General features: G+C 51.4%; 2 protein-coding genes across 2 annotated transcripts in view; both read right to left on the reverse strand.

The window, feature by feature from the left end:
• Positions 1-5158, reverse strand: part of SLC38A8 (solute carrier family 38 member 8) — a 22203-nt gene extending 17045 nt beyond the window's left edge. Inside the window, exon 1 of the mRNA XM_007939133.1 lies at positions 4985-5158. Coding sequence (XP_007937324.1) covers positions 4985-5158 — 174 coding nt within the window. The remainder of the gene's footprint in view (positions 1-4984) is intronic.
• Positions 5159-13500: 8342 nt separating this feature from the next.
• On the reverse strand, positions 13501-55621 carry MBTPS1 (membrane bound transcription factor peptidase, site 1). The gene is made up of 22 exons (XM_007939134.2): positions 55471-55621; positions 54532-54789; positions 51709-51912; positions 50231-50341; positions 49824-49933; positions 47829-47945; positions 46716-46783; positions 44201-44303; positions 40733-40884; positions 38234-38395; positions 34409-34553; positions 31053-31241; positions 30401-30573; positions 29050-29165; positions 28414-28570; positions 26243-26367; positions 25303-25380; positions 23153-23293; positions 20404-20535; positions 19243-19369; positions 14891-15021; positions 13501-13697 (listed from the first exon to the last, which is right to left on the reverse strand). Exons 1-22 carry the CDS (start codon positions 55619-55621, stop codon positions 13501-13503), a joined length of 3147 nt encoding a protein of 1048 aa, XP_007937325.1.
• Positions 55622-58492: the final 2871 nt, after the last annotated feature.

The following is a 58492-nucleotide window of genomic DNA, read 5'->3' on the forward strand; positions in this document are numbered from 1 at the left end:
CTGCCCCCTCCTTTTTTCTCCAAATGATTTTGAGTTTTGTTCCACATTGTGCTCCCTCTCTATCCAGGATCTCCTGCATAGATCCCGCTCTGAGCAGTTGACAGTGGTAGCCGGGCACCATCTTGTTCTTCTGGTCTCATAGTCATATAGGCTGCAGATCGCATGGTGTACCAGTCCCGGGACTAATCGTTTCCATGAATCTTTGGTTTTCTTCATTCTGCTTTGCTCTGGACGAGGAAAGACCCATCGTTGCATCTAGATGGCAGTGCTAGCTTTTAAGATCCCAGTCTCTACTTGCTCAAGTAAGAGGTGGAACAGTGTTTTGTGTAGTATGTTATGGCAATTGAGGTTGATGCCCCCTGTGACTATGGTCCCAAGCCTGCAGGTTCAACTACTTGGTCCCTCTGGGTAGCTGGCTGCGACCAAGCAGTGACTACAACCCTGTCCCTTGTCAGCTCTACTGTACACCTGGGAATTCAGATCATACAAATACACTTAGAGGACCATTGTCTGCCAACCCTATACATGGTTTTGGGTACACTCCCTGCTTCACAGACATACCTAATAGTTCAGCCTGTCTACCCATCTACCTGTATACCCGTGTTTGCCTTCACTGACAACACAGTACGTTATGTGCAAAATGATTTATCTTTCCATCTATACCTCCCATGTACCTCTCTGTCTTCCTCTTCCTCAATGCCACCATGTTGATCACTCACATTTGGTACACTGCCCTTCTCTTCACCCAAATCAATACTTATCTCTAACTATCTAATAGTGTTCCCTTCCCTCCACTCCTACCCCTGGTAACCAACAAAGAAAATTTCCTTCCATAGATAGATCTTTCCCTGACTTTTACAATAACGGACTAACACAATATTTGCCCTTCTGTGACTGACTTATTTCACTCAGCCATATGTCCTCCAAGTTCATCCAAGTTATGCGGTGTTTTGCAGATTCTAGGTTATTCCTTAGGGTTGCATAGCATTCCTTTGTGTGTATGTACTATAGTTTGGTTGTCCATTCCTCAGTTGATGGACATCTAGGTTGTTTCCATCTTTTGGCTACTGTAAACAGTGCCACTGAAGATAATTACTTCTTACTGAAGATAATTGCATCTTACTGAAGATAATTCAGAAACATTTGCAGCAGTATATTGACAGAGAACTTCCAGAGGTTCAAGCCGGATTCAGAAGAGGACGTGGAACAAGGGATATCATAGCTGTTGTCAGATGGATCTTGGCTCAAGGCAGGGAATACCAGAAAGATGTTTACTTGTGTTTTATTGACTATGCAAAGGCATTTGATTGTGTGGATCATGACAAATCATGGACAACATTGAGAAGAATGGGAATCCCCGAGCACTTGATTGTACTCATGAGGAATCTGTACCTTGACCAGGAGGCTGTCGTTCAAACAGAACAAGGGGACACTACATGGTTTAAAATCAAGAAGGGACTGCGTCAGGGTTGTATTCTGTCTCCACACTTATTCAATCTATATGCTGAGCAAATAATCCGAGAAGCTGGACTATATGAAGAAAAACGTGGTATCAGGATTGGAGGAAGAATCATTAACAACCTGAGATACGCAGACGATACAACTTTGCTTGCTGAAAGTGAGGATGACTTAAGGCACCTACTGATGAAGGTTGAAGAATACAGTCTGCAGTATGGATTACATCTCAACATAAAGAAAACAAAAATCCTCACAACTGGACCAATGAGCAGCATCACAATAAATGGAGAGAAGATTGAGGTTGTCAAGGAATTCACGTTGCTCGGTTCTACAATCGATGCCAACGGAAGCAGCAGTCAGGACGTTAGACGACGTGTAGCATTGGGAAAGTCAACTGCGAAGGAACTGTTTCAAGTGCTGAGGAGCAAGGATATCTCCTTGAGGACTAAGGTGCGCCTGACACAAGCCATGATATTTCCAATCGCCTTGTATGCATGTGAGAGCTGGACAATGAATAAGGAAGACCGAAGAAGAGTTGACGCTTTTGAGTTGTGGTGCTGGCGGAGGATGCTGAAAGTACCATAGACTGCTAAAAGACCTAACAGATCTGTCCTGGAGGAAGTGCAGCCAGAATGCTCCTTGGAAGCGAGAGTGGCCAGACTTCGTCTCACCTATTTTGGTCATGTTGTAAGAAGGGACCATTCCCTGGAGAAGGATGTCATGCTTGGTAGGGTGGAGGGTCGACGAAAGAGGGGGAGGCCTTCAACAAGATGGATTGATACGGTGGCTGCGATGATGGGATCAAGTATAGCAGGGATTGTGGGGCTGGCGTGGGATCGGGCAGTGTTTCGTTCTGCTGTGCATGGGGTTGCTATGAGTTGGAAACGACTCGACGGCACTTAACAACAACAACAACAACAACAACAAAACAGTGCCACGATGAACATGGGTGTGCATATGTCTGTTCTTGTCATGGCTTAAAGAGGTCTTTTGCAGATTTGCCCAGTGTAATATGTTGTCTGATGTCTTGACTGCTGTTTCCACCGGTGTTGACTGTGGCACCAAGTAATATGAAACCTTTGACAACTTCAATCTTTTCTCCATTTATCACGATGTTGCTTATGGGCACACCTTCCTTGGGGACACTGATTGTCTGTGGTGGACTGAATGGTGCTCCCCTAGAAAAGATGCCAGTGTCCTGGCCCCTGGAGCCTGTGACTGTGACCTTTAAGTCTCTGCAGATGTAACGAAGGATCTCAACATGAGATCAACCTGGCTTATTTGAGCAGCCCTAAATCCAACGACAAGTGTCTTTACAGGACACAGACAAGGAGAAGGCTTGGGGAGGAGGCCAGCAAAGACAGGCAGAGTGGAGCAGTGCAGCCACAAGCCAAGTACACCTAAAGATCCCAGACCTGGAAGAGGCTGGAAAGTCCTCCCCTCCCACCTTCAGAGGGCGTGCGGCCCTGCTGATACCTTGGTCTTGGATGGCTGGGAGGGCGCAGCCCCTCCAGGGCTGGGAGGGCGTAGCCCCTCCAGGGCTGGGAGGAGGCACAGGTCTATTCTACGCTGTCAGGTGACCCTCAGACTCACACCTGCAGCCATCCTGGGGCTCTTCAAAGTCTCTCTCATCCGTCAGGTGCCTTGCCTTTTTGACCCCAGAGAAACGCTGGCACACAGCAGGCACCCCGGGGACAAAGGCAGGGTCAGATGGCACCTCTGCCTTGCACCTCTCTGTGAAGGAGATGAGCCATCTGGGCGGGATGAGTGACCTGCCGAATGGGGCTGTGCACCGAGCAGCAGACCAGGGCGAGCCTGCCCCTCCCAGCCCCAGAGAGGGCACACTCACCAACGGGTCATTAGAGACCGCTGGCTATCCCCACTGACGTCAGGATGTGGGCAGCTGTGATGCTCCAGGAGAGCAGGGTAGGGCGTGTGTAGTTGTGTCTCGCCGGCTGAGCGCAAAGCGGGCTTCACGCTGAGGTCAGCCCAGCCAGGCTCACCCTGCCCCAGATCCCTGGCAGCTCTGGGAGGAAAAGCACCAACTGGGTGGGAGGGAAGGTGGCTGCTGTCTGCCTGATTCTTTCCCTGGAAGGGTTTCCACTCATTCACCTTTGGGATATCCTCACAGCTCAAGTATGCTCAAGACACACGTCTCCAGACCCTTCTATGAAAATCCAAGCCCCCAGCAGCCACCAGGTCACTGGGAGGTGTGGGAAACGTATGCTCAGGCCCCCCAGACCAAATGCATTTCACCAAGATGTCTACACGAGTCCTCTGAGGAGCTCGGATGCCTCAGTTGTACCTTACAGCCCTTCCCGTGGGCCTGGGGCTGCATCTGTGCCCACGAGCCCCACCTGCTCTATCACTGACCCTGTGTGGCCTGAGAGCAGGCTTCTTGCCCAGTGTCCAGTAACGGCAGCCTACCGCTGCGATCGTCCAAACACATCCACGTTGCCCCGCACATGCACACTTGCCATTCTCTCTGTGGTCTGGCTTGTACATCACCTCTGCAGAGGAACCCTGCTGCCCACCCTGTATGCTGTCCCACTCATCACCTGACCCACCTAGCACTTACCACCAACAGAAATCTTTCTCTGCCATGACTTGTATCTTGCCTGATCTCCTCATGAAAGTAAGTGTCACCAGGACAGGGGCTGCCCTGTCTTACTCATCCAGCACCAAACCACGCCAGGACAGACCGGTACTATGCCTACACTGGGAGTGGGGGGGTTACACTGGCCCTGACCAGAGCGGAAAGCGGCAGTTCCCAGAGGGACTCGAGCAGCCCTAGCTAAAAGTTGTTAAAGCTCGCCAGTGACTCCTGGGCTGTCAGTAACCCATGTCAAAGAGCTAACCACAGGCTGCACGGTACACACGAGCCCGTGGAAGCAAGGCAGGAAGCAAAGTGACGCTGTGCTAGTCCTTCCCACCGGGGCGGCAGCGTCTGCGCCATGACACTCATCGGGCTTTGGCAGCCAGCAGCCCCAGAAGGAACGCTCAACACCAGGGCCTGTGTGTGCACACACGTATGTGCGTGTATGTTCTGACTGTGTGTGTTTGCTGCATATATGCACATACACTAGTGCATGCATACACAGCACACACGTGCTGTGTGTGTACACGTGCTATGTACACATACCTGTGTGTATGTGCTGTGTGCAGTGCTGTGCACATGTGTGTGAGCTCTGAGTTTGTGTGTGTGTGTGGATGGGGGAGGGACTTGACCCTGGCACGAGCTCTGCTGCACAAAGGATTTAAGATCTTGTTACTGAGCTAAGGTCTGCAGGCAGGAACAGTGGCCAGGCCAGCAGCCACCCAGATACTGCTCCCCGGGACACAGAGGCCACAGTCAGAAGTGCTGTCCAGCTAACAGCTCACAGCCTCTGCTCATGAGCAGAGGAAGGAAGTCTCAGAAGCCTGGTTTCCAAGAGAGCTCAGCAGAAGCAAGGGCCAGAACCCTCTGGACAAACAGCGGCCACTGGGAGCCCCCCCACCGCCCACCCCCCGCGGCCCAGGGACTCACCAGTTCCACCAGGAAGGCCGGGGCCAGCCCGCCGGCCTGCTGAAAGGCCCAGGGGAAATTGAGCAGGCCAGCCCCCAGGGCAGACTTCATCAGGATGAAGCCGGCCCCCAGCGAGGACAAGCTGCGGGGGGCTTTCTCTTCAAGGCCCCTGCTCTCTGGGGTCTGCTCCTCCATGGCTAGAGGGGGACAGGGAGGAGAGAGGGGCTCGACGGCCAGCTCCAGGCATTGCTCCTGAGGCTGCGGGCTCCGCCTCTTCCGTCCCTCTGCCCCTCCCAAAGGGCACGGTCTTCGTGTGCCCCCGACCCGAAACAAATGCCACCCCGCATCCTCCACTCCTCTCTACCTGCTGATCCTCACCCCGGCCTTCCACTCAGGCCCCAGGGCCCTGTCCCACTTCCAACCTCTGATTCCCTCTCCCAGCGTTCCTCCCACTCTCGCCGCTCCCACCCACGGCCCCACTGCTGACACGCTCATCCTCACCACCAATGCCGACTCCAGGGCAGGAGGTGGCCCTCCTTGGGCTCCAGGAACGGGGTCACACTCCTCCAGGCAGGTTAGCTGCTGGTCAGAAGTCTGGAGCGCAGGAGGAAAACCGCAGCTCTGCCGCGGAATAGCCAACTGCTAATTAAGGGGGCCTAGAAAGCACGTATTGGGGTCATGTCCGAAATCCTTGGGGGACAGGGAAAAGTGGCAGGGCCATCTGACCCAAGAACTCACCACTTCTGAGAATGCTGGCCAAGCCAGGGCTGGCTGGAGTCTTAAGACTCCCTCTCCCGCTGCTCCCCCAACCCCAGCACAGCCCCTCCCCAGGGGTGGTGCCTTCTTCAGATTGCCCTCACTCCACCTCCCAGGGTTAGAGCAGTACAGCCAGAAGACATCAAAGGGGCAGGGGGACACCACAGCAATCCCTAAGGCCACTTCCTCAAGGCCGCCTCCCTCAGATGCCCTGTGAGGCCCTGTCTGACCCTCTGGGTCTGGTCCTGCCGCTTGTCTGCGGGGCGAGCTCTGAGCCTGGCTTCCTCCTGTTAAACGGGGCTCCCGTGCCCACCTGGCGTCATCGGGTTGCATACTGCACAGGGAGCAAGCCAGAGGGCAGTGGGCAGAGGCCTGTCCTCCTTCAGAAAAAACCCAAACCCACTGCCTTTGAGTTGATGCCATCTCACAGCAATCCATCAGGACACAGAACTGCCCCACACGGTTTCTAAGGCTGTAAATCTGTACAGAACCAGACTGCCTCATCTTTCTCCCGCAGACTGGCCGGTGGATTAGAACCACTGTCCTTTCAGTTAGCAGCTCATCGCTTTAACCACCGCACCACCAGAGCTCCTCAGCTCCAACCAGTGATCTTCCAGTCACCCTGGAGTGCTTGTTCGAGTGCACCTGCCAGTTCATTGGTTTGGGTGGTCCTGCATCCCTAACCAGCTCCCGGGAGGCTGATGGCATTGGTCCACAGACCATGCTTTGAGTGGTGAAACTCAGCTGCTGACCTCCTCTCCAAACCCACACCAGCACTCGCCATCAGATACGCGGTCAGCACAGAGAACAGAGTATCAGACACAGCCCCATCCCGGGACACGCAGCCCCATCCCGGGACACGCAGCCCCATCCCGGGACATGCAGCCCACGAAGGTCACACTGAATTCTCCTCTGGACCCGTTTACCTTGGGATCCAGACGTCCTCAACTCTCAGCTCTCACCTACCTCCTGAAGCACGTTACATACCCTGGAGGGCGTGTGAAATCGGACGGCTGGGGGGTACTATCTGTGAACTGGCACTTTTTTTTTTTTTTTATTAGGATTTGGGTGAAGATTTACAGAGTAAATTCACTTTTCATACAGCAGTTCACATATACTTTGTCTCATGTCATTGACCAAAATTTACAATGCAGCAGCTCCCCCCCCACTTCCTCCCCATAGTTACCTCCTCCCAGTGTCCATCCCTTCATACTCTTCGAGAGGCCCATTGTCTGCCAACCCTGTATATGATCTTGGATACACTCTCCATTTAGACATACATAATTGTTTAGCTTGTTCACCCATCTATCCATCCCTATACCCATGTTTGCTTTCATTGACAATGAACTGGCACTTTTAACAAGCAGTCTGTGAAACTCAGCCTCACCCCACTTGGAGACCCACTGTGCAAACGTGGCCAGAGCCCCCGCTCCTCAGCCCTGGCCTGCCAGCTACAGACCAGCCCAAAGGCCTTTTTCTCAGTGTGCTTTCAGCCCGACTCTGCCTACTTTAGGACAGACTCGGCTGGGGGCTCTGCACGCAATGGGTGTCAATAACGTGTAGCTTGCTGAACCAGCAGGTTCTCACATCCCTGAGTGAGAACAGAGCCTGGACACGGGGGAGCCGGGGTGCTGTCTTGAGCAGCACTGCCGCCGCGCCCTGTAAGGAGGGTTCTGTGAGTGGGGTCAGCCCTGCGCGCGCGCCTCAGCTAAGGGAATCCTCACGCCGACCATCACCCCATATCGAGCACGGGGGCTCACAAGGCCACAGCTGGCAAGCGACAGGACCTCACTTCAAAGCCTGCCATGTCCTGCTGCCCCCCCGCCCTGCCCCAGACAGGGCCCTGGACAGGAAGTCGAGTGAGTGAATGAGTGAGTGGATGAACGGGTGGCTGGACGAGTGCACAGACTGCAGGAGAGACAGGAAAAGGACAGCTGGCTTCCCCGGCATCCACTTCCTACAGCTGCCAGAACCAGTCGCCACAAACTCGGCGGCTGCGAGCCACACGTGCTGGTTCTGAGGGCCTGAGGAGCACCCGTCCTTGCCTCTCCCAGCGCTGGGGCTCCGGGTGCTCCTGGCCGGTGGCCACTCCCTCCCACCTGTGCCTGTCTTCACCCGGCCTTCGCCCGTGTCTGCTCGTCTCCCCAGGGCACGTGTCATTCAATTGAGGGTCCCTTAGGTGATCCAGGACGAGCCTATCTTGAGATCTTTAACTTAACCACGTCTGCGAAAAACCTTTTTACTAACAAGTTAATGCTCACAGGTTCCATGTGATGTACCTTTTCGGAGGCCACCATCCAACTTCCTATACCCCGTGTATCTGAGATCACACTGTGTTCTCAATCACTCAGTCAGCCATTCAATCCACAAACACTGACTGAATACCTACTATATGCCAGGCCCTGGGACTCAGAGAGGCAAGAGAAGGGTCTGTGTTCTGGTGGAGGTCAAGTTCAGCCAAAACCATGGTCCAGAGGAAGGACTGAGCCACGGTGCAGGTAGATGGAGTGGGGTCAGGAGAGGGGCTTCCTCAAGGTGAAGGGGGGCTTGAGCTCAAGGTGGAGGAGAAGTCTGTGTCCAAGGGTGAGGGGCAGGAACCAGCCTTCCAGAAGGCGGGGACATGCTGTGAAGGCCTGGTCAGGGGCAGCAGCTGGTGTTCCTGGAAAGACCCCTGCTCTGGGCTCCTGGGTTAGAGGCCCCGGCAGAAAGTCTTCAGACACCCCCTCCCCCATGCTGGAGGTGGCCAGGAACAGTGTGTGGCAATGGCACTGGGCCCAGGCGGAGGGGGGCTGTGGCTGTGGCCGCGGGCAGAACGCCCAACACCGCACGTGGCTCTCCCCAGGCATTCAACCGGAGCCAAGCCATTTGCTTTCCCCCCAAATCCGGCCTCCTGATCACAGTGAGAAAGAAGATAAAGAGGTCTTAATCAGAGGCTGGGGACTTTGGAGCTCCTTCATCTCGGCTTCTGGGCTGAGGGCCACTGCCCACCCGACCAGCGGGCCCCTCGTTAGCTGCCCATTAACGTGCATGACTTAGAAATTGGTCACCGGGCTGTGAAATCCCAGGCCAGGGGAAGAACCTTTTCATCCCGAGGGCCTTTGATATCAGCTCTCTGCTGGCATCCAGGGCTACATGACCTTTCCTCAGAGCTGTGGAGAGGTGTCCTGCTGGGTCCCCCATCTGCGGCCAGCAGCCACCTCTGCTGAGCCCGGCCAGGCCCGGCGCTGGGCTCTGGTGCAGAAGCTTCAAGGGGACAAAGAGGGTGGGCTCAGAGGGAGGGGAGGCAAGGAACCAAGGCTGATCTGACCTGCACTCCACACCGATGCCGCCCCCAAATGGTGATGGGGACCACAGACAGGTACAGCTGACAGTCCAAATAAACCCTCTTTGTACAGAACCACCGTTCTGAGCAGTGAGGGAGGCACACAAGGAAAACGAAAGGGGCGGTTTAAAGTGCTGTGGGAACCAGATGTGTCCGTTTTGTCCTTCTGGTGTGGCTACCCGGAAACTCAGAGCTGTATTCTGGACACGATGATAGCGTGTCTCTCAGTCTCCTAGGCATTCCGTGACAAAAATGCCCCCAAATGCTTCAAGGATGAGCACTCACTGTCTCATCACTTTGGAGGCTAGAAGCCCAAACCCAAGACATCACCACGCTGTCCCCTCTGTGTTGTCACTTTAGCTCCAGGCGCTGCTTGGCGTTTCCTGGTTTGTGGACAGATGTTAACATGGTATCTTGCCTCTGTGTGTGACTCACCGCGCCTTTTCTGTGTATGACACCACTCAGAAGGGATTACGGCAGGAGCCACTGCTCTGAGCGTGGGCCAGGGCATCCGGCTGGGCCCTTCACATCCATGTCATCTCACACAGTGGCTTTAAGACTGTCATGGTCACAACTCCTGCCTGCCTCTCGAGGAGGAAGTCGTGGTCAGGAATGGAACCTGGGGTCTGACCTCTACCACTGGGCCCTCAGAGCCCCGACCCACAGACGCCCAGGCGTCTTCTGTGGTTATGGCTGTTTTGTTCATTCATTCTTTGGTTATTTTAAAAAATGCAGCTGTTCACCAGGACCAACCATGGGAGCCATGCAGGAAAGGACCTCTTCAGAGCAGGGCATGGCCCGGCTTGGGGATGGATGGGTACACTGGTAGCAGAACACGCTTATGAAATTATCCTTAACAGCAGCTGACGCTGACTGGGCCTGCCTCTGTGTCTGGCAGGTGACCAGGCCTGTGTACACCTGCTCACAGAGGCAAAGGCCGCTGCTGAAGGCGCACTAGCAGGAAGGGACTAGGCTGGACCTGTACTCGAGCCATCTGAGTCCACAGCCTTACAGGGCCAAGGCCTTAGTGCAATGCCCATGCCATGGATGACATCTCTAGAACATTCCTCCAGGTGGGCGCCTGCTCTCGCCACGCAGCCATCCTGTGAGGCTACCTACCTTCCAGGTCGGCCTTTTGAACAACCAGCTTATGCTGGACCCAAAGCCGCCTCACGGGGTCTCCCTCGGGGGTGCAGTGTCCTCCAAAGAAGCTTCCACACTCCTGGGTCAAACTCACCTGCTCCTTCACGCGCCTCATCCCCCATGGTTTTGTTCCATGGCCCCTCATGGTCCTGGTCCATCTCCTAGTCGGTTGCTGTCCCTTTAACATGAGGCAGTCAGAAGCAGGTCATCATAGAGGTCAGGAGAAGATGGCAGTTAAGCCCACATACGGTGCAATCAGGACAGACTCAGGTTCAAATCCTCACTCCGCCGCTGTGTGACTCTGGGTAAGATGATAAGCCTACCTTACGTTGGTTTCGTCAAGATGAAATCATGTACGTATCCCACCTAACAGTGCGCTGGCACAGAGCACCTAACAGAGGTCTGTAAGAGATGCAAGTGACTCCCGCCTTCTCTTCAGATGCTTCTACTAACCCATGTCCTCGTGGCAGGCACGCCACAAAGGCTCTGCTGCCTGAGCCCAATCTCTTCATGTCCTTGGGCTCCAGTATGACCCATTCATGCCGTCAGGCCCCTGCACAGCCTAGGCCGCCCCTCAAAGGCCGATCCAGCTCTGTCCGTGGTTGCTATTGACCTTCAGCTTGCTGGGTTATCGCCCACAAGGTCCCCTTCTTCAACTACAGTTAAGCACAGCCCCTAAAAACCTAAGTACTTTTAAAATCCTCTTCTTCCCGACTTAGCCTCAGTCTATGATTTGATGTCTATGTTTGTCTGCTTTGTCCTGGTCCTGGGCCCAACTTCCTGGCCCTACAGACGGAATGCCTGAACGCACAGTAGCAGTGCACCCTGTGACTGGCCATGAGAAAGCCAGGGCCCTGGCTGGCGGGGTCCATCCCGTCCTGGTGGGACACCCACCTGAGGCCTCTGAGTTACGAAGATGCCATGGACACCTTCTACTTCCCGGTCTCTGGAGAAGGCAGGCAGGGCATGGCCAGAGCCACCGGCCCGGCACAGGAGTCGAGGCCAGGAGAACAGGTTCGGAAGGTGAGTGGTATGTACAGGCCAGACCTTTAAAGCCAGCCAGCAGATCCTCCCGGTGGGAAGGAACAGGAAAGACCCTGATCTAAATGCCACCTCTGGAAATAAGGTACCTAGGCCCCAAAGAGACAAGCGGGTTCTAGGCTACCCCCCCGGCTTGGGTGGTTCCCAAAAGAAGAGCCCATCAGCACCCTGAGTGCCACATGGCCTCTCCTCCTTCTCCCCAGTGATCCAGTACCCACTTGAGAAGGCTGATGTCTGGACGGGTTAACACGCAACAGGGTGCCTGGGATGAGGCAGTGGTTCCTTAGGTTAGAGTCTGAACACCAGCAAACAAGGAGAAAAGGACATAATCCAGACCTTCACCAAAATGGAAAACACTTGTGCTTCAAAGAACACGCTCAACCAAGTGCAATGACAACCGCAGGACGAGAGAAAACGTTCCCAAAGTACTTACCTGATAAGACATTTCTACTCGGGATGATGGAGGAGTTTTACAACTCAACAATAAAAAGGCAAAAGATTCTGTTAAAGAAAACAGGCAAAGCACGTGGAGAGACATTTCACCAGAGGAGATACACAAACAGCTAACCAAAAAACCAAAAACCAAAGTCACTGCTGTTGAGTCGGACACGATTCATCCCAACCCCTCCTTGGGTTCCCAAGGCTACCGGTATCACTACGGAAGTAGATTGCCCAACCTTCCCTCCAAGGAGTGGCCACGGGGTCTGAACTGCCAGACATCAGGTTAGCAGTCAAATGCCTTAGGCGCTACGCCACCAGAGCTCCCAAAAAACAGCCAATAAGCCCATGAAAAGATGTTCAATGCCAAGGAGTCACTTAGGAAATGCAAACCCAAACCACAATAAGCTCCCACACGCTGCCCACGGAACAGTCCAGAATCACAGACCAAGCCAATGCTGGGGAGGTTGTGGGGAGACTGGAACGGTCCTCCGCGGCTGGCGGCAACGTCTGTGGCGCCCCCACCTGTGCAAGCAGCCTGGCAGCTCCTCACATGGTTAAGCATAGCCGTCCCGGGTTCCGCTCCCAAGTTTACAGCCCTGAGAATCGAAACTCACGTCCATGCAAAAGTCTGTCCACCAGTGTCCACAGAAGCACTGTCACACCAGCCAAAAAGCGGCAACAATACAAAGGTCCATCAACCGATGAATGGATGTTTGTTCTGTTACAGGGTTTAGCCACACGACAGGTTACTTGGCCATAAAGTGTAAAACGCTAACTACTACAACACGGGTAACTGGAAATGTTATGCTCAGTGCAAGAAGCCAGACAGCAAAGGCCACATGCTGTATGCTTCTACACTATGATTCAGAAATCGTCCACAACAGGCAAATCCAGAGACAGTGGATTCGTAGTTGCCAGGGGCTGGGGGGAAGGGACATGGGTGGGGCTGGCAACGGGTGTGGGATTTCTTTGGTGGGGTGATGAAAACGTTCTAAACCAGATTGTGGTGACAGATGCCTGACTATGAACACATTAGAAAGCACAGAATCGTACACTTTAAACGAGTGATCTTTCCAGCCCGTGAATGGCACCTCAACAGTGATACAAACAAGCCAGCGGACTTGGGACCCATTCTGAGTGGTCAGCGAGGAGAAATGGGGCAGGCAGGGAAAGAGGTGGCCACACACGACTTTGCAGCTTCGTATAGGTAATGCGTATTTATTGAAAACTCTCTTCACCAACAATGGTGAAATCAAGACCCCAAATTACAAAACATGATGGCAGTGGATACTTATAAAAATAAAGCCAAGGTCTATGCTTCACAGATTTGTGTGAGTTTCCGTCAAATCTCAGTCTGTTCTTCTCATCAAAGATGGCGATGGAATCTGTGTCATTACTCCTCACGATGGGGTAAGACCATACCGCATTCCACTGACCACAACACAGCTCTGCTTCCAAACAGCACGAGTCTTTAAAGTGACTTTTCCAACAATAAATACAGAAAACAGTCCCCACCAAGCTTGTCTCACTTGGTTGGGGCTGTTCGAGTGTGAAGTGCATCTTCCTCTCGGGTCAGAAGACCCCAGGCCGTCTCTGAAGCTCTCCAAGTCTTTGGTGCTGCGCTGGGACGTCCCCCTAGAGACGGACTGACGAGTCCCTCCTGGCGGGACCTGGCCCCGAGACACCTGGAGACGCACAGTGAGCGAGGAGGGGAGGCCACCTAGAAGGGACTCCAACACACCCGCGGCTCCTGGGCTCCAGAGCCCGGTACAAACCTTCTCCAGCTCCGCTGCCCACGTGAGGCGTCAGGAAGGAGCCCTGGCTCTCCTGGCGCTCACACGGACGGGGTCTTTGGGGGGTGCGCCTGCTGCATGAGCTGGGGGCGCTTCACCCTGGGCTTCCTCCGCTTGGGCCTGCTCTTGGCCTTGTTGATTTGTACCACGAAGAAGGCCAGGACCACCATAGCTCCCAGGAAGGCAAAGACGGGAATGGTCTGGCCCACCTCCTGATTGTAGCGGCCAGGCATGATCCCTGAAAGAGGACAGGCCGGGGGCACTCACGAGGCCAGAGTCGGAGCCTCCAGACTCATCAGCGACCACAGCTAACCCGCTTCCCGCTGGGTCGGCGGGGCAGGGGTGCCTTGCACGCCTCAGCTCAGTGTCACTGGGGCCTTCCGAGTGTGGCTTTGGCTGCAGCTGTGCTCCAGTGAGCAGGCTGCAGTCTCTCGGGGGGGCAGGGGCACGGTGGGGCACGGCCCCTCCCACCCTCCGGACAGAGCACAGGACGACGTGCAGCGGGACACTCGAGGGAACTGCGGGGGGCTGGCCTGTCAGGGCGTGGCAGAAGGAAGGGTGTCGAGCTGGCTGAATGGGAGAAGAGGCAGGAGGGCCAGGTGGGATGGGTGCCTGCTGGCTGTGCCCCTCTCCTCTGGGAAAGCCCTCCACAGACGGGACGACGTGCCGTCACAGACCAGGAGTGGCCGCTGGAGGGCCCTTGGTTGACAGCGTCCTGTCATGAGCAATGCTGAGGGTTCCCAATGTATCACTGTCAGCGTACCCCGGAACCACAGCAGGCCCTCCGGATCCTGAGGTTACAGAGTCCCCAGGGCTGGGGTACCCCTCCTAATGCCCTGAGCTTCTACCCAGCTCCAGAACCAAAGAGCCTTCAGGATGTCACCTCTCTGGAAGAACAACGCTTCCAGAGTGAAGAGGGGCCCCACTCTGCTGGAGTACCCCAGTCCCGTCGCCCAGGGAAGGGAGAGCCGCAGACCTGCCTCAGCAGTCTGCTCAGGCCAAAGCCACCACCTGCAGAGGGCACATGCGTCTGCACTTGGGGAAGAGGAACCACCAGGGGTCACCCCTATCTACCAGTGAAGTCTCATCACTCATGGGACAGTGCCACATCCCACGGGCCTGGGCAGAGAGTCGGGGGGATCACTGTGGCAAGGGCTCAGGAGCCAGGCTGGCTACCTCCAGCGACTGGGAGCAAGCCCAGGAGCTGCCTCTCCCTGGGTGCATGCTGCATGTCTGTGTGGCAGAACTCTGAGGGTGTGCAAGTCTAACACCCTGTCACAGTAAAAAGATCAAAGTGAAAACTCCACGGAGAATGTTTCAAGAGGGACAACAACGTCTTCATCTTTTTTTTAGAAGGATGAGCGAAGGGAAGATCCTCTGAACAAATTACAGCATTGATCTAGTGCAACAGCAAAGAACACAAGGACTTACCTCCTGGAATGTCCCAGGCACCACTCTCCCCGGGAGACAATGGTCGCACTTGAGGGCGGTTTGATCTGAAGTTGGGCAACGCCACTTTGTCCAGGTCAATAGAGAGTAACTTTTGATGTTTCCAAAGGTTACTTCAGGGAAATGGATGAAAACAAAATAAAAATAAGCAATTATGCTAGTCTCAGCACTGTAGCTAGTCTCCGAGGAACAGAAAGGCCTTAAAGACAAGTGATGCTCCCATCTACCTCAACATAAAGGCAAGTAGGTGTGTGTAACTTCCCGGTCCCAAGACAGAAAAGTCAACATCAAGTCCACACTCGGGACAGTGATGCTTAAAGTCGGGGTCCGCAGTATGGGGTCAGCTTACTCCCACCCAGCCTGCTCTCGTCTGAGGCTGGTGATGTCACCAAGCAGTGTGGGGAACTGCAGAGACCCTCTGAAAGGGGCATGGGGGACAGAGGCAGATGCAGGAGCTGCAGTGACTCTCTCCGAGACGGGCACGGGGGACAGGAGCAGATGCCAGGGCCGTCGCAACCCTCCGAGAGGGGCACGGGGGACAGCAGCAGATGCCAGGGCCGTCGCGACCCTCCGAGAGGGGCACGGGGGACAGCAGCAGATGCCACACAAGTGACCACAGAGTAAGAAGCCCGGGTGGCCCAATGGTTAAGTGCTTGGCTGCTAACTGAAAGGTCAGTGGTTCAAACTCACCAGTGGAGTCGCCGGGAAAAAGCCCTGGGGATCTGCTCCCATAAAGATTACACCAAGGAAACCCCGTGGATTGGAGGAAGAGTCATTAACAACCTGAGATACACTGATGATACCACTTTGCTCACTGAAAGGGAGGATGACTCGAGGCACTTATTGATGAAGATTAAAGAACACAACCTGCAGCATGGATTACGTCTCAACATAAAGAAAACAAAAATCCTCACAACTGGACCAATGAGCAGCATCATGATAAATGGAGAAAAGACTGAGGTTGTCAAAGAATTCACATTGCTTGGTACTACAATCGAGGCCAATGGAAGCAGCAGTCAGGACATTAGACAACGTGTAGCCCTGGGCAGGTCAGCCGCGAAGGAACTCCTTTCAAGTGCCGAAGAGCAAGGATGTCTCCCTGAGGACCAAGGTACGCCTGACACAGGCCATGGTATTTCCAATTGCCTCGTATGCATGTGAGAGCTGGACAATGATTAAGGAAGACTGAAGAAGAACTGATGCTTCTGAGATGCGGTGCTGGCGAAGAATGCTGAAGGTACCATAGACTGCTAAAAGAGCTAATAGATCTGTCCTGGAGGAAGTGCACCCGAAATGCTCTGAAGAAGCGAGAATGGCCAGACTTTGTCTCACCTACTCTGGTCATGTTGTCAGAAAGGACCATTCCCTGGAGAAGGATGTCATGCTTGGTAGGGTGGAGGGTCGACCAAAGAGGGGAAGGCCTTCAATGAGATGGATTGACACGGTGGCTGTGACGATGGGCTCAAGTATAGCAGGGATCATGGAGCTGGCACGGGACCGGGCAGTGTTTCGTTCTGCTGTGCATGGGGTCGCTATGGGTCGGAAATGACTCGACGGCACTTAACAACAACAACAAACCCCATGGGGCCGTTTGAGTCTGTCCTCTAGGGGTGCCGAGAGTTGGAATTAACTTGAAGGTACCTGACACCAGGGCAGAGTGTCTGAGTAGTAATACTTGGAATCCACTCAGCCTCATCTGCCAGGGCAGGTGCTCTAAGACCGAGGAGCACACGTGCTCTGCAATGTGTACGGCCCTAGTTATAGCAACACTGTGATTATTATCAGTCCTTAGATCTGAGCACTTGTTCAGATCACACGACTTCAAGAGACGAATGAGAGACCGACGAGCTGTCAACAGCGGCAGACAGTCTGGGAAGGCACTGAGATCAGAGGCGGGGCACGTGTGGAAAACATGAGCACTGTTCCTGCCACCAGAAGGGAAGGAGTGAAACAACATCTGCAAATGACAAAGTCCCCACATCTTCTGCTGTTTATCCACAGTGAGATTGCGCCTGCCGCTCTTATTCTGGCCGAGGGGAAGTAGCAACGTCCAGTTTTATCACCCATGAGGATGAAGGCCAAGGTGAAGCCAGGCATCTCTTCAGGTCTCGGAAGAAGCCTTCCATGCAGTAAGAGAGAAACCCTGCCAGACATTTCCAGTTGGGCAATCGCTTGGAAAATGCCAATGGGTATTGAAACCTGTTCTAAGGAACCTGACTGCCTGTATATTTCAGGTTTCATCTGTCTGAAACTGACAAGGTTGAGCCACGGAACCAATGATCTGGAGGCTTTATGACACCTTAGCTGAATGTGTGGTGGGCCTGTATCTTGGCGCTGACAGTGAGATCCTGGGCTGGAATTTCACTGTTTGGTGACAGCACTTTCTACTGAAGCGATCATGGTAACGACACGACAGAAGGAAAGCATCGACAGAAGGAAAGCATCACCGGGGCTGAGCTTCCTGCAGGTCCAACACCCCTGCAGTGCCCTCATGTGTGGAAGCTGCCGCCCGACACAGCAGCACGTCGGTGGGCGGCCCCTGTGGCCACCCTTGCCCTGTCACACATTCTTCCAGGGACACACAATACATCCAGATGGAGTCCTGAGAGTAATCGCCAACAAGATGTGAAATCACGTGAGATAATGGGTGGACATACCTGGAAGGGATTACTGAGCCCAAGAGAAATGACATTTTAGGAGCTATGCTTATCAATATCCCCAAGGGACCAATCTAGAACTAAATGATTACATGATGGGGCAGGGAGACAGCAAGGGTCACTGCTACTGTTTCTCAGAGTCCCAGACAGCCCTGCGGAGAAATAGATTTCTGGAACGTGTGGGAGCTGCTGGCCACGGCTAGTCTGCATGTTGGGAGCTTGTAAATCAATGGTGTGAAAATGGAAACTCCTCAGAACTTGAAGGACAAAGAATGAGGCGTGAGTGGAACAGGGGCAAAGTGCTAATGAGAAGACGACGTGTTGGCTCTGCGATCACACCGTCCCTTCAACACACTGCACAGATGCCCCGTGATCCACGAGGGCTGTCCTGAGTGCTGTGTGTGCAGGGAGAGAGCAGATGTCTTCCAGGCCTTCCACACACAGCCTCCTCCTCATTACCTACAGCATCCCTCACAGCCCTCTCCCCAGCCCCACCAACACCTGTACGTTGCTGAGATCCAAGCAAAGTGGACACCACGGGCAGCCTTGAAGGGCAAAGGACAAGAAGGTACGAGATGTCACCAGAGGGGGAACCTGTTGGCAGAGGTGGTGTGGATGGGAAGACGGCTGGCTACCAGGCAGCTGCCTGGCCCGGGAGGGTGTGAAGTATGCTCCTGCCAGAAGGCAGGGTCCCAGTGCAGCAACCACTGCAAACAGAGGGAGGGAGCTCCGCTGTGCTTGCAACCTAGGCCCTGGCTTTGCAAAAATAGCTCCTGTACTTTTTGTCAGGAAGCCCTAAACACCCTTGCCAGAATAGGAGTGTCCTGCTCAGGGCCAGAGCGGTGGGGACTCAAAGGGAACCAGAGAAACGGAGAGCAGTCATTCCAAGTCAGCTCACTCCACCCAGAGACAGCACGGGATGGCACCAATGGAGAGGCGGAGACAGACACACTGTGCACACGGGGGAGGAAGGGCGAGTGACGGGGCTCTCGCTGTCATCTCGGGAGACTACGCTCACCAGGGACAACACCTGCACAGGAACTGAAGGCCACAGCAGATGCCTCAGGGTCAGGCTCCACCTCAGAACCCAAACCTCGTCCCAGGAACCCCAGTCGGTCTGCCGTTCATCTCACTCGACACCTGCACAGAAGCCATCGCTTCAAGCATCAGGATGCCACGCCCTCACCAAAAGGAGCCCGGGCTCTGGCTCAGACAGTGCCTGCTGGTCACAGCACTTTAACCAAGAATTAACCACACCTAACAACATTCTAAGGAACTCTGGTGGTTAAACATTTGGCTGCTAAGCAAAAGGTCGCCAATTTGAACCCACCAGCTGCCCTGTTGGAGAACCATGTGGCAGTCTGCTTCCATGAAGATTACAGCCTTAAAAACCCTATGGGGCAGTTCTGTCCTACAAAGTCACTCACTATGAGATAGCACCGACTTGATGGCACACGACACTATAGAGAGCAGCAGGACTCTAGTTACCCACAGCAGTATCTTCACACAGGACACCGCTGAGGAACATAATTCCAAAGGTCAAGCTGGGGCTCACTAATTTCAATCCTATCACAAGAAGACAAGTCAGGAGATCTGATTATATGACCGTACGGTATAAAATGCCTCTCTCTTACAAATAAAGAAGTCAGGTAGCACTGAGCCCACAGCTCCACTCACCTGGGAGCCGTCTCATTCAGGGGCTGTGGCTTGGCCCAGGACAGGTGTGGGCAGGCAGGCAGCGCTCGGGGCTTCGGGTCTCCTAGGTGGGCCTCGAGGACCTTGGAGTACCGGTGCAGGTGGTTTCCTATAGACCACGCAATGTCAGTGGGAAGGAGAAAGGCTTGTCAGTAAGCAGCAAGGGGCAAGCAGAGGCTTTGCTGGTGAGAGGCCCACCATGCTCCTCGGAAGCACGTCCTACAGGCTCTGCCAGTGCCTAGGACAGTGCCCTGATGGTGCCCTGCAGGCGGTAAGTCCTCCCGCTGCAGGTGAGTGGGTCCATCGGAACAGACCACGCCCTGACAGTCACACGGTGCACAGCAGCAGGTGGTCAGTGTTTCCTGACCCTCAGTGCATGCTCCAGGCCATGCACGAGAACGCCCACCTGCAGACAGGCTTCGTGGAAACATTTTCCTCTCCCCTAAACAAAAAGCAGAAACCCTGCATCTTCCAACTTCCCATTTCTTCTTCCTTAGATCTGTACCATCTGACACCGGAGCCAAACGTGGCCACCGAGCTCCTGACAAAGGGCCCATGTTGCAGTGACAACATCTGTGATGTACTGAATGAGCTTTGCCCATTTCTTTTTACATTTTCAGGGGCTGGAGACCAGTTAAAGTTATGCCTGGCAGACCTCCAAATTGGTCCATGCTAGCCAGTCCTGCTATCCATGAGACCTGCCAAGGCCACTGTGACCACCTGGTGACCCTGACCAGTTACTTAATTTCTCTGGATACTGCCTCTTCATCTGGAAACTGAGACGATAAAAGACCCCCTTACACAGGATTACAGCAAGGACTTAGGAGCTAATCCATGGAAAGCGCCAGCCCCGTGCCTGGTACCTAGAGCGTGCTCACAATGTTAGCTGGTCTAGCTGCAAACTTCCATGCTCCGCTTCCTGCACCTGGGGTTGGGGAGTCCCAGCTGAGCTTGTGGGGAGGGAGGATTTCGAGCATGTCAAGGCACCTGGAGCACACAGCCCTCCGCAGCGTCCACAGGGCCAGGCCACAGCCATCTGCTATGCCCCCCGTAGCCATTAAGGAAAACGCCGTGCACATGCTGAGAGAGCAGTGTCATGTTGGGCTGGACCACTCCCCTCTGAGCACTGAACCAGCCACTCACCTTCCATCCTCTCTGGGGTGATGGAGCCCACTCCGCTTGGCGGGCGCTGCCGGTTTCCGGAATGACTGAGGCTGGGAGGGGTCACCCCATACGATGTGTACTGAAGGAGAGCGTCCAGCAGCCAAAAGCAGTCTGTGGAGTGAGCAAGCATGTTGGTTAGGAAAGATGCTATTTTAGGAGGAACCATACAGAAAGATAAAAGAAAGTGACCTCAAAGTGGAAGGAGAACAGTGGCAGATTGCAGGCCAAAGCAAACCGGCACATTCCAGCTCACCAGTTCCTGGGCGCTATGAGTTGGGTCCAACTCGACGGCACATAACAACAACAACAGCTCCTGGCCCCACATGGCCTCCCAGGCCACCGACCAAGAGGTGCAGATGTGACCAGCCGGGGCTTCACTCCAGGGCCTGCGCTCCAGCAGCAGCAGCACCTCCACAACCAGTGGTGGCCGAACTCTGCCCGAGCACCCACTGGCCCCGGGCAAGGGCCAGAGCCCTGCCACCACTCAAGGTGAGAGCCAGCAGGTATGCCTGAAGGAGGCGGGACAGTTACTAACATGCACGGCCATTCAGGCTGGTGGCTCCCAGTCCTTGACATAGAGAGCAGAGAGCGGGCCGTGACTCTTGCGGACGTCCCAGGAGTCCAGGTGCTGAGCCAGGATCACCAGCTCCCACTCACAGAGCTCCACAGGCCCGGCTCCACCAGAGCCTAAAGATGCCACACTGCACTGAAGCCTGGAACTACTGTTCCCGTTATCATCAACCTGGACCAGGTGAGAGTCGCTAGAGAAAAACACCATGACGTACTTTGTGCTCAGTCAAGGGCACTTCCAGTCACATGCTGCAAGACCCTGTGAGGCCCTAAGGCTGCCATCTGCAAGTGAAGGGCTGGGACAGTCTTCTCAGCATTTTAAATCTTACCCAGGTGATCGTGAGTCTTTAAAAGAAAACGCTAATCTTTCTTCAACTGTCACTTTTGATTTTTAAGAAGTCCAATCACAGTCTAAGGATTTACATAAAACGCTAGGAATTTACTCAACTTCAACTTAAAATCAGAGAGAGAGGAGGGAGGAGAGGGAGAAAAGGAGAGGAAGGAGGGGAGGGTAGAGAAGGGAGGGCAGGGAGGGAGGGAAGAGGGGAAAGCACGGGCAGGGGCGGGGGTAGGGGTGTGACGCCATTAAAGCTCTGAGGCTATTTTCCTCCAGCTGCGCTCTTCCAGTGATCTGCAAGCACTGGGACAGATACCACTCCACACACACACACTTTTCCAGGGGTCTCACTGCGTCAGAACACTAGGTTCCAGCCCTGCTTCTGCCAACTGTTACTCAGCGGGAACATGTGTAAGATGCAGTGAATTACCTGGCATGGCTCTTCCAGCCAGGGTCTGTATGACTCCCACCAGATGACTGGGTGGCACTGGCTGGGACTATGCAAGTGTGAGGTGCTTGTGGCCCACCAAGGGGACTGAACAGCTTGTCAATAATGTAAAGAAGGTCCATGGCACCCTTGTGGGGGTGGGACCACGCAAAAAAGATGCGTGGAATTCTTACGTGGAGATGAGTCAGTTCTGTTACCCACTTCAGTGAGCCATCCCAGGCTCAAACGAGCCATCCCAAAGGCAGAAAGGGGGGTCTCACCGCCATGGAGAAGAGCAGGGCGTGGAACACGTCCATGGACCTGGGATCCCTGTGCTGAGATGGCAGCGAGATGCCAGAAGCAGAACCAAAAACGGGCTGAGATAGCATGCCCCACAGAGTGAGAAAGCCAAGCGCCTCAGGCAGGAAGCCTGGGTGGAAGGGGTGTCCCTCTGGGCTCCCATTCAGCAAAGCGAGAAGCTTCCTAACACAGGCCCTGGCTGAGGCCAGAGAGAAGCATGCCTTCAGGCACAGCTGAGGGGACGCCGTCTTAAGTTGTTTCTGATCCTGAATTGTAACCTGTTACCTCCCTAACAAACCCCATAATCTGAGTATTGTGGCCACTGCAACAAATGACCAAACCCAGCAAAGAAGCAGAGAGCGTCAGGAGAGGGGTGGTTGGTGTGAGAGTTTGGAAAAAGGTCAGAGGTGCCAGCGGTACAACGACCTCCACCTCGCAGGAAGCAGCCTTGGGCTGATGCTGCTCAGAGTGACCTCCAACCGCCACCTCATGACGTTACAGGTCAGATGCTTCCCCCGTGCCCTTTCTGCAATGTCACGCTTCACCCTCCCACTTCCTCCTCCATAAAACAGGACACAGTGTGCAGCCCATCTCAACAGCCCAAAGTCTGGAAGCTGCCCTGAGAGACACCAGCAAAGGGGGGCTATCCTCCTCCTTGTCGCCCCTAACACCCCTGAAGGTTGTGACACACCCCTCTGGAGGACAAAGGCCCAAGCAGCCAAAACCCCCAGGTCTGAGAGGAGAATGGGGAACGCTGCTGCTCCCGTGTGGCCGCGCTGGAGGCACACAGGCAGCCCAGAGGGTAAAGCTGGGGTCCATCGCACTCCCTGATGGATGCCAGGCACCCACCGGCCTCGGGAGGGTGGGGACGGAGAAGGCATCGCACGGTGCCGAAGCAGGTCTCTTCTGTTTCTTAAATGCATCCGGACTCAATACCTATCAAAAACTCCAAGCAACCCGGAGCTACTGGGCCAGCCCACTTGCACTTGGCTCATGTGGGCAAGGCCTGTTCACCAGCCCTTCACCAGGGCTCCCAGGGAAAGTGAGGAAGTCACCAGGGCCCGTGCGCCGTCCTGCCGCACTGCTGTCCTCACCCTTCTGCCGGTGACTGTCATCCAAGCAGTTGGAGTCCCCGTATAGCACAATCCGGCCTCCACCCTCAGACGGGATCTGATAAAGGCCTAAGATGGGGACATTTTCAACCAGCGCCGTCTCCTGCTTTAACACCTCCAACCCTAAAGCAACACACACAAAAAACAAGAATTTCTGTCAAAGAACCAATTATTTTCTAGTTATCACTTAACAAACATAAAATCATGGCAAAATTCAGCATTTTATGAAACAGTGAACACTTGTAGGATAGGAAAACATCTTAAAAGGCACTAATTTGGATTTTAGCATAATTTATCACTCCATCTTCTTTCATTTTTGCTTGAAACGGAGGTACAGAGTCTTTGGTCCACAAGCCTAGCACCATCACTGCTCCTTGTGCATGCCAAAAGGAATTCTTATCTGCCGTCTCCTCCTGACAGCCCCTGCCTTTGGACTGTTCCTGCTACACACGGAGGTGTCTGGGACGTAGCTGTATGGTCACCCAGGTTTCACATCTTATCATGTGAAGCCAGAAGAGATGTGACTGACGTTTAGAATGTTTAAAATTCAGGTTGCAGCTCTGTTTCTTTAATCCCCCACACACATCCTGACAGCAGAGCCTCTTAGAACCAAGCATACCCGAACACAGCTGAGAAGGTGGAACAGGTCAGAGGTCAACAAGGTACCCAAGCCCCAGGCAGCAGTTCTCAGTGCTCAGCCTACAACCTGAACATCTTCACCCGCAGACCAAGCGCACACTTCAGCAACAGAATCTAGAGGGCAACATCAGCAGAGTCCAGAAGGCACTGGGTCAGGAACATTTAAAATGTTACCACACTATCAAACTGCCCCTTGTCATGCTCTCTGTGGATCGGTCCACCTGAGGCCAAGCGGGAAAGCAGCAAGACTTGCTCTGGAGGGAGGGGGGAAGCTAGCAGCAATGCATGTGGACGGTGCAAAGACACACACTCCACCTTTGGGCCTCGTGGCTCCTGACAATGGGCTGCCTCTGGCCCCGCGTAACCCAGATTTCCAAATGCCTGCTCTGCACCCTAAAAGATGACTCAACTCAAGGCCTTTCTGGAAACAAAGACGCCGCCCTGTCAAAGGATTTCAAGGTAATTAATTTTTACTTCAGACCGTGGCAGAGCACCAACATAAAGTATGCATCTTTAAGTTGAACTTCTTTGTAAGACATTTCTCTCCTTTTAAAATGAAATCCTCATTTAATTCTTATTTAAAAAATTCTTCATGTCGACACTTGTTGTAAAGATCTGTTTCTACTCCAGTCTGCATAGTCCTTCACAGTTCAAATCCTTCCTGTTCTCACAAAGGATACACATCAACACAAAGCACTGTCTGTTCAGCAGGTCACACAGTGACGTAACAGAAAGCCTTGTGTGGCCTTCCTGCTTGTTCTACTGCCACTGTGTAGCCTCCCTGCCCCCACCGTCTCACCTTCGCTTTACTGTAACCCTTGGCCTTTTGATCCCATGCAGACGGTTCTTTAAGGAAGCACTTCAAATCTAATTTTGCTTCTCCTTGCCCAAAGCAGCGAGTCACAGATGGCCCCCGAGTGTGCCCAATGACAGCAGTGACACTGTCCTGTGAGATACTGCCTTCAGAAGGAATTGCTAACCCACTGTAAGCTGTACCATATGACAGGGGAAGACACGACCAGTCACAGATTTCGAGTGAAAACATAACCTACGCAGCACAGATCCGTGGACTGACCAGGTGGCTTTGATGCAAAAGATGGACCCCCTGCAGGTAGTACAACTGGGGAGAGCCTCTCGGGACTTTAGCTCCACCCTGCAGCTGCAGACAGACCAGTGAGAACTGCTGACTGCTCATCCTTCTGAGCTAATAAAACGTCCTGACGTCAGTTATGGCAATGGTGCGCTTCAAGAGGGGCCGCTCGTTCTGCAACACAGAACACTAATGGCATGAGGAACAGCTAAGGGGCTAGGATTTCTTCAGGGGTGATAAGCTGTTCTGGAATGACATACCGGTGGAGGGTGCAGAACTGTGTGACTATATTAAAACCATTGCACTGTATACGCCAAAAAGATAATTATCAGCACGTGAATTACCGTCAATAAACGTTATCATAAAAAGAAGAACCAAAGCGCCTCTGCGCAGAGTTCTTTACCTTGGTCCTTGAACGTCTGCATGATCACTATGCCGTCTTCTGGGAACTTGGCGATGCTGCACCCTGACGCGTAATACACTAGAGGAGAGTTATGGAAAGTAACCAGAACACAAACACGCCACACTGGCATCAAGAACTAGTCATTCACCCAAAATTCACTCTTGGCAAATTATACCATTTTTAAAAATTGTTTTTGAGAGCTGCTACTGCCTTGTCACACTTCAATACAAGTAATTGTCTCAAAATTCTAGTTTAAAAAAAAATACTGCTGACACCAGTTTCTGAACAGAGAGCTGCCAGGGACTTAATTAAGCCTTCCAAGTCGGGATGGGCACAATCACTGATAACCACGTTCAAGTGCTGTTGCGGAAACAAGCCGCTGGACGCTTACCTACAGGAGGCGTCACGACCAAGACGTGCAGTTATTTCAGCAACAGGATTTTATAAACAATGATAATTCACCATTCGATAGTATACAGTACATGAAAAATTTTACCCCACCACCATCAAGTCAACTCCAACTCAGAGCGAACCCTTGAAGAGACCACAACTGCCCCATAGGGTCTCCAAGGCTGTAAATCTTTACAGAAGCAGACAGCCCCACCTTTCTCCTGCAGAGTAACTGGTGGGTCTGAACTGCCTACTATCTTTTTGGTTAGCAGCCAAGTTTGTTAACCACAGAACCATCAGAACTCCGTGAGAAAAATTTTTGTAGATGGCACCAAAATTAGGAATGCTTGCGTAAAATATTTTCATTAAAAAATCTGGACAGAAGGACAGTGGTCAGCACACTGCGTGATGGACTTCTTGAAAATACTGAGTTGCTTATTCAGGAATTACAACTTCCTTGCTCTGAAACTCAGACTTCAGAGACAAGTCTCCCGAGATCACAACTCAAGAAACAACGTGCCGTTTAGAGAAAGTAAATACAGAGCCTCACTGTCATGGTTTGCCAGGGTAAAGTCCCCTTCGTACAGGCCGTCGCTGAACGCCATGTTCCAGACCGAGAGCAGCTCATTGAGCGCTGGGACGTTGGCGCCTCCCGTGTCCGGCATCCACCACTGTCTGTGAAAGTGAAAGCAAGGCACAGGCTCTGAGCACACACACACTGACCACTGTCACCACCGTGCCCCCGCCACACTCCAGTCTGTCCATGCTGAAGATTCAGCTCAGGCTAATGACTGCACTGGACCCAGGATGCAAAGTGCAGGAAGAGTATTTTTAATGAAATGAAAGCATTTCATTGAAACACTCTCACTCAACAGCTTAGCCTAGATCTAGACAAGATTTGTAGGTGAGGAAAAGACAAACAAACATGTAAAAGTTCAAAGACTCTATTGCCCTTCAGGTCTAGAACTGAACCCACTCCTGTGGCTTCCAGGCAAACAAAGACAGGCATATGAGCTGAACATTTACATTAGGTAGATATACTCCTTGGAGAGCTCAATCATGAGAGAATAGAAGGGCAGTGTATGCACAGGGAGACAGCTCAGGGGGCAGGAGTGCATGGGAGGGCAGGACACAGTGAAGAGGTAATTATGAGGAGGAAGTGGGAGGGATTCTGTAGGAATTTGGAGGGAATTGTAGTAAATTGCAGTCAATGTTATGAGACAAAGTATACGTGAGCTGCTGTATGGAAAGTAAATCTGCTCTGTAAACTTTCACCCCAACACACACAAAAAAAGAAAAGTTCAAAGACTCTAAAGAAAAAATTTCCAAATCTACTATAAGGGTATTACACAGCCAATCTGCAGGTTATGACCAAGATTGGTTCCTGTGTCTTTAAGAATTTGTAGGTCAGTTGGAACACCTGCGTACAACTCTTCTTTAATCTTACTTTGGTGCAAGAAAAGGTTCCAAGCCTTTCCAACAATTTAAAAGCTGTGCATGCAGCAAGTGAAGGTAACTGTGATGAAGAATTTGTTGCGAGTAGGAGTTGGTTCACCTGTTTCAAAGTGAGGGCCAATCTACCTAGTACTAAAGCAGGGCTGTGAAACAGCACTGCCCTGCTCAAAGATGGTGGTGCTCCGCTCAAAGATGGCAGTGCTCCACTCAAAGATGGCGGTGCTCCACTCAAAGATGGCAGCTGATCACACTGCTTTGCATGTGTGTGGCTTTCCACCAAACCAAAAAACCCAAATCCACTGTGATCCAGTTGATTCAGACTCAGAGTAACATGATATAGCAGAGTAGAACAGCCCCAGAAGGTTTCCAAGGATGTACATCTTTACAGAAGTGGAATGCTACATCTTTCTCCCATGGAGCTGTTGAAGGGTTCAAACTGCAGACTGTTTGGTTCCAGGTGACTGCTTTAACCACTGCACCACCAGGACTTCTTATAATTTTCTATACCCCCTGCCATCGGGTTGATTCCAACTCACAGCAACGCATAGAGCTTCCACGGCTTTAAATCTTTATGGAAGTAGACTGCCTCATCTTCTTCCCACAGAGAAGCTGGTGGTTTTGAACTACTAATCTGGTTAGTAACCAATAGCCTTCAACATTGCAGCACCAGAGCTCCCTATGGCTTTCCATAGGCCAATAATGCAGTCAGGCTCCTGAAGGGCTCACTATACCCTTTCCAAGTCTCTCATGCCAGGGCTTTCACCTGTAATGGTTCCTGTTCTAGTACTATGGCCAATCACCCAAATCGTAAGACTCCGATCTGTCCCTGTTTCTCTCTGTCAGCCACAACAGAACAGGTTGGAAGCCCTGCACTGAGGTACGTTTGTAACCCAGGGACTGCCTGGAATACAATGGGAATGCTTGGTTGATTATTAGTTTCTAGAAGGTTCCTTTCAATAACAGTTCCTGTGGTGTGCTAGTAGTTGTACAGATTGAGTTAACAGAACTTACAGCTCAACAAGAAAAGATGCTGAAGTCTCGAAATTAATACTCAAAGCAACGGGTATTTTACTTATTTTGCAAAGTATCATTTTACAGCATTTTTCAAGAGCATATCCGCTGTATGGAGAGAAAGCTCTTCCCACCCAAGCTTTCTGAACATGTCTTGGAAAAGACCACCAGCAGGTCAGTCATTTAAAGATCTGCTGGACAGATGTTAATTCCCCAAGTCAGGTTTCTCATCTAAACACCACCTCATAGCAGTACCTTGTGTTTTCATCATAAAACTTCACTTTTCTCATAACGGAGGTGTTGTACCAATCACTGAAGACAATGAGCGAGAGGCCATTGTCCACGTCCCTCCTCAGCTTGGCAATCTCTTCAGGGAAGTACTCCTCCTCGCTGTCCACCATCAGCAGCGTTCCTAGGCAAACGAGACCAGGGGTGGGAACTGCACCTCTGAAGGGATCTACTGGGGACTATGTCTCACGTTCCTGGCACCTAATCTTTGGTTTGTGCCACTGAAAAAGGGGTGAAAAAAGTAAATGAGCAGGGTTCGACAACACCCGGGGGCCAGCCAGCTGCAGCCTTCTGTTCTCATTTGTGATGGAATAAAAAACACTACACCGCTAGAGCTTCTAGCTTTCGAAAGATGTACAAATGTCCCTGTCCCCAAGCAGTCTGGCAGTTGGTGCTTTACCTGGACATCACAGTCACCCCACCCGACAGGGACGCATGCAGTGTGATAGTGTGATTGAAAGCCTTGTCCGGCCTCCACCAGGACGAGGAGACTCCTTGTAGGCCTGTCGTTTAATGCTGTCATTCACCCTGTAAGCATGTAGCAAACCCAACGATGGCTGGGGGGGGGGGGGGGTCTGTGGATGGCATGCAGTCACTGCTCACCGTACTGATTAGCATCAAAGCACGTGAAGGGGGCACCAAGGACCTCCACAAAGTAGCCCATGCTCCTCAGATGTTGGTACATGTCCCTGAAGTTCGTGTGGATGTGGTCGCCGTTCCTGAAAGGCGAGTGCCACGGCAGGAAGATGGTCAGTCTGTGGTCAGAAGGAAGCCCACCCAGCTAGGTCACCAGCAAAGAGGCTCACGAGGTCCAGCCCACTGGCCCACAGGTGGGGCTTTCCGACTGGCTCTCTGGGCTGGACGTGTGACAAGGGATGATGGTAAGAGACTGTGCATGGCATGTGCATGCAGAAGAAAAATCAACAGGAAAAGGCCGTTGCAGAGAGGACTGGCCAGTGCACTGGCACACAGCTGCAGTGGACAGGGGGTCTGCAAATTGGTGGTCGCCGCCTGCCTCTGGCAGCCGAGCTCAGCCCACAGCACGAGAACACAGAGGCTAGCGCCCGTGCAGACATGACACGGCCACACACAGCAACCTGCACCGCACTCCCATGGGCCACCTCTCCCTTTGTGCACGCTCGTCTTCCCGCACTTGCTATGGAAGCCAGCTAGCACCCAACTGCCCGAGCACCACCACCCCAATCCTAACCGGGACCTCCAGAGCTGGTCGCCTCCACAACGCCAAGCCATGCACTCTCTCTAGGCTCACGACTGCTGCCCCGGCTTTACCAACCTCACACACTACCTGCCTCTCAACGAGCCTTCTTCCATCCGCCTTGTAGAGAAGGCAGCTTAAAGGGCAAACATGACCAAGCAGAAACCTTTCAATACCACACTAATCACACCAAGGAGTTCTGCCACGAGAAGAAGTCTGAAGAGGCACACTGAAGAGTCTGAAGCCGAGCATGGAATCACGTATGTCTTAAAAAGATTAGCACGGTGGCTCGGAGGGTGACAGCACTGAGACTGGGAGGAGGCTGCTGGTGCCACACAGGTGAGTGATGACAATGGTTTGGAAAAGGACAGGGTGGAGGAGATGGTGAGACACGGTGGGATCCAGCATGTACTTCTAAGGTGTAACAGCAGGATTTGCTGACTGACTCCATGGGAGCAGTAAGGGAGAGAGCAGTGGAGAGGACCTCGAGGTTTCTGATCACACAGTCAGTCAATTACAATTGGGAGGGATCCTTCAAGGGAGACGCATAAAGCACCCAAAGAGCATGAGAACCCACAAAGTCGGGGTCATGGCTTTCAGGCTCAAGAGGCTGACCCCCAGGCAGAAGCAGCAAGCCCCAGGCCCACAGGGGACAGCCACAGGGGCGACAAGCATGCGTGGGGCGTGGCCCCACAGGGGACAGCCACAGGGCAATGAGCACGCGTGGGCGTGGCTTACCAGTCCAGAGGGTCGTTCTTCATCCTTAAGTTGTCCCTGGGGAAATAGCCGGGCGGGTAGCGCAGGTTATGGTACTGGTCCCAGAGAACCCGCTTGCTTCGAGGCGGTGTGGGGATGACCTTCACCTTGATGGGGAGCTTCACTGTGGAAGTCTGCTCGGTACCATGTTGTGACTGGAAAAAAATCAAGGAAACCTGAAAATGCCCCTCGGTACAGAAGCAGCTGTCAGGTCTTCTGGTTTTCAGAGTCCTCTCTGTTTGTCAATTTAATCCAAAGGCTTTGCCCACAAGCATTTCCAATGCTGACAAAGGCATGAAGACACAGATTCCAGCAGCACCATTACTCCCATGCCGACTCTTTGCTAAGTGTCGAGGCTCACAGGGTAAGGCACTTTGCTCATAAAGCCTCCGGGCCTACAGAAGATTAGCCCTCCCCCATTTCCTTTCACACAACACAAACTTGGGCGCTGTCCTCATGAACTTGAAACCCGGCATGAAGCCATCACATCTGTTGTGGCTCACCAACAGAGCAGGAGGCAGGACTCCTCCCTCCCTGGGCGGGTTCCTTGAGATCCAGTGCCTCAGAGACCCTGCCCGTCAGCCTGCTCTTTCCTGCCTGGCAGGCGACACGGGAGGAAGAGGTATGCACTTACTTCCATCTCTGCTGGGGAGGCCACGGTAATCATCACATGACCTTGGGCAATGCCTTCCCAGGAAGCCGCTTTCTTGGTGACAGAAATAGAGATGGCCAGGTAGCCCGACCACGGCCACAGTACTGAGGAGTAGGAGAAAGCGACCTCGATGTTGTCTCCGTTCTGGGGCAGGTAGGGCTGCCAGTCAGGCTGCGGGGAGAGTAAGCAGAGGCTGATGGGACATGCTCAGGGAGGAAGGCCTGGAGCCACAGGCATCGCCACGACGCCTCACCTTCCTAACTCAATGGAAATCTGTACACAGACGCTCAGTGCCCTATGACAAGCCCGAGTCACCTCTGGGAGATGATCCGCTAGAAAGCTGGCAAACCACCATTTCTGAGCCTCGGATTTTCTGGAGATTTCCTCAATTCAAGAAAGAAGTATTTAGAAGGGGAGGGTGGACGGACAAGCAGCTGAAAAAGCATTTCTACCTGATTTAAGAACCTGAGACTTGAACCTAGAGCCCAACTAGCTATATATACGCTCAGAAAATTATATCAAGTGAAAGGGACAAAGTGCCCCATGTCACTTTAGTTTTGAGTATTTCACTGTATGTAATTTATACTTCAATAAACTACGTTCAAAAATAATAAAAAAGAAAGGAAGGGGTAAAACGACATGGATGACAACGTCCCGTCAAATTCTGAAGCTGGAGATCTGGCAGGGAGAGGTTTGTGGGGAAGCCGAGAAGGGCTGCTCGGCTGGAGAGCCAGCTGCCGGCACAGCCTCACCCACGTCCCAGGAAAGCAGAAAGGCAGCAAGAGAGGCTGCCCGTCGGCAGACGCAGACACAAGCTCCTGGGATGAGCAGCCCACCAGGCCAGACCCCAGCGTCAGCGCTACACTGCTCAAGGGAGTCAGGATGTTAAAAAGAACAAAATTCTGAAAAGGAAAAAAGGACATCTATAGGACGGAGCATCACAAACCATGAGAAAAGAGGAACTTTGAGTAAACGTTTCTGGGACCACTAGTTAGCAACTGAGGCAAAGCGTAGCTTGTGTCCATCTCTTAACCACATGTCAAAGTAACCCCAAACAGAGAGAAGAGTTCACAAGTAGAGAACAGAACTGAGGTGTGATCCATCCCTGGAGGAGTAAGATTCTCATCTTCTAAACAGCCGAACAGACCAAAAGATAAGCAATGCAACTGTACAAAAATGTCAACTTTTACAAAACTAAAAAAAAGCAGTTAAAGCACAAGAACGACTACTTAAGAGAAAGGAGAACCCTAACCTGGAAGAAGACTCTGCATAAAACCCAACAAAAGGTGATCTGAAGATCCTGTTCAGATAGATGGAGAAAACCTGAGTCTAGTAGGAAAATGGGCCAAAAAGATAACCCACACACACACGAGGAAATATCATTAGTAAACCACCTGGAATGACACCCGCCTCACAAGAAAAAACCAAAGAAATGCAAAATGAACAGGGAACCTATCTTATGCCTGCTATGTTTAACGTTATACAATGAACCACAACGCAATCCATGGATGAATGTAAAGAAAATGTGGAATGTACATACAGTGGAACATTTGTCACTGCCACTGAGTCCATTCTGACCCACAGCGCCCCTAGAGGACAGAGTGGAACTGCCCCACAGGGTCTCCAAGGCTGTCAATCTTCACAGAAGCAAAGCCCAAACCACACCCACTGCCGTGGAGTCCATTCTGACCCACAGTGCCCCTAGAGGACAGAGTGGAACTGCCCCATGGGGTCCCCAGGGCTGTCAGTCTTCAGGGAAGCAAAGCCCAAATCACACCCGCTGCCGTGGAGTTGAATCAGATCCACAGCGCCCCTAGAGGACAGGGTGGAACCGTCCACAGGGTTTCCAAGGCTATCAGTCTTTATGGAAGCCAACTGCCTCATCCTTCTCCCAAGGGTCGGCTGGTGGATTTGAACTGCGACCTGTAGGTTGGCAGCTAAGGGTTTCACCACTGTGCCCCCAGGGCCCACTGGGCAGGTACGTGGTAGTGTGTAAACAGGCCCAGGTGTGTGAGCACAGCACTGCTGTGCCGCTGAGTCGATTCTGACTCACAGCAACCATGTGTGACAGAGCAGAAATGCCACGTAGAGTTTCCTAGGCTGTCATCTAAACCACTGTGCCACCGGGAACTATTCAAATCTTGGTAATGACAAGGACTGAGGTATGACATATGACACAATGTGGGTGGAAGTGATGGGCCAAGTGAGGGCAGCCAGACACAAAGGCTGCACATTCTAGGACTCATCTCCAGGCAAGGTCCAGTGGAGACTAAGCGCCACAGACAGAGGGGAGTGGGGACTGCCAGGGCCTGGGGCAGACAGGGGCGGTCCCAGCCCAGGTTCTCTGTGGGGAAAGGAGAAACCCTGAGGTGGGAAGGGGCGATGGTGTCCAGCTATGTGAGTATACCTGAAGCCCATAAGCTGTGCGCTTTACCAGGGGGAATTCTATAGCATGTAAATTATAATTCAACTGGGCTGGGGGGGGACGCATCACCAGCACGGCGGCAACTGTCACTGATGTCACCCTCCTGGAAAACAACCTGGCAGCCAGGACCAAGAGCCACAACAACACTCACACCTCGCAGTTGCAGGCCAGGGACTTGCTGCTGAGGAAATTACCCAGAAGAAAACCAAAGTGTACACACAGGGACACTGAGTGAGAGACTGCAATACCCACAAGCTAAAACCAGCGCACTGCTCAAGCACAAGAAACAGCCAATACACGCGGACTCCCTCTGGCGTGCTGAGTTACATTTAAAACAGACACAGTAGAGAGAAGGGAAAAAGGAACCTGACTCTGCCAGGTGAGCAAAGATGGCCAACCACACATGTCACAGAAGGGCTAGAAAAGAGCGTTTTCAAAACAGCCATTTCAGTACGCTGGGGCTGGAAGGGACTTTTCCATTTTTGTTTTTTCCTTTATTGTTATGGTAACACTTATGAGTAAACATGAAGGGAAACATTACAAACATGGAACCTAAACACACACCCTGTCTTCTACACACTACAGCCTTTAATGATAGGTGGGAGAGCATAAAGACAGAAAATGAAATATAAGGAGTTAATTCAGAAGCAAACTCAAGATGCCAAAGTAAAAAACCAGCAAACTGGTTTCATTTATTCCTCCTCTAACTTACTCTGAAAAAGACTGCAGGTAAACACAGCAGATTCCCAACACCCCCACATCCCACAGTGGAGACGAGACCGTGGTACTTGTTTTAACTCGAGAAGAAGCAACCACGGCATGAAGCAGCTGGCGTGGCGTCCGCATTCACCCAGCCATCAGACTACATCAAAGAGCCCAGGTCGGAGGGCCCCGGGCCAGAGAGAGGCTTCACCTTATCGATAATTCTTCCCGTGACTCCCATGCCGTTGAGGATGGTGACGTTCACGATTGTGGGCATCCCTCCGTAGTAGATGGGCTGTGAGCAGTAGGGCCACATGTAGGGACACTCGGTCAGATCTATGTAGCTGGGGCTCAAACTGAAACCAAGAAAGTGACAGCACAGAGGCCGAATTAGAGATGACAGCAAAGTACAACTGCGGTGCAGGAAACACCTGGCACAGCCGAGCAGGGCTGTAGAAGAGCCTGCTTGCAGGGCTGCCCTTGGCTGGCATCCGAGAACTTGGCTTTGGGATATGCCCTGTGCTGCACAGGCCCCGGTGCCAGCCTGCCTGGACTGTGTATACACACAGTGCATGTATAGGAACACCTCAACCATGCTGGGAGCCTGCAACATTGGGGTGTAGCAGAGTCTGAGGCCAGCCCCTGGTGGAAACCTCACTGAGGGCTCTGAGCCTCATGCGGACTCTCCTGGGCAGAGATACTGCACATATGTGGATGTGTGTCACTCTGTGACCCCTCCAGCAGGCAGGAAAGAGCAAGCACAGGAAGCCGGAAGACACACCTCCAACAGCAAGGGAACGTGGGGCACCGGGCTCACCCCTGCAGCACTGTCAAAAGCACTGGAAGCAACATAAAGGCCGGCGCACAAGCAAGGGATGGACAAACAAGGGCACCTCGTGCAGCTGTAAAGGATGAAGCTGTCCAGGGGCTGGCATGAGTGACCTCCAGATACCACGAAGTGACCAAAGCCGAGTGCAGCGGGGCAGCTACAGCAAGAGAGAAGGGGAGGGAAAGCACACACTCCTGCACGCCTGTGCAGAGACATCGACCCAGAACTGCAGGGGCACGTAAGCACAGAGTGGGAAAACCAGGGGACCACGAGTGGGGACACAAAGGACGACAAGAGTGACAGTTCTCTGGGTAGCCTTTCTGTGCGTTCTTGCCTTGTTGTGGTGGTTGTTGGGTGCCATCAACTCAATTCTGACTCATAGCAACCTTGTAGGACAGAAGACATCTGTCAAATATGGTTTCCAGCCTACACTCTTCATGGGAACAGTTTGCCAGGTCTTTTCTTCTGCAGAGCTGCTGGTGAGTTCAAACTGCAAACCTTTTGGTTAGCAGCTAAGTGCTTAACCACTGTGCCACCAGAGTTCCTTAGTTCTGTCATTAGAACCATGGTAATAGTTCACACACCAAATAAAAAGGTGACATCAACTGAGATGTGAGGGATCCACAGAGGACGAGACCCCGACAAGGGAGCCCAACTGCACTATGATGAAATTACACATCACACTGACGGGTGTGAGGGGAGCTGCTCTAATCGTGGCCAGCAGCACCACTACGTTCTGTGAGGCTGAAGATAAAAAGACTGCACACTCGATCCCCACGCTGCTCCAAGATAACGACCGATCGCAGCAGAGGGTGAGCACCAGGGGGAGGGGATGAGACAGGCCCATCCCTGCAGGACAATGGACCCCTCCAACAGGCAACATGGATGAAGGCTCCCCACTGGCCGCCATCTGAGACTACCTTTCTACCCAAACTGCCTTCCCTCCTCTTTTCTCATAGATGTAAGACCTGCAGCACAGCTCTGGGACACTTCCTGTCTGTTTCACTCCCTTCCCATGTCCTTCATGGTTTTCAGCCACAGAAATCTCTCAGGTGGCTTAGCCCATGTTTCAGGTGACTCCTTTTTTTTTTGCAAGGAAGACTGAATAAATATATGTACTTCCTTTTAATTGTGATTTGGGTTAAAGTTTACAGAGCAAATTCACTTTCCATACAGCAGCTCACATACACTTTGTCTCATGACATTGACTGCAATTTCCCACAATGCAACAGCTCCCGTACCACTTCCTTCCCATAGTTACCTCTTCTCTGTGTCCATCCTTCCAAGCACTCCTGCCTCCTGAGCTGTCTCCCTGTGCATACACAGCCCTTCTATTCTCCCATGATTGTTCTCTCCAAGGAGTGTAGCTACCTAATTTAAATGTTCAGCTCATATGTCTGTCTTTTGATGGGCTGGAAGCCACGGGAGTGGGTTCAATTCCAGACCTGAAGGACAGCTAGGGGCCACAGTCTTGGGTTCCATCAGGCTCTATCAGACCAGCAAATCTGGTTCTTCTTCTTCTTCTTTTTTTTTTTTTTAATGATTTTGAGTTTTGTTCCACATTGTTCTCTCACTCTATCCAGGATCTCCTACAAAGACCCCCCCCTTCAAGTGGTTACAGTTGTAACCAGGCACCATCTAGTTCTTCTGGTCTCAAAGTCGTTTAAGGATGTAATCACATGGTGTACCAGTGGCTTGGACTAACTGTTTCCATAATCTTTGCTTTTTTTCATTCTTCTTTGCTCTGGATGAGGAAACAGCCTCGTTGCATCTAGATGGCCGCTTACAAGCTTTTAAGATCCCAGTCTGGTGACTCGTTTTTGGAGGACCTCAGCTACCACACCCCTTAACTAAAGGATCAAGAGTAACATCCCCAGGAACAAGTCAAAGAAAAACAGAGGAGCTGTCCTTAGTTGGAGAAGACCAAGGAGACATGACAATTAAATGCAACACAGGATCCTGGAGTGGGTCCTGGGCCAGAAAAAGGACATTTAGTGGGACACTGAGAGGAACATGGGTAAGGTCTGTAGACCAGTTACTAGGACAGCATCAATGTTAATTTCCAGGCTTTGACCCCTGTACTGTGGTTTGTGGGATGTGAACGTTAGGGGACGTAGGTGAAGGACATATGGGTCCTCAGGTACTATTTTTACAACTTTCTTCTAACTCTAAAATCATTTAAAAATTAAAAGTATATATAAAAAAAAAAACCTTGCCAAAAATATGCAACAAAGCCAATTATCAGAAGACATTAGATAAATCCAAATTTAGGGACATTCTACAAAATACCCGTTCACCACTCCTCAAAGACATCAGTAATGAATGACAACAAAAGACAGTGGAATTAATCATGCCACACCATGGGTGAACCTAGGAAACAGGCATGCTGGGCAGGGTAAGTCACTGGCAAAAGAACAAATGCTTGAGTATCTTGAAATTAGCAAATATATAAACACCAAAGATGATCAGCGGTTGGGGGTGGGGAGTTCTGCCGAGGGGGCGCTGAGTTAATGTTCACAGTGGTGAGATCATGTGGAAAGGATATCAACAAAGGCCGACAACCTGAAGACCATAATCAGTGTCCCAGGTCTGTATGCGTGGACACTGCGGAATCAGTGAAGGCTTTATCGGGTGTATTCTCACTGCAACTTAACCAGAAATACAACAGACTGTCCCAAACTGGGGGCAACAACGACACAACAACCAAACACAGCACAGGGCCTGGCTCCCGGACAACAGGACCTGAGTGGGAACTGGAGAATGACCCAAGCCTGGAGACTATGAATCCCAGCACAAAGGCGACGTCAATACCTTGGTTTCAACAGTCACCCCATGGTTAGCTAAGGTTCTAAAATGTGTGCATTAGGGGAAGCTGGTGAAGGTACATGAAAACCTTCTACACTGTCTGAAAAATTCCTGAAAGTCTGAAATCGTTTCTAAGGAAAACATTTAAAGCAAAACTAAAGAAAGTCATTACTCATCACCCGTTACATCAAACCCTAAAGGGCCTCAGTAGGTCAAAGGAGTTACTCGCTGTGGTGGCCGGGCCCTCACGGCAGCAGGACCAGCAGAGCTGAGCTCACGAGCGCCCCAGTGTGGTGGGAGCAGGGGGCGAGCTCACAGGCGATCCAACACTGCGGGATCAGCTGGGCTTCGTTTGGGGCCGATTCTCCGTGCGCAGGGCCTGTTGAGGACGAAGCGACTGACCTTGCCTGGGGCTTGTAGCTGTTGAGGATCTGGTAGGCTCTCAGCAGGTCAAGCTTGCCATGGCCTTGCTCGAACATATTGACACCAGGGAGCCTCCGGGCAGACGCTATGAGGGCCTGCTTCACACTGGCAGGGTTCACCAGCTCACGTTTCTGGACGGTGCTGGGGGAAAAAGCCACAGACATGCTCATTTCTAGCAGAAGAACTGACACCAGACCGTTCCCAACCCTGCAGGGAGCAAGCAGGTGACCTTGGCTCTTGTCTCGTATGGGACGGGAGCACCTGTGGTGGTCAACGCTAGGGAGAACGAGCACTCACTCACTGCTGGATGTGCCTGATACTGACCACGCGCATGGCTCTCGGAATGGCGACTGACCAAGACAGTGCCTGTTTATGCTAGGCTTGCCATGAACACATTTGTTTCCAGTTAGTGAAGCGACCACACAGGTTGCAAGGGAAGTCTGTGGGCCAAACGACAAGCTGGACAACCCTGGCCAGGAGAAGGCAAGGCGGAGAGATGGAGCCTCCAGAGGGAACTGCAGACCAGTGGCCAAGACCCCTCCCTCCAAGGCTAACTCTGCCTTCTCATTTCCAAACCTGGAGGCCTCCCCCTGGTGGATGAAGCCTACATGACAGCGGGGACCGAGTCACCTTCAGAGTTCTGTCATTAGGAGCAAATTGGACACCCACACACAGCTCTAGCAGGGAACACTGGGGTACTATCTACTGTGCGAAGGCACCAGCAGGGAAACGGCCACCTGTCTGTGTGGGTAGCGAATGCAACGCAATAAATCTACAGGACAAATACAAGTAAGCTTTAGCCCTCAATGCAAAAAAAAAAAAAAAATCCACCAGGCCAAAAAGGAAAACTTCCTCCTCCAAGTTCCTATACCAGGATGGCATGGTCTGGGAGTTTGGGGAGGTTTTCCAGCAGGTCTAGACGGGTGCTGACATACAGAGAAGTGAGAGGAGGTAAGTGGGGTGGATTCTTAATGCAGGAAAACGAGAACGTGTCAAAGGTCAGTTCCCGGTCAACAGTCTCCCCCTCTCCCACTTGTGAGGCAGGCAAAGGTCAGGTTCTTCTCCCTAACAGAGCCTGCAGTGCTGGGTGCCACGGACGTGCTGCTGCCTGCATCTCTAGAGCTGTGTGTCAAGGCTCAGAAGCTGCTGTGGACAGAGCACCAAGGAGAGCCAGAGTGCTCCTTGATACTGGAAACCCTGTACTCGGGGGAGCCCACGGCAGCGACCAACACCGCATCCTCATCTGCCCATTCCCTGGACGGCACAGAGCAGATGGGCCAAACGGGGACACCTGACACCTCAGGCCCTGCCAACAGTCATGGCAGTGAGAACTGGACCAGGGTTCTGTTTCCTTACCTAACTAGAGGCGACAGAACCCTGGCTGTCATCTCTGCAGCTGGCCAACATGAAAGTAAAAGTAAGCAGGGGCCTCCAAGCCCACAGTCCCCTCCCACCGCCTTTCACTTCCCGTCACACGGAGTGAGGACAACGGGAGAGGAGAACAAGGCTTCCCAACAAGCCTGTTTAGTCTCCCAAGGATCCTCTGGCCGATGCTGACATTTTCAAGAACATGGCCTTCCTTGAAGGAAGGAAGTAGCTGTCGATCTTTATCAAGGACTGCGACTGAGAAAGGAATTCCAGCCACCAGAATCACAAACTCCTGGCTTCTCAGCAAAATTGTAAATCTAAAGAACACCCAATGCCATTTGCCCTTTCCAATTTTGAAATTAGCCTGAAATACATAGAGGCATGGATCATCTTGACACGACAGCTCAAGTACAGCCTAAGACAGGAGCAGAGTAACTGCCGGCCCCAAAGTCAGCACTTCAGAACTGTCTGACCGTTGCACACAGCCATCAGACTGCAAGTCAGACAGTGTGTGTTTCCCTTCCAGTTCCACTGAGTCTGAGAACGTGGGAGACTCTTCTAGTTTCATTAGCTGCAAGAGGAACTGCCAATCACCGAGTGCTATTCCAAACGTGTCTGGGCTTCAATGAGGCAAAGCCTGAACTGGTGACGTGGAGAAACTCATCTGTCCCGAAGAAGTGTGACTGTCAGTCCACCAATGGACTGCGGGTCTGCTCAGCTAACATGGCAAATTAAAAGGTGAGTTCTCGAGGACGTGGAGGGAATAGACAGGAACAGCCTCAGCCTCTGTTCTCTTCCTGACAGGTATGTTTGCCTGGACAGAAGAAGTGAAGCTCTAGGCCACGAGCCATGTGAAGAACAGAAAAACAGAAAACACCGACACTCATACCACGTGCACTGCTTTACACCGCAGCCTATGAAGTCTACTGACGTGCATCTCATCTCACTCTCCCACCACTCTCTTTGAAAGACTGACTGACTCCCAACTCCTGCAGAACACAGTGATGCAACACGCCGTAGCCCACAGACCTGGTGGCGGCAGAAGCGAGACTCAGCCGCCGAGCTCCAGCTCTGGGCCCTGTATCCTGACCCTCGATGAGCAGCACTCACCTGACCAGCAAGGTCACAGCACCCGCGACCACTGGAGAAGCTACGCTGGTCCCCGAGAGGGCCCGGCAGCCCCCTTTCACGCCGGAACCCCTCACTCCAGCACCGTAGGTGACGATATCAGGCTTCACACGACCGTAACCACCGGGTAGTTCCTGTGAACAAAAGCAGCTTGCTTTCAATCACATCATCCACCGGCACCTAGGTGCGTGTGATGACGGGAGAACGAGAGAAGTACAGTGTAGCCTTCAAGAGGTTCTGGATTTTGTCTGAAATTCACTGTCATACAGAAAACAAACAAATGATAATATAGAAAAAGAAATCATTTAAATGTGTTTTATAATAACCAGTGTAACCGCAAGGCCATAAATCAATCAGAAAGTATTTTCAATTTGTTAACATGCATGTCTAGAAACTGGAAGCCAAATTATCTTCAGATAAATGAGAAAAAAGAACTCTGTAGAAAAATTAGAAAACTTCAAAAACTTTAAAAATCAGGAAAAAAAAATGCTTCTTTACAGGAAAAAGAACATGATGTAACCGGCTATTTCCAATCATCCTAAAAGGAGAAGTAAGAGTGTACTTAGGAGGAGGATTACGACAACCACACGAGTGACCTGGGATAAGGTGTTAACTGTGCTCACTAGGCCTCCTGGAATCAGGACAGAACACGAATTACAATGGGCTCTTCCGTTCTATCAGAAAAAGGGAGTATCCACTTTGAAGGGAAAACCCTTTCCAGGAGCCAAAGGTGAAAGACTCTTGAGACCACAGTTGTGGGAGACAGGGAAAGAGGATTCAAGGCGTTTCTCAAATGCCTCTGAAGACAAGCCTCCGTGAAGGCCAAGGGCAAGACAGCCATCACGCCACGGGAGGACAACCATCAGGGAGCCGGAGTGCACACACAACGTGCCCCCAGGACTGACTTCTTCAAAGACCAGGTTGCCAGACTACGACAGGCCCCAAACAGGCATCTCAAGGAGGTGGCTCCTGACCGAGCGCATGAGCAGCGGACCCTGGCGAGGCTGACTGAGAGGACCACCTCTGCGTAAGGACACAGCCTGCGGTGCTCTCAGGAAGAGACTGACCTGAGGCTCAGTACATGTCAAGTCACAGCATGCCAGAGACAACCTGACCCCGGGGACCAGTGTCACCCTTGGCCACCTCCAATGACATAGTCCCCGAGTGCTGCCCCAGAGTGCTTGGTTTTGTTTGAATCAAGCCTTTGGTGATGGGGAGAGGATGCTGAATTAGTGGGAAATCACACTCCAAGTAGCCGACTAATCTGATGATATTGCTTCAGTTCCACATAGCTCCTTACAAGGATTTCCACCCGAGCAGAGCTGACGCAAAGCCGCTTTGACTAGCCTCTTGCTCCGCGAAGCCAACCTCAACCACAAGATTCTAGAACAGCAAGATCACCTCACCAGCACAGAGGACTGCTTAGCTGCCTGTGAACCAGGACAAGTGGGCACGAATCCAATTCGCCTCCACAGGCAGCTCTTTAACAAAGATGTATGCACACCCCTGTGCACTGCGCACTACTCACAACAGCAAAAAGATGGGAACCACCTAAGTGCCCGTCAGTGGATGAAAGCATAAACAAACTATGATTCATATACAAACGGGACACTACACATCTCTGAAAAATAACCATTATCTGCAAAACACCTCGTAACATGGATGAACCTGGAGAATATTATACTGAGTGAAATTATCAATCACAAAAGGGCAATTACTGTGAGATCACTACTGTAAAAAGTCAACAAAAGGTTTATACAAGAAAGAATCATTCTTTGAAGGTTACCAGGGGTGAGAGGGGAAAGGAGGGTAAATCACTAAGTAGAGGGCAGACACACATGAACTTGGACGAAGGGAAAGGCAGCACAAAATGACCCAGGCAAGGGAAGACCGCGGAGAGCACAAGAGTTAGCAGCAACAATGGTCCATACTGTTACATACACAATCCTGAGTAAGGACAGGAACCCAAGAATGGATACACAGGCAGACACGCAAGCTGAGAAGGGAAGGGACTACACCCTCAACTACCTACAGGTTTAACAGATGATTTCCACGTACGTATCCAGGACTACAATAGCGCATATGGGGGGCAGAGTTATGAAAACGTCTTAGCCATAACCAAATACCTTGAGGGAATGAGGCTTTGGGCCTGGGGGCTCAGGACCACAGTCTCAGGGGACATCAGGGTCCATTGGCATCACATATTCCACAAAGACAATGGTCTACACCCTACTTTGAAGAGTAGTAGCTGTGGACTTAAAAACCTTTGAGTGGCCATCTGAAATGCAACTACTCGTCGGTCCTCATGTGGAGCAAAGAAGAGCGAAGAAAATCAAAGATGCAAGGAAACAATGAGTCTGCTACGGGAGCCGCCAAGGGAAACGCTAACGCCAAGCAGGATGGTGAAAAAGGAAGGACCTTTACTGGAGCTGGCACAGACTCAGTGGATTCATGTCCAAACACTGAGCCCTGAACAAGGCCAAATGGAACTTTCATGGGTTCTTACTTCCAGGGTGTTCGGGGTAAAGGGTGATTGGTTAGCTGCAAAGAGAGCACCTGCAGCTCGCAATTTTTTACAGAAGTTAAATGTGCTCAAGAGGAAAAGAGGAGGGGAGTAGGGCAGAGGAATTTTCCACTCTCTATACATGGTTTTTCAAGCTGGCCCAAGCAAGATGTCTCTGGCCTCACAAGTTGTTTCACTGCTCAACAGAACTTCCCTACTTAGGTTGGGAAAAGGTTGTAATTCACTGTTACTGTTTCCTTCATTTCTCTCCCTTGCCTCAAGTCCCAAGGACTAATGGGCCAAAAGGACCTTAGCCATGATCCTAAGACCAGAAGAACTAGATGGTGCTCGGCAACCAATGCTGACAGCTCTGAAAGCAATCACAAGGTCCCAAACAGAATGGGAGACAAATGTGGCACAAAACTCAAAATTATACAAAAGACCAGGCTTACTGGTCTGATAGAGATTGGGCAAATCCCCCAGGACTGTGGTCCTTATACACCCGTCAGGCCTGGAACTGAACTCACCCCTGTGGCTCACCTTTCACCCAGCCAAGAGACAGGCCTATGAGGTGAACAGTACCTCTAGGGTGGTACTCACTCCTCAGAACAATCAACTACAGGAGATCAGAAGGGCAGCATCTGCCCAGGGATTAAACTCAGAAGGCAGGATGCGGTGGGAGGAGGGAGTTGTTTAGAAACAAGTTGAAAAGAAGTGGAACTGGGAGGCCCCACTGATTACCAACACAGGCCTCACAGGCTCCAGACCCGGCAGTGAGACAGGGAAACACTGCAGGGTGCAGTTCTCTCATCCTCCCGGCTGGGCAACCAGCAGCCCCAGCTGTTAGGTCTATGAACGTGAGGGTCGGCCTGCTTTCTAAGCTGCTGCTTGCTTTGGGCCTTACCAATACCCCACAGGGCACACGCGGCTGACGAATACCAGCTTACCCAGGTCGTCATTCCCCTGGAGGAAAAGCGGGCGATGTTATCTTCAAAGTCGATGCCACCTACTCCGATCACATCCATCTGGTCGGCAGGGTTGTTCAGCGTGCTGAGGTGAGACACAAAACACAACGAGAAGTCAAGTCATGTCAAATGTGTCACTCAAATTAGGGCAAACACCCTCAGAAAAACGTGACCGTATCCGCTCCTTCTGTGACAAGCGGCCCCGGGAAGGCCTTGCTCACTGCACCTGTGCTGAGTAAACTCTTCCCTCTCACCTGGACATCCTGCTTTTCTTTCCCTCTCCTTCAACTCACCACCTCAGGATAACTGTGCTCATCACTACTCCAGGCTTCAAGGACCTCCCTTTCTCTAACTCCACAGGACTCAGCCCTGTCACCACTCATCCTCTCACGACATAACCACACAGCACATGTCAGTTGTTTCCTCTGCCTCCCCTGTGGGAAAGGCCCACAGTCACACATCTCTACCTGCCGCAGGGAGATGGGACGAGCTCTGAGTCGGGGTTCACAGCAGCACTCCACCTTCCTCACGGGAACTGCGAGGCTGACTGCTGTCCCCATGACCCAGAGCTCCTCAGAGGAGACACGGGATGCGGGATGAAAACCAGGCCGTGACCTTTAGTCCTTCAAGTGAGCTCAATGTGCAGAGGGAAATACAGTGATGCAAAGAACGACAAAACCGCTCAGCCTAAGAGGCATGCAGGGATGAAGCTACACTAAGCCCTGGGAGCGTCCAGAGCGGTCCGGTACACACCTGCCCTCCTAAGTCTTCTCTGGCACCACTTCACTACCCAAAAATGAACCTCTGGACAGGGTACCCCATCTTCTTCCAAGTGGCTTCAGAGAAATTAGCCAACTCGTGCAGCAGCTGTGGGAAAGGCTGGCAGTTCCTCCGTAAGCAAAAGAACTGCCACAGGAGCCACCAGGTCGGGTCCCAAGGACACACTCCAAAGACGCGAAGGCAGGGACTCAGACAGACACTGCTCACGCCCGTTCACGGCAGACCATCTACAACAGCCAAAAGGGGGAAGCAGCCCAAACGTCCATCAACAGATGACGCACACACAGAATGTGGTGAACCAGCCACAAAAGAAGCCGGGTTCTGACACATGCTGCAACAAGCATGGCTCTTGAACACACCACGTTCTGTGAAGCAAGACACATAAGGACAGTGTGTGAGTCCATGCCGTGAAACATCTACAACAGGAAAGGCACGGAAACAAAGTGCACAAGAGGTGACCAGGGACTGGGGGGACGGCAATGGCACTAAATCTGTTCTGGGGATAGCAAGCTCCTGGAGATGGGCAGTGGGGATGGCAGCACAAGACAGTGAATGTCATTCTTGTCACTGGCGTGTATAGTTAAAAGCAGTTAAACCGGCAAATGTTCCGTTACACATCTCCTGCCACCATTAAATGTGGAGAGATGAGTAGCAAGACCTCCAGTGCTTTTTCCTTTAGCCACTACCTTCTCAAAGCACTGGCCACCCACACACCGCCAGGGTGGCACCCACAGGACTTTTTATGGGCTGAGAGTGACACGGTAAGAACTCGAAGAACGGAGCTTAGTACACAAGTTGCTGACAGAACTTCCCCATGAAGATGACACATGAAACCACCACCTTCTCGCCCTCCCTCTCCCTGTCAACCCTATCTTTCTTCGTGTGCTTTAACCTGGAAAAACACAGGACTGTCCCACGTGACTTTCTGTACTGTGCTGGTTTTGCTGTGTTTCTATCTCTCTGCCTTATTTATCTCTTCACCCCACAGTGCCCTGGATACACAGTGGGACTCATCAACATCATGGAATCAACTTCTAATAGGTGATTTTCGGGGTAAAATCCGTAATTGGAATAAAATCTTTAGGTTTCTAAGTTAAGACTTAAAACCAAACTCACTGCCATTGAGTGAATTCCAACTTATATCAACCCTCCTTGGGTTTCTGAGACTGTATCTCTATGGAAGTAGATTGCCCAATCTTCCTTCCAAAGAGTGGCTGGTGGGTTTGAACCACCAGTCTTCTGGTTAGCAGTCAAATGCCTTAGGCACTACACAACCAGAGCTCCCAAATTACTATTTACAGGGACATTAAAAAGAAACAAAGCTGGCCTTGAGTTTGTAACTATGGAATCTGAGGTACCAGGCCATGAAGGTTCCTTATATGTGCTCCTGAGTTCTGCAGTGCAAAGCTTTATATAAATCAAAATCCAAAGTAACTGCCTTCAAGTCAAATTCCAACTCAGAAGACCCTACAGAACAAAGTGAACTGTCCCACGGGATTTCTAAGGCTGTAAATCTTTATAGGAGCAGACTGGCACATCTTTCTTCCACAGAGTGGCTGGTGGATTCAAACTGCCAACCTTTCAGTCAGCGTCTGAGTGCTTAACCACTGTGTCACCAGAGCTCCTTATGTACAGACAGATCCACAGACACAGAAATCGCTTTTCAGTTACTGCAGGAAGAAACATGCCTACAGTCATCCCTGCTGGGACTACTCACCCATAAAGAGGCCCGTCGTTGCCAATAGCAGAAACCATGATGACGTTGTTGGCTGTTAGTTCCCACACCTACAAAATGAGCACGTACGTATTTCTGAAAACATAATGCTTTTAAGCAATTAACGTACAACAAAAACCACAACTTCTAGAAAGAGACTTAAAAATAACTCAGAGGAGAGAAGAAACCAGTCTACAGGGCTAATGGCCTACACGAGCCATGGCTTCTCCACCCAGATGGTGCTTGGCTACCGCTACCAACCGTTCTGATCAGGGCCATGACAGAATGGGAGCAAAACACGGGACAGAACTCAAACCCTTAAAAAGTCCAGACTCACTGGACCAGCTGCGGCTAGAGGACTCCCTGAGATGACAGCCCTGAGACGCTCTTCAAATCCCAAACCTAACCTCATGTCTCAGGTCACCTTTGAACAGTAACAGACTGGCCCATAAAATAAAGGCTATGCTCATGAGTAGAATGCTCCATTAAAAAACCAGCTGAGAGCAAAGGTCAGCAATTACTCAAAGCAAAGATGAAGGGGGACAAGGAAACTGGAACTGGAAATGGGACCACCGGAGCCCAACCCAAGACAATGGTGATGTGCTGTGCAAAGCGTAACTCGCGTCACTCATCAGTCTGTAAAAACTGTAAAAGGGCACGCTAATTTGTGTGTCAACTCTCACCACAGACACCATAAAATATTGTTTAAAAAAATAGTAACTGGGAGGCGGGCAGGAAAGGGACTGGCCACAGTGTGAACTAGGCCATCATGAACGTGGGCAGGCGCAGGCACAGAGCAATGAGGCCTGGCACACGGGCCACGATCTGCAGACGGCACAGACGCTGGCTGGACGTTGAGGAAGCAGACGGGATCGTGTTCGTGGCGAAGAAAGGCACCAAGGGGCACACGGGCCTGCTGATAAAGGCCTGCTTCCAATGATCCTAATGCACAGGTTTATGGCAGCCAGATCCCCAAAGTTCACGTCATTAACTGTCTGTCCTCATTTGGGTGAAGAGACACCAGCGCACAAGAAACAAAGCTCTCCACTCGGGGCACGTGACACAATGGGAGTGGCCGTCCTCAGACATAGCGTCATCCGTGGTGACGTGACCCACCTTGTCAACAAAGGGGTGGTCCATGAAGTCAGGGCCGCCGATGCTGAGGTTTAACACATCGATCTTCTTCAAGATGGCATAGTTGAAGGCATCCAAGAACCACGAGGTATAGGACACCTAGTTCAGTGTAAAAGAGCCCTTCAGAGCCTCAACAAGCCCCAAAGGGCAGGAAGGTTTCAATAATGAAGGGCAAAGTAGACTCTTAAGAGCACAAAGTATTTCCCTTAATGACGGTTTTTTAATTTTCCTCGTGTTTGGTTGATTCTGGTGTTGAGCATGTACATGGCAGAACACGCCCCGACTCACCCGTTTCCACACGTACCTCCCAGTGACACTGACCACACCCTTCAAGTTGTGCAACCATCTTCATCCTCCTGTTCTGAGCCCTAGTATTTTTTTACTTGAATCCCAAGTACAAAGAATGCTCTGCAAAGTCAAATACTACAGGGACTGTCCCTGGGGAGGGAACTGGGTGCCGGTGGCCTGCCTTCTATGGACAAGGCCCAACTTTCTAACCACCTCTCTCATGAGAGGGTCTGTCCTGAGACACTCAGACGAAGCTAAACAGCCCTGATCGGTCTTAAGTATCTGCCCAGCATTCTCCATCACAGACTGAAGGGTCAAGGGCACCCATTTCTAAGAAGTTCCCTCACAGGATTATTGCCCTGATGTTCATGTCCTCCTAACGCTTTACAGACATCAAATTACTTTTTGCATCACCATTTAAGGAGCCCTGGTGGCACAGTGGTTAAGTGCTCACCTGCTAACTAAAAGCCCAGAGGTTCAAACTCAGCAGCCCCTCCACAGGAGAAAGAGGTGGCTGCCTGCTTCTGTAGGGACCACAGCATTGGAAACCTACAGGGCAGTTCTACTATGTTCTACAGGGTCACTATGAGTCAGAACCAACTGAGTTTTTTTGGAGGTTTATAACCATTTAGTTTTATTTTTTCCAAATCCCAAATTAAATGGAATAAGTCTAATGGTCAAGAATTATTTTTGAAAAAAGCTTTTAGAAATAAGTGTAATGGAAAAGAAAAACAAAACAGTAAGACCAAAAAAAAAAAGGTGTACATGTGACACTGTGCATTTGTCAAAACCCACAGGGCGGGACAACACAAACAGTGGACAATGGCTTATTTATAATTTGTTAACAACAGTATGTCAGTGTCGGTTCACCTACTATAACAAGCACGCCACACAGACAGAAAGTAAGATAAGAGGAACAGGAGAAAGAGTGTGCAGGCTGAGACGGGAACTCTCTCCATGTCCTACACAATTTCCCTGCAAACCAAACCTGCTCCAGAAACTCTATTAAAAAACAGAAAATAAGGCTACATATTTATATTTGCTTATACATGCAAAAACAAATCTAGGAGCTGGTGGTACAGGATATTACTACCACCACCCCTGGAAGGTGTGCAGAACTCAGGTATAAACAACAGGGTTGGGAGATGTGTCACTGTGCTGCCTTTTGATATTTCTCAACTGTGTCACACCTATTCACGAACTAAGATCTCTACGTAAAAATCTCTGCAAATGAAGGGGGAGGGCATAAAGCTTTGAAGGTCACAGCAGCCAACACAACCAGGTGCTGGGATACACAGGGCTATGCACAGCCTGGCCTTCAAAGCATCACAATCCCGAAGGGAAGCAAATACAAGCATACAAGCTTCTGTCCTGAAGACAGGATGAGAAAAGCGCACGAGACACAGCGGTGCAGAAGCCTGGGCAGCCCGAGGTCCGAGAAAGCCAGCCAGGGTCGCCGCACCGAGCACCTGTGCGTGGGGAGTCAAGCTCAAACTTGGGGAAGAAGCAGGTGGCGAGAAGAGGGCAGCTGCACAGAGGCACAGTGAGGAGGATGCCCCTGCGAGACCGAGCAGCAGCCCAGCAGAGAGACGTGTGCAGCTCCTAAAAGGGTGCCTGTTTCCTCAAGTTTACACCCTGTAACTTTCAGTGTCAATTCCTTACAAGCTCCACAGTGCTCAAGTCACCCACCTGGTTATTGGTGAAGACCCTGAAAATGTGAAGTTCTGCGTCGGGAGCAAAGCCCTGGCACTCCCTCATACTGGCTATCACTCCTGCCACAAAGGTGCCGTGGCCCAGCCCTGCAGGAAGACAGAGTCGTGACGCACAGCTGATAACGTATGTCTGACAGATCATCTCACCTCACAGCATCCCACTCACGTGCCCTGGATGAGGAGTCCTGTACGTCTGCTTTGTCACTCAGAGCTCAGGTCCAGCCTCGCCCACTCCCTTCCACGGTGACGGTCCCCTCCCCCAGGCATCCCCCCTTCTCTCCTCCAAGACCATTTCCAGACACCCTCCGAGACACCCTCATAGCTTGTGTGTTGGATGCCGGCTGCCACAGACATAGGGGCCCTGCTCAGCCCAGTGAGACCTACCGTCGTCAAGCGTCCGCTCGTTGGTCCAGTTGGTCCTCTCCTTCACGTTCTTGAAGTGGGGATGCTTCTCGCTCAGCCCAGTGTCAAAAACAGCCACTCTGACGCTAGCGCCTTATTCCCAGAAAACGCAAAGTTGCATTAGGGGAAATCACATTCTGGATGTCTTTCTGTAAAATGTCCTCCTCTGTGGGACACAGAGGACATGCCCCAGAGTGAGGGTGAAAAGGGCTCATGAAGCACAAACCTAAGGAACAGGGCACAACACACAGGGAAAAACGAAACCACATCTGCCCCTAACAGGGACTACGGTTTACTCAATGCCACGCCTTAACCACAACAAAGTCTGCAGAAGGGACTGCAGACAACACTGAGGAACAACCACATTCGAAGGAAAGTCACTATCCTATGCTTTTTAAGGGGTAGGTCATGGGGCCTTTCTCTCCCATTAGTGTGTGTGCGTGCGCGTACACACACACACACACAAATATGAATCTATTTCAGATACTTGCCAAAAGCCATCTGCACCAATGTGAAGTACAGTCAATCCTGTCAGATCAAGAAATTCTAGATGACAGGACACTGTCACTGTAGCAAGCTAACCAATGGGAGAGGGCGCTATCTCCCTGGTGTGAGAGCTGTGACTAAGGACCACTACCACCTCGATCAACTATGCTCTGGTAACTATCCAAACACAATGCCAACTTTTTAAAAACACACATGTAAAATCAAGGACCATTTGGTTTTGGGGGAATAGAAAGTGCTTTTCTGAGGATCGGAGGACGTCTGGTTTGTGAAGGAGTACTCGCCCTAAAGGAAAGAAAGAAACCAAAAGGACACCATCACTTTAATAAAAGTTCAGCATGCCAGGTGGGTCTAAGGCTCTCAGGCATTCTGAAGGGCAGGGGACTCAGGAAATCAAAGGAGAGGGAAGGGTCTCTTCATTAAGGAGAAACGGGCTTGTGTCTAAAAGCCCAGGTACGAACCCTGCCTCAGTTAAAACAGGAATTTGAGTCAAGGGAAGAAATCTTACTGGCCATCAGTTTAGCCCTCGTGATTGGGTCCTCGGCACTGGTTTCCGCTCTGAAACCAACGACCAGCACACCTCACAGCTCCTCAGTCAGTCTGCATCTGTGTCACCAAACTAGAGGGCTGAACGAACACACACTGAACTGCCCAATCGAGGAGAGCAGGAGCCGTCTTGTTCGGATTCTCCCTCTCTCCCTGAGCAATGAGAGCCTGTGGCCAGAGTGCCAGTCAGCTCTGGCTGTGTGTGGCGATGTGCTATCATGTTTGGGTGCATGGGTAAGCGAAGCAGGGGTGCGGACAGCAGAGAAGCAGATGGCCAGCACACTGAGAGTTAAAGACTAGGGACAGTGCCAATGCCCAGCTCCCGGAACACCAGGAGGAGGCGGGGCACAGCGCGCAGAACACACCAGGCGTTTCCCTGGACACCCAGCCACACGCTGCTCCGGGCCCACCTGTGTAGCCCATCTGCCAAAGCACGTCAGCCTGCAGGGTCTGGGCGACCTGCCGAGGAATGGCCCTCAGCAGCCGTCTGCTCGAGTGTCTGCCAGTCGCGTGCCAGAATCCAGAGCCCAGGGAGAGACTTGCCCTTCGAAGGGGACGGGATGACTGCCACTTCTGGCTCCACCTGGTGTCATTGCAGGGCACGATGGGGTCAGCTAGATCCAAAGAAGAGAAAGAACCAAAGAGGAGCAACAGTTTACACTCCCGTCACGGAAGACAATCATACTGCACACAGCAGCTTTTCACTGAACCAGGAGGAGAAAACAGTTGAAGGAAACAGGCATGAACTAGTCAATAAGGTTACAGTCTGAGGTTTCTGGGTCAGGAAAAAACTATGGTCTTTCATGACACATCTCTCTGGCCCCCATTAATAGAACCTTTTCCATTTTTATATTGCCCAGTACTTTTAGTATTTGTATTTCACCTCTCAAAAGCAGCTGTTTTAAGAACTACAAAGGGGTGTGAGGAAATTGAGGGGTGAGACAATTATTCCATACCAAAGAGGTGTGGGGAAACTGGGGGGCAAGGGAACTATTCTACACCATGACTTAGACTTTGTTGGCGGACACACAGCTGTACACTTTTGTCACAACTTGCCAAACGGAAGGTTGACTTTGACTGTGAATTAGATCTGAATAAAAAAGGGAGGCAAACAAAATACACAGAGCTTTTCCCCTGCCGTTCAAAGTGAAGCCATGTGATGCACAAAGACGCTTTCCAGTCAGCCTTAAGGAAACAGGTCTGCAATACTACGGAAGCCACTGCTAGAGCAGGCTGCTCTCAGCCTCCGGCCTTCCCAGGCTACACCCACACGGGCACAAAGAGCTGGAAAAGTACACACTTGAGTCCATCCTGTGAAGTGATTACTGACACAGTCCAACTGAAATGGTTCTGTACTAAGCTTCCCGTGTTGACTTTGTAGCTTGAGTCAACAGCACAGGACAATACTGGAGGCACTAACTGTGGAACAATGTTCAGAACAAGGGAGGGGTCAGGTCCGCTTTACCTCAAACAGACCAGGCTACACCCAGAGTTGTAAATTCCAACCCGGGCTTCACTCTTTACAAACAATTGAGGCAAAGTGGAGAGTATTCAGAGGAAACCAATTAAGATGGGGAGGAGACTGGAGACCCGTCACAAGAGTAGCTCCTGAAGAGACTGAGCTGTGACGAACACCACAGGTAAGCCACCCATTCCAACGAGACACAGCATCACAGTACTTTAACCATTGTCCTGTGGAAAACAGGTTAGCTTTGTCTTACAGCCCCAGTGGAAAAAGGCAACGGCTGGAATCCAGACAGTTCAACCCCAAATAAAGCAAAACTTTCTAACAGTAAGAGCCACAGAAATCATGCACCTGTAACATCATAGGCACTATTTCATGTTATCCACACAGGAACCCTATGAGGTAGGTAGTATCTCTGCTGTATGGAGGTGAAAATGGAAGATTCTAGAAGAGTCACTCACTGTAAGTGCACAGCTAACTTCAAGACAGACTGGGTCAACCACATGCAGAGGGGGTAGAAGAACCTTGGCCAACTGAATGATTCCTATGCTCCAACTAGACATTTCTATGTTTCCTGCTACTCTAGAGCATTTTAAGGTTTAAAAAGAAAAGAAAAGAAAAAAGCATAATGTTTACATTTTGCTAATGGTACAAAACTTGATTTCTTTTTCTCTCCCTGGTTTGTCCTGAGGTCACTGTTTTTCAAGGAAAAAGATAGCACAAAACATCCACACTTGCAGAGAAGGCTCTAAAGAAGCCAGACACCTGGATCCCACAGCTGGCCAAGAACAGGCTTGTCCCACCTGGCAAATTACTTAACTTCTCCCATTATGCTTTTTTTGGTTTCTTTAATGCACGGAAACCTCAGAGACTCTCAGGTGTACGGTAAGTGACAAGGAAAAGCAAAACGCAATTTCCTGTTCTTCCCACTGAAGGAAAGGATAGCACACTGACAAAACTAGCAAGCTGTTACCTCGTTGAGGACAAATAGGGGAAAACATGTACATGTGGGGGAATACCATGTAATAAACATGCAATTGATTATGTCAGCATAAATGCTCCCTAACAAGCCCAGGCTGTATCGAGGTAGCAAAGAGTAAGCCCTCTAGCTGGAGAGGGACCCTCAAAATCCCTCCACCCTCACACTGCACAGCTCAGGACTTACACAGACCCGGCGGATACACAGCCGGGCACAGTCATGAACCCCAGAACAGATGCTCTCCAAGAGTACCTTGTTGTGTTGTTATGTGCTGTCAAGTCGGCCCCGACTCATAGCGACCCCTCCTTGGGTTTCCGAGGCAGTATCACTACGGAAGTAGGATTGCCCAACCTTCCTTAAAGGGAGTCAAGTCGGAAACTTGTACCGACAGAGGAAAATGCCAGGAAAGCAGAAACTCCAGAGACTGCTTCCCAGAGAGCGGATGGGAGCTGCACCCTCAAGGCCTGCAGGCTTGGAGCTGAACGCAGGTAAGAAGCACTTCCAAGCCAGCCAGTGACCACCGCCAGCCTCTACTGCAAAGGCTCAGGCCACCTTTTACCAGAACAGCTAAAGCTGCATTTAAAGGAGAAACCTTGCCAAGAAACTGTTCATGATCGGTGACACGAAACAGAGGATATGGGTGCTCACTGGACTCTTTTCAACTCTACTGCCAGTTTGAAAATCTCCCAGATAAAGACCATGTGCACGTTCATCAACTCGAAAGGGAAAGGGAGTGGACGCCTACTAGTACAGGAGCGACAGCAACTCGCCCACGGTCACAATACTCACATTCCGCGTACTTAAGGGAACGAAAGACCCTGCGCTGGGGAGTGACACGCTTGATGTTTGGATGTCCTTCGAGAGTCAGCAGCCCTGCTTTCTGCTTCTCTTTTATCTGAATCACCTCGAAGTCACTCGGGTAGTCACTGCAAGGGTTGTTCCTAGGTATGACTCTCCAGTTGTCTATTTCACTGCTCTTCAGAGCACTTGAAATGAACGAATTCCGAGCTTTGGCTGTAAAGTATCCATTGAAAGCCACGATATATTCTGAAACCAATGACCACAAATAAACATAAGAACTGGCATACGTGTACTATAGCATATCTAATCTAAAACCTCACTGCTTATAAGAAAAGTTATATTCTGAAGTCAACCTCATGAAACCCAAAGTGAAGATGACCAAATCAGACTAGGTTCCATGCCTCGGAAAGCAGCTGGTGGAATCTGGACTGTGAGAAGGGCTGTGGGAATCTCCTGCTCACACTCACTGAAGGGACCACCTCACTCCAAGTCAGACACCTGGGCTATTTTTACAAAAGCAGGTGTTACGAGGCATTTGCACGTACAACAAAGGGTCCTCTGGGAGCCTTTCAAAAAGGAATTCAGAGACACAACTGCTCAGCTGCTTCAGTTTTACTGGAAAAAAAAAAAAAAAAGACACAATCCCAGAGAGGCTGGGCTGAGATTGTTTTACTCATTCATTCCAAAGCTCTCCCCTCACCAGCTCACTGGCACCTGTGTGGGGTAAGGAACTCCCAGCACCAATTCCCTGGTCTCACTTAAGTTAACTCCACAAGGAAAACAACACGCAGTAGCGTGACCATCCAGCACTGGGTCCTCACCCTGTCTGAAATCTAAGGTAGAAAGAGAATGTCCCGGGGCAGAAGCTGATGTTTAAGGTGAGTCTGGGAAAAGCAGCGGTCCTAACACCCAACGCCACATCATTACCGTACTCCACCACTGTCGACGAGAACTCCACCCGCAGAGTCAGGTGGGAGCAGCCAGCACACGGGGCCTTCTTCTCCAGCCTGTCACCCAATCGCTTCTTCCCACAGAGCAAGACCACGAGCAGAAGCAGCCAGATGTTGACAAGCTTCATGGTCACGAGTGGGGAGGGTCAGAAAATCGCATACACTCAAATCACACTGTTTGCGCTTCCTTGATTAGAAGTTCATTTTTGTTCCGGCCAAAAGCTGAAACATTGCTGATCAGCTGTCTTGCAGTCCTGTCCAACATAAATAAAAGTGAAATTTCATGGCCTTTTGTGGTCTGGCCTGAAAGAGGCTCTCATTTCTTTCTTCGCTTCTTCTCCATTTTGGGTGTCGGGCTCCTCTCACGGGGGCCAAGACTACTGAGTCCTGTCCTCCATTTGCTCTCCAGAACCGAAGGCCAACACAGGTGAGCACTGCTCTCAAGCCAATCTAAAGAAAACACAGCACACAGGCAATGAGTGGGGCGGCCACAACAGCGGTGACGCAGACACACTGACGATTCAGGCCCCACTGCTGTCACGCTGACTCCAACTCACAGCACCCCCAGGGGCGTCGGAGCAGAACTGTGCCCCACAGGGTATGCAGTGCTGGTTTTCCAAAGCTACAGCTTTCTTCCAAGGGGCCTCTGGGTAAACTTGAACTTCCAGCCTTCTGGTTAGCAGCTGAGTACATTAACCATCTGTACCAGAACTTAGGGAAGAGGGTCAAACAGCTACCCAGTTACAAAACAACTGCCTGTGTAGCCATGAAATAGCTTATTATTTCATTTGTCTTTTTTTATACCTCATCCCTTTCAGGGAAAAGAAAAGAAGTTTTAAAGCAGCTTCAAAAATGAAAAAGAGGATAAAATAAATGAGGAAAACAGAGAACACTAAGGATAACAAAATCCCACCAGGAATAGCACACTGGCCCAGAGCAAACTGGCCGTCAAAGAGACGAAGGACTCAGGGCCCCAGGACCTTCTCTACTTCGCGTGCATGTCGATTTCATACTCTCCTGTCCCCTACAACTCTTCATCTCCAGCACATTTCCCCAATTAGCCTTTAATTTCCCACAAGGTACAGCAATTTTTCAAGCAAACACCTGGAACGTACATCCTTCCTTTCTCAGTGACGGGCAAACTAACGTTCACACAGGTCCTGCATCTCCACCTTCCTACAGAGACACTGTGTGTTTCACCATCACCTCACACTAACCCTCTGCAGACTTCAAAGTATTTTCTGCCAGCTCCAGGGAAAGCAGACAGAAGGGTTTTTACTTATTCAATCTGAAGGTGCAAACTTAAAGAAATGTTGCCTGTTAAATACACTGTAAAACAAGATTAAATCCATACAGGAAGTGACATAAAGGAGGACACTTTACGAGCTAAGCTACCGCTAATAAAACACATTACCTCCATGAGCACAGGTATCTTTCAAAATGCCTAGATGGAGGGAAACCTGTCGTTCTTCACGGTGAAAAACAGAGCAGGTCTAAAAGCCAATGCTGGCTGTTGCATCCCAGAAAAGCCAGCCTCTAGCCAGGCCAGGGAAGGGCTGGGAACTTGGAGGAAGGCTTTCAGTTCCTAACTTAGTGAAGGAAAGCAAGCCAGTCGACGGTCCTGAGCGGAGAACGACCTGGGCTGACTGACACTGTCACTGGAGCCTCTGCTTTCCGGGTAGAAGGGGCAAGGTCAGAAGCAGGGACCAACTGGAAGCTCCTGTAAGTGATCCCGAAGCAAGAAGACAGTGGCTCAGACCAGGCAGGGCTGCCGGGGTAAAGGTAAGAGGCAGGGGTCAGGTCATGGCTATGAAGGTAGTGTGTGTAGAATTTACTGACGGACCACACGTGGGAGCGGGGTGCAAGCGGGAGGTCAGTGTCTCGCCCGAACAGCTAACAAACGGAGCGTGCCCTGACCGAGGAGACGGCAGGAAAATCAGGCAGCGTGCTGGTGGAGTTGGGTTCTGAACACAGCAGGTTCCGGATGAGCAGTGGCCTTGGGAGGGCCTGGTTAGGGCTGTATCTGAGGGATGCAACACCTTTTCTTTATGAGGAGAAAGCAGGCTGAAGGGACCAGGGGCAAAAGAAACCAGTCAGTGGGAAAGAATTCCCATACAGAAGGTAGTCACCTGCAGGAGATGTGACCCCTTCCAGAAAAGCGGTCTGCTGGGGAGAGAGTGCTGACTGGGCACACAGCACCCGCCACGCCCAGCAACTCTGCCCACATACTTTCCCAAGCCCCCCGTGGCTGGACTGAGGCACCCTCAAAGGGAAGACCCCAGAGAGATACACAAGAAGGCTGAAGCAACGGTCCAGGGAGACACCTCCCTGTTCTCTTGGGAGCTGACCATCTGACTATGGTCTAAAAGGGGACTCAAACCCAGGCTCTAAGAGGACACGTGGCTGATAAAAATTACGGCAACAGAGCCTAAGGTGTCTACAGTCTCTCGAGGAAAACAGAAACGCCCCATGGGGGCTGGAGGCTTGGTGGGCAGCTGGGGCACTGGCTGAGCAGGCTCCACTGCTGCCCACCTCGGCGGTCTTGGGCCAGGGTGTTTTAAAGATGTCCAGCCCCCAGCGACTCACGGAGTGGGGCTTTCAAAGCACACATCTCCTGTGCCGGCATCTAACACAGGTATTCACCTGTGTCAATGAAGGCCCATCCCGGTTCTCCTGTGTGGCATAAACCTGGTGAGCATTTTCCCTAAGACAGGCTCACCATCTAGCGGCAAGAAACTAAACAGTAGCCTAGACAGCACGTGTACACACAGACTCTCTCTCTCTCTCTCTCTCTCTCACACACACACACACCCCCCACAGCAGCCTAGATAGCATGTGTACACATGGACTCACACCACACACACACACACACACAGCAGCCTAGACAGCATGCATATACACGGACTCACACACACACACACCCCACAGCAGCCTAGACAGCATGTGTACACATGGACTCTCTCTCTCTCTCTCTCACACACACACACACACCCCACAGC

This window comes from Orycteropus afer, unplaced genomic scaffold (genome assembly GCF_000298275.1).
Source record: "Orycteropus afer afer isolate SDZICR_OR568_19922 unplaced genomic scaffold, OryAfe1.0 scaffold00057, whole genome shotgun sequence".
In the NCBI taxonomy this organism is placed as follows: domain Eukaryota; kingdom Metazoa; phylum Chordata; class Mammalia; order Tubulidentata; family Orycteropodidae; genus Orycteropus; species Orycteropus afer.

Excerpts from the sequence above, each read along its gene's own strand:
- MBTPS1 (XM_007939134.2), bottom strand. The coding sequence starts at position 55,621 with ATGAAGCTTGTCAACATCTGGCTGCTTCTGCTCGTGGTCTTGCTCTGT. Across the intron at positions 54,790-55,470 it reads GTCGACAGTGGTGGAGTACG|AATATATCGTGGCTTTCAAT; the intron begins GTAATGATGTGG and ends CATTGGTTTCAG. Across the intron at positions 28,571-29,049 it reads CTTTGATGCTAATCAGTACG|GAACGCTGCTGATGGTGGAC; the intron begins GTGAGCAGTGAC and ends TCGTTTGCCTAG.